A 72,089-nucleotide genomic window follows, 5' to 3' on the forward strand; every position below is an offset into this window, starting at 1 on the left:
GGGCTTACCCATGGACTATCAGAAATTGGATAAATTAAACCTGCATCTAGCAGTTTAATAATCTCTTTCTTAACTACATCTTGCATATTAGGATTTAGTCTTCGTTGGCGTTGCACATACGTTTTATGACCTTCTTCCATAAGGATTTTATGTGTGCAATACGAAGGACTTATTCCTTTAATATCATGAATCTTCCATGCAATGGCTGGTTTATGAGCTTTCAACACAGAAATGAGTTGTGATTTCTCATTTTCAGTAAGAGAAGACGATATTATTACAGGTAATTCAGATTCACCATGTAAATAAGCGTATTCCAAATGGTTTGGAAGTGGCTTTAACTCTAATTTCGGAGGTTCTTCTATCGATGATTTGTATCGATATCTGTCTTCTTCTTTTAGCATTTGAATTTCTTCTGTTGTTGGTTCATATCCATTAGCTATAAGTGTAGCTAACATTTCAGCTTCATCAATTGGTTCATTACCTTCTCCTAAAGAACATTCTCCTGTTCTTGTAATTCTAGAAATTCTTCTAATAATTCTGCATGTGAATCTATAGTTTGAATATAATAACATGTATCATCTGCAGGTTGTGGTTGTTGCATTGCTCTATCAACTGAAAAGGTAACACTCTCATCCTCTATACTTAGGGTCAGTTTCTTACCGAACACGTCTATCATTGCTTTAGCCGTGTTTAAGAATGGTCTTCCTAATATGAGAGGAACTTGAGAATCTTCTTCCATGTCCAGAACAACAAAATCTACTGGAAATACTAAAGTACCAACTTTAACTAGCATGTTCTCCATTATCCCTCTAGGATATTTTATTGATCTATCGGCTAGTTGTATGCTTATACTGGTTGGTTTCAATTCTCCATTTTCTTTCTATTTGAAACTAGATCTTTCAAGAATTTAGCATATCTAGGCATTCCTGAAATCACATCAATGAAAGGAAGATTTACATTTATCTGTTTAAACATATCCAAGAATTTGGATTGCTCGGCTTCAAGTTTCTCTTTCTTCATTTTACTCGGGTAAGGAAGTGGTGGTTGGTATGGTTTAACATAAGGTTTAGCCTTAACTGTGTTATCTTCATTAACCTTTTCAACTACCGGTTCTTTTTCCTTATCTTGATCAGGTTGTGGTTCTTGTGGAGTAGGAATAGCTTCATCAGAAGTTACAGGTATTTCAGGTGGTTTAAGTGTTGTACCACTTCTTGTGGTAATGGCTTTAGCTGTTTCATTTCGGGGGTTAGCGTTTGTATCACTAGGTAGACTTCCCGGTTTTCTTTCACCTATTAACCTTGCTAGGTTACTTACTTCTTGTTCCAGATTTTGAATAGAAGCTTGTTGATTTCTAAATGCTTGAGCATTTTGTTCATTAGTTTGTTTCTGAGATGTGAAAAACTGCGTTTGAGTTTCAACTAGCTTTGTCATCATATCTTCTAAATTCGGCTTTTTATCATCGGTTTGTTGTGGTGGTTTGTTTTGAAAATTAGGTCTTTGCTGATTGTAAGTATTATTGGATACTTGTTGATTGCTAGGACCTTGTTGGTTGTTGTATGGAATATTTCGGTTATAATTCTGGTTTTGATTGTAAATCGGTCTTGGCGGTTGATAATTATTCTGATAATTATTTCCAGGCCTTTGGTTTATGTATGAAATATTCTCTCTTTGTTCCATTGTTAATTCAATACTGAGACAATCTTTTGTCAAATGTGGTCCTCCACACTGCTCACAACTAATTCGTATTGAGTGAATATCTTTAGTCATCTTTTCCATTCGTCTCTCGACAGCATCTATCTTTGCGGAAATGAAATCTAAGTCATGGCTAGAATCGGCTCTAGCTGCTTTAGATGATCTAATGATATCTTTTTCTTGGTGCCATTCGTGTGAGTGGGAAGCAGTGTTATCAATAATTTTGTAAGCATCAGTTTCGGTTTTCTTCATAATAGAACCACCAGCTGCTATATCTATGTCTTTCCTTGTAGTGATGTCGCATCGTTGGTAGAATATTTGTACTATTTGACAGGTGTCTAAACCATGTTGCGGACATCCTCTTAACAATTTTCCATATCTAGTCCATGCCTCATATAGAGTTTCATTTGGCTTCTGTGTAAACGTAACAATTTCTGCTTGAAGTCTTACGGCTTTAGATGCAGGAAAGAATTGTTTAAGAAATTTTTCAACTAAAACATCCCATGTCTCGATCGCCCCTTCAGGTAACGATTCCAACCAATCTTTGGCTTCTCCCTTTAAAGTCCAGGGAAATAACATGAGATATATCTGTTCATCCTCCACTTCTCGGATTTTAAATAGTGTGCAGATCCTATTAAAGGTACGTAGATGTTCATTTGGATCTTCCTTCGGCGCACCACTAAATTGACATTGATTAGTCACCATATGTAGAATTTGTCCTTTGATTTCATAATCTGGCGCATTAATGTCTGGATGAGTAATTGCGTTACCTTGGCCAGTGCGTTTAGCTCTCATTCGGTCTTCCATACTTAAAGGTTCCAGATTCTCCATAATTGAATTTGTTGAATCGGAATCTGTTGGGATTTAACAAGTTCATAAACATACTTGAAACATTTAAAGATCAAATTAAGCGGAAGCATGAAGTATTACCATTTTAGAACTTGTTATACTTTAACCATTTTAAGTTAAATCCCAATTAAGATCAAGTTGTGAAACATACTTACAAACTAGAAGCAAGAAGAGAGTATATACCTTCTCCTAGCTAGTTGATAGATGATGATGAAGATGATGATGAATGGAGCTCCAAAAGTATGAAACCTCAAGTAGATATACCCCAAACTTTGCACCAACACCTTGTACTTTGGTTAGGATTTGATAACACTTGAATATAGCTTGCAAAAATTAAATTTGTGAACCACCTTTGGCACTCAAACCCCACGGCATTCAGCTGCTGTATATGGCAGTTTTTTTGCAGAATTTTGAAGTCTTAATTGCAAGTGTCTCTTTCTTGGTCAAGGAGTATGCATGTATATGGAAATGGGAAAGCCTTGGAATCTCTAGCATGCCTCTCATACTTCCAATGCCACTTCCTTGTTTATAAAATAGTTTTATAATACATGGCATAATTTATAAACTAGCAACATTTATAAACTTATTTGTTTTATTTATAACAAATTTATAAACTTGCAATTTATAAATTATGTACACATTATATATAAAATCCATATTATAAAAATGTAACATAACATAATTAATTATTTAACCTATAAATAATTAACTCCTTATTATATAAATTATTCCATAATTTATATACACATCAAGTAATATTTGAGAAAACCATTTTTCTTAAAGTTCAAGTGTCACGTATTTAATCAATGATCCAATCGCTAAGATCAAATACGAATAAGGTGTCGGTAAGTTTGTTATTGGGTATGACCCGACTTGGATCAAAACATATTAGCCACGTTAATTTAATATGTCTCTCGGGCATACGAAATACCTTCAATCTCCTACTTGCACGAGAAATATAAGAAATTAATGCAAGTGATGGATACCACCTAACGACCGTCCATCACCCCCAATATGTTATGACTTTGTGCCATTCAATAACATCATCCCTTTCGAGTTCCCATCTCGAATATGAATAGGTGAATCTTTCATTTATCCTTTCATCCTAGATGTCATGTTAATTCCAAGAGATACAGAGTGATCACTCTCTTTTAGATTTAACTTTATCAGGCCTTAGACATCTGACTCTCAACGAATAAGAGGGACAAATTCCATCTTGACTACATACGTCCTAAATATGTACTTTGTATTATACCTGAGCTCTTCCTTATGAACTACCATATTTCAGAATAGCGAAGGAAAGAATCAAGGTACAATATTTGGTAAATATCCGAACTCAATATGTATCTCAGGTCAGAGGATACAATGATATTCGCCTTTACTCAAGATTACATGTGATCAACCACAAAGGCTCCATTTAGTAAATCTTGAGAGCGAGTCTTCCAATATTTGTATCCAACAAATATCTATGAACCTTGGTTGCAACCTTGCCCCACATTCATCCCGTGAATGTATACCAATCCAAGTTCATAATAGTTTAAACCTCACATTTGCTCCCACAAATGTGATCGACTACGGAATTTAGAATAATTACTTATTCATGGATAAAATATGCAAAATAGGAACATAACTCAAAATAAATTAATACCATAATTATATTAATGAGTTTGAACAATTTCGTTCCGTTACAATACTTAAAACAGATCATGACCAATCACTAGAATATCGAAGCCCTAATGCACAAACATGTCCTGCATGTTTTGATCCATGTAAGAGCTTCGTGAGAGGATCCGCTATATTAAGATCTGTGTGAACTTTGCGAATACATATCTTTCCCTTTTCAACTTCATCCCTTATGTAGTTGAATCTACGCTCAATGTGACGGGTCTTTTGATGAGCACGAGGTTCCTTGATTTGAGCAATCGCACCCTCGTTGTCACAAAAGATCTCAAGAGGGTCCTGAATAGAAGGGACTACTCCCAAGTCATCGATGAATTTCTTCATCCATGCAGCTTCCTAAGCTGCCAATGATGCGGCGATGTACTCCGACTCTGTAGTGGATAGAGCAACAACATCCTGTTTTGAACTCTTCCAAGAGACCGCACCTCCATTTAATGTGAAGACATAACCGGATTGTGATCGAGAATCATCTCGATCAGTTTGGAAACTCGCGTCCACGTAACCTTTTACAGCGAGTTCCTCCTCACCAGACCCATATATTAGAAACATATCCTTAGTCCTCCTAAGGTATTTCAATATGCTTTTGACAGCAATCCAATGACTGTTTCCTGGGTTATTCTGGTATCTACTTGTCAAGCTAAGAGCGCATGACACATTCGGTCTAGTGCATATCATTGCATACATGATTGACCCAATAGCAGATGCATATGGGACTTTCTTCATTCTCTCTTGTTCATCTTTCGTGATAGGACACTGAGATGAACTGAGAAGCGTTCCCTTTTGAATAGGTACCAAACCTTTCTTAGAGTTGTCCATCTTGAACCTTTTCAAGATCTTTTCAATGTATGCACTTTGATTCAAACCTATCAGTTTCTTGGATCTATTCCTGTAGATCCCAATCCCCAAAATGTATTGTGCTTCTCCAAGATCCTTAATGGAGAAGCATTTACTTAGCCAAGCTTTAACTCCTTGCATTGCTGGAATATCATTTCCAAATAACAATATATCATCCACATATAGTACAAGGAACATGATAGTGCTCCCACTAGTTTTCTTATATACACAAGCTTCATCACCATTTTTAATGAAGCCAAATTTCTCGGCTTCCTCATTAAAACGATGATTCCACATTCTAGATGCTTGTTTCAATCCGTAGATTGACTTATTTAACTTGCATACCCTTTTAGGATATTTCGGATCAACAAAACCTTCAGGCTGAACCATATAGACATCTTCCACAAGATATCCATTTAGGAAAGCGGTCTTGACATCCATTTGCCATATTTCGTAATCATAATGAGCGGCAATGGCAAATAATATCCTAATAGACTTTAGCATTGCCACAGGCGAAAAAGTTTCATCATAGTCAACCCCTTGAGTTTGAGTGAAACCTTTTGCTACAAGTCTAGCTTTATATGTATCCAAGTTTCCATGTATGTCGGTTTTCATTTTGAAAAGCCATTTACAATCAACTAGCCTTGAGCCAGTAGGTTGTACAACAAGTTCCCAAACTTGGTTGTCATACATGGATTGCATCTCAGCGTTCATGGCTTCCTGCCATTTATCCTTATCAATCCTTGATAAAGCTTCTTGGTAGTTTGTTGGTTCATCCAAATCAACCACGTAGCAACCATCCATGAGAAACCCATATCTCTCAGGAGGATTACTAATCCTACCAGATCTGCGAACGTCTTGTGTATTTTGATCATCCATTTGATCACTCTCAACATTTTCACGTTGAGTGCTAGTGTCAACCAATTGTGTATCATCTGTTTGATCTTGAACCTCTTCAAGATCTATCTTCCTTTCACTTTTGCCTTCCATTAGGAACTTAGTTTCAAGGAATTCAGCCTTCCGAGCAACAAATACATTCTGCTCGGAAGGATCATAGAAATAGTATCCCATATCATCCTTGGGATATCCTATGAAGATACACTTCGTGGATCGAGCATTCAACTTATTAGGGACGTAACGCTTAGGGTAAGCTTCACATCCCCATACCTTTAAGTATGATAGAGATGGAGGTTTTCTAAACCACATCTCATGAGGAGTTCGTTCCACCTTCTTGGTTGTGGCCATATTTAAAATACGAGCCGCTGAGCATAGACAATAACCCCAGAATGATAGAGGTAACGAGCTTCTAGCCATCATAGATCGAACCATATCCATTAGGGTTCGGTTCCTCCTTTCGGACACACCATTAAGCTGTGGTGTCCCGGGTGGAGTAAGTTGCAAGATAATCCCACAACTTCTAAGATGATCTTGGAAGGCATCGCTTAGGTATTCACCTCCTCTATCGGTTCGAAGTACCTTAATTGTCTTATTGAGTTGATTTTGTACTTCGTTTTGATACTCTTTGAATGCTTCAAAAGTTTCGTCCTTATGTCTTAACAAGTAGACATATCCAAAACGACTGAAGTCATCAATGAAGGTAACGAAGTATCTTTCACCATTCCTAGCTATGGGCTTAAAGGGTCCACATACATCCGAATGTATTAATCCCAATAAGTCCTTAGCCCTTTCGTAGGTCCCTTTGAAAGGTGCTTTAGTCATTTTGCCTTGTAAACAAGATTCACATACATCAAACGAGTCTAGTTCATTTGATTTCAAAAGGCCATTCTTTTGGAGTGTATGCATTCGATTCTTGTTTATGTGACCAAGGCGACAATGCCATAAGTAGGAATCACTCAAATCCCTTTTGAGTTTCTTGGTGCTAGTATGGTATATTGAGCTACTAGATGATGTGTCATCATGAACCAATTCATAAATTCCATTTGAAGGCGAAGCCTTAAAATAAAATACATTATCTAAATAAACGTGGATATCATCATTAACAAAATTAAGATAAAAACCACATTGTTTTAAACGGGAAACTGAAATAATGTTTCGACATAAATCCGGTGCATACAAAACATTGTTCAAAATAAGTTCCAAACCACTTGGAAATTTTAATACAAAGTCTCCTTGAGCCTTCACTTGCACTTTGGCTCCATTACCCATAAAGAGACTTGATGTTCCCGTTTGCTTGCTACTTCTTTTGAACCCCTGCAAAGAATTGCAAATGTGAGTTCCACATCCAGTGTCTAATACCCATGTATTAGAAGAAGTAATACTAAGCTCTATATATACCATATATATGTTACCTGAGGATTGCCCCGCATCCTTCTTTTCCTTCAACTCCTTAAGGTAGACCGGGCAGTTCCGTTTCCAGTGACCCATTTCACCGCAACCGAAGCACGGGTCTTCCTTGGGGTTTGCTTGTCCGGTAACCTTTTGCTTCTTGTTCTTGTTTTTGGTTGGGGTAACCATCCTCCCCTTTCCCTTGCCTTGATTGGCGGGTCCTTTCCTCTTAGCCGCCTTTGGCTTAGAGGTGTTATTACCTTTGGACCCACCATCATTGATCATTAGCACGGGTGAAGCCCTCTTACCCATGCTAGTTTCGGCCGTCCTTAACATGCCATGAAGTTCACCAATGGTCTTATCCATCCCATTCATATTGTAATTAATTACAAATTGGTCAAACCTCTTTGACAGGGAGTTTAGGATAAGATCAGTGGCTAGCTCATTAGATATGTTGAGATTAAGGCGGTTTGCGCGATCAATAAGGCTTTTCATTTTGAGGACATAAGAGGATACGGATTGGGTGTCATCCATACGACATGCATGTAACGCTCGAACCGTTTCGAAGCGCTCGACACGTGCTTGTTGAAGGAACATCTCCTTCAATTGCGTAATCATGTCATATGCACTATGATGTTTGAAATCCTTTTGGAGTTCGGGTATCATAGTCCCAAGCATTAGGCAAGCGACTTGCACCGAATCGGCGCAATACTTATCCCAATAAGCCATGCCTTCCGTATCATCCTCGTCGGGTTGATCGGGAATGGGGTCTTCCAACACATACGCCTTATCCTCAAGTTTGAGGACAATTCTAAGATTGCGGAACCAATCCATAAAGTTCGTATGGTTGAGTTTGTCTTTCTCGAGGAGAGACCTTAATGATAGGTTGTTCAAGTTAATAGGTGCGTTCGGAATGTTGTTGTTATTTGCGGCCATCTACAAAATTTAACAAAGTCGTTTAAGTATTAATTTTAATTTAACAATCAATACCCTTTAAATCCAATTGATATTTATTAAATTTTAGAATCCAACGGTAAACCAAATTTCAGTTAGGTGACCTTTATCCCGTCATTTGATTTAGCTAGGTAGTCATTATATGATAATTGCAATCCTTTTGCAACTTCTAAGTTATGGGATCATGCAATCCTTTTGCATGGCATATTATCCCATCAATGCCTATTCGTTCATCATGCTTCGGTGACCCTAAATTCATGATTTCCAAATCAAGTCGTCCTACTTGTGTAAACGTGTAAACTTAACATGCAAGTGGTTAGGTGACCTTTATCCCACAAGCATGCGAAATTCACCTTAATCATATTAGTTTGTTCATGACGGTTAGGTGACCTTTATCCCATCATGAGTTCCCTAATATGTCTAAGTGTCACATAAAAGGATGGCGTTTAACTTGTTTACCTTGTTTGTTAAAGGGATTTTAAGTTTTCATTATTTCTAGTTTGAGAAAACTTTTATGCCATACACCAACATGCATTTAGTGTATGGTTCTTATGAAAATCCATTTTCATGTCATGTAACAATGCCAATTTTATTACTTTGATATAAACCATTTTATATGTGCAATCCGTTTCTAATTCTTAATAACCATTTATTAACGTCTTTTGCCATTTCAATTTAACCAATTAAATTGTAGTTTTGCATGTGTTAATAATGTTAAATTTAACCAATTAAATTGTCATTTTAGTTTGTTGTTAACTTGTGTGATTAACTTGTAGCATACATACAATCCACAATCATACAATAAAGAACCAAGCATGCAAAACAACATGTTCACAATCAAGCCTTTTGGTAAGCATTTTGTTTAGCCGAAAACAAAATGCCACCGGGTAAGGGGTAATTACACAAAGTAGGAGATTTTAAATCTCCCACTTAATCTTGCATCCAAATGCTTCTTCATGTGTTCTTCAAGTCTTCATTATCTTCATCATTTTACAAAATATATCCTAATACATTTTTGTCTAAAAAAAATGAAATTACAACCTAATCTATTTTACATAACAAATATAAAATAAATTACATAACCAAATGAATTATTACATGCCAAATGAATAAATATTATTACAAACCAATTGAATAAATATAAATCAACCATGCATGCAACCAAACACAAGGTCAAGGCTTAGATTGTGAACTTTAACATACAACCAAGTATGAACCAAATGGAAGAACCAAAACCCACTTTTGGAACTCCATAAATTCGGCCATATTTTAAACCCACCCAAAACTATAAATTTTTGCATTTTACAATCATGCATGTACATAAAATGCAAAATATATAGTGAGTTTAATAATCATCTCGAAGCATATTTCAACAACTTCGGCTCTAGATACCATTGTTGGGATTTAACAAGTTCATAAACATACTTGAAACATTTAAAGATCAAATTAAGCGGAAGCATGAAGTATTACCATTTTAGAACTTGTTATACTTTAACCATTTTAAGTTAAATCCCAATTAAGATCAAGTTGTGAAACATACTTACAAACTAGAAGCAAGAAGAGAGTATATACCTTCTCCTAGCTAGTTGATAGATGATGATGAAGATGATGATGAATGGAGCTCCAAAAGTATGAAACCTCAAGTAGATATACCCCAAACTTTGCACCAACATCTTGTACTTTGGTTAGGATTTGATAACACTTGAATATAGCTTGCAAAAATTAAATTTGTGAACCACCTTTGGCACTCAAACCCCACGGCATTCAGCTGCTGTATATGGCAGTTTTTTTGCAGAATTTTGAAGTCTTAATTGCAAGTGTCTCTTTCTTGGTCAAGGAGTATGCATGTATATGGAAATGGAAAAGCCTTGGAATCTCTAGCATGCCTCTCATACTTCCAATGCCACTTCCTTGTTTATAAAATAGTTTTATAATACATGGCATAATTTATAAACTAGCAATATTTATAAACTTATTTGTTTTATTTATAACAAATTTATAAACTTGCAATTTATAAATTATGTACACATTATATATAAAATCCATATTATAAAAATGTAACATAACATAATTAATTATTTAACCTATAAATAATTAACTCCTTATTATATAAATTATTCCATAATTTATATACACATCAAGTAATATTTGAGAAAACCATTTTTCTTAAAGTTCAAGTGTCACGTATTTAATCAATGATCCAATCGCTAAGATCAAATACGAATAAGGTGTCGGTAAGTTTGTTATTGGGTATGACCCGACTTGGATCAAAACATATTAGCCACGTTAATTTAATATGTCTCTCGGGCATACGAAATACCTTCAGAATCACTAGAGGATTCTGATTTAATGGTTCGTTCCTCAACAATCTCTGTTTGAATGATTGGTGGTTCCGGAGGAAAGTTTAGTGGTTCAGGATCTACGAATCGTTCCTGAATATTCTCCGGATTCTCAATTGTGAGGTCGGGTTCAAAAAATGGATTATCGAAAATTTGAACTGAAGTACTTGGTCGACTGGATGACGATTCTAAAGAAAAATCAACGGCAGTAATATTTGCTAAATGTCTTGATCTAGTTACAGGTGGTGAACGTACAAAAGGTGGTGAACGTCTTGCTCGGTGCATTCACTGAATATCCTATTAGTTTTTAAAAGAAAAGAAAAATTATAATAAGTTATCCAATCAATAGACTTTTCTGATTTTGCCCACGTTTCGAATAGCCAAAAGATGCAGCAGAGGGGCATGATTCGTTTGGTCTCAATATAATTGAGGACTGTTTGGCTCCAATAACCCGGTCCACGTACAAATCCAACTATTACTACGAATCAGAAAATTTTGATGTCTATCAATTTAACCACTTAAAATAAATTTTCGTAATTTTAAGAAATTTAGATAAGAAGTAGAATAAAAATCTATGTCCTAAAACTAGAATAGCGAGAAATAAGAAAGAAAAAGAGTTCGTCGAAAAAGGTCGAAAAAGAAAAATGGTTGAAAAATAAAAGGTGACGGAAAAATAATAGAAACTTATAAAACTTAAAAATACTTGACTAACCTAACCTTATTACTACAACTAACTTAAAATTATAATCGCAAATTGAGATTACTAATTGGAATGATAATTGATACATAGGTAAAAGTCGTCTAAAAATATTAAAGCTTACAGGAAAAACTAAATCCCAAATGAAAATAACTTAAAAAGAAACTAAAACTTAAAAAGGCGTCGCAAAATTCTAAAGCACCTAAATCTTAGTCTAAAGAAAAAGCACTTAAGGAATTCTACGGCAAATTCTAAAAATCTAGAAGTAAAAATAACTATGGCAAAAACTAAGTTTAAAACTAAATATGAGCGAAAAATACAAATATTACGCTAAAACGATTGAAAAGGGACAAAATATAAAAATACACTAAAAGTTGTAAAAAGTACAATTTTTATAAAAATATTATTTTTATATTATTTATTTATTAAAACTATTAATTTTACAATTTAATTAAACTAATTTAACTAAAATATAAATTAAATAAAAAATAACTTAAAATAAAACTTAATTATAATAATAATAATAATTAGGGTTAATAATAATAATAATAATTAATTACCCGTAATAAATGCAGAATTAGTGTTCTGTCGCATGTTAGAGTATCTCCGCGAGTTGCGGTAGTCGAGGCAGAAAACTCCGCGAGTCGCGGGGTTCAAAATTCAACTCTGGTACAGTTTTAATTTTGACGCGTTTTTTTTTCTTTTTTTTATGTTTTAAATAAAAACCAAATATTCAAATAAGACTTATATTTTTGTAAAATAAAAATAAAGAAACTTTATAAAACTTAAATATTTAACAAAATCTTAAAAATACTTATATTTTTGTTTTTCTTTTTATATTTTCGAATATTTAAAACGTATTTTTATAAAAACGAATTTTAATAAAAGTAAACTAAAAATCTTTTTTTTTTCTTTTATTAGCGTTGCGCTTCCGGCGTTTAAGAGATTCCCCGGCAGCAGCGCCAAAAATACTTGATGTTTGCAGCGGGGTATATAAAATAGCTTATATTTTTACAGGAAATACTATTAAATACGATACAATTTTACACAAGATATTTATTTGTTTATAGAATAGATATACTTAAACCTTGCTACAACACTTATAGGCGGTGTACCTAATCGTACAGTAGTGTAGTTTTTAGTAAGTCCGGTTCGTTCCACAGGGAATCTTTTTAAACAAAGCTTAACGCTATATTAGTTTACTTTTATAAAAATACAAATATATATATAAGTAATATTATTATTATAAAGGGGGGTTTTTACCGTTTAATGACCGGTTTGTCGATTTTAAAACTTTAGTCGCAGTTAAAACCAAATGTAAAATAATAAATAAATACAAGACTTAATTTAAAGTGTAAAGTAAATAACGATAATGAAATTGCGAATAATAAAAGTGCGATAAAATAAACTTGCGATAAAAAAATACGATAATTAAAAGTGCAATTAAATACAATAACAATAAAAATGCGATAATTAGAAGTGCAATTAAATATAAAATAAAGGAAATTAAATATGAAATAAAAGAATTATGCTTATTTAAACTTCCGTAATCATGATGTTTGACGTGTTGATTTTAGTTTTATGCCCATGGGTTAATTGTCCTTTGTCCTGGATTATTTAATATGTCCATACAGATTTATCCATAATAGTCCATCAGTCATAAATATAAAGAGCGAAAGCCTACGTCAAATTATTCTTATTCCCGAAGTCAAATATTCCAACTAATTGGGGATACGAATTGTAACAAGGTTTTAATACTTTGTTTAATGAATACACCAGGTTATCGACTGCGTGTAAACCAAGGTTTTACTACTTTGCTAACAATTACACCAATTACCCTTGAATGTAATTCACCCCTGTTTCAACAAGTCTATTAACTATTAATCCAGTTCCGTATCCGGTAAAATGAATAATTATTGGTATTTATAGATATCCCGCCCACCGTACCCAGTCAAGCGTATGTGGTTATATATAAATACGTCGAATTATAAGTTTGTATATTAAATTAACAAGGTATTGTTTAGTTAATATAAAACCCATTAATAGCCCATAGTCTAATTTCCACAAGTGTCGTTCTTTTATCCAAACCCCAATTATGGTACAAAGCCCAATTACCCAATTTTAGTAATTAGCCCAACATCATGATTACTTCGTTTTAAATAAGCATAATAATAACTTAGCTACGAGACATTAAATTAAAAAGGTTGAACATAACTTACAATGATTAAAAATAGCGTAGCGTTACACGGACAGAATTTCGACTTACACCCTTACAATATTCGCTAACATACCCTTATTATTAGAATTAAAATTAAAATTAAAATTAAAATTATAATATATATATATAATACGTTTATGAGAGAAGAAAAAAAAAGATGGATTTTACGATCAGAATTCGATTGCTTTTATAGGGAGTTTCAGAAATTGGGGCTCCGCGACACGCAGCCCTTTTGGCCTTCAAACTCCGCGAGTCGCGGAGTTTGCTTTTACAGCTCACACAAGTTTGGCTCTTTGTTTACCGACGGATTTATAAATAAATATAATATATTAAATAATTATAAGAATTATTTAAATATTATATTATATTTATGTGCATAGTTGACTTGTAATTTTTAGTCCGTTGCGTCGAGCGTTGAGAGTTGATACATGTCCCAGTTCCGGATTTTCGAACGTCCTTGCGTACAATTTAATATCTTGTACTTTGCGTTTTGAATCTTGTACTCTTGTAATTTCGAGACGTTTCTTATTAATAATTGGAACCTCTTTGATTGTCTTTTGTACTTTTAAGCTTTTTAGTCATTTGCGTCTTCAATTCGTCGAATCTGTCTTTTGTTTTCACCTTTTATTATTTAAACGAATATCACTTGTAAATAGAACAATTGCAACTAAAAGCTTGTCTTTCTTGAGGAATAATGCTATGAAATATATGTTCGTTTTTAGCATTATCAGTAAGTTTCATTTGCTCCCTTTTTAATTGCTTTTGCAATATATATTTTTGGGCTGAGAATACATGCACTTTATTTTAAACGCAATTGATACAAGTACATACTAAATTCTACACTGAGTTTGAACCGAAAATCCCGTAGCTTTGGTAACTAGTAACTGCCAGTTATAAGAACTGGTGGGCGCGAGTAGTAGTATATGGATCCATAGGGCTTGATATCCCCGTCTGAGCTAGAGCACTAGCCTTTTAACGGACGTATTCTATTTGAGAAGCGTACACATTGGTTTGCGTGTATTATTAAGATGATTATACAAAGGGTACAAATTATATATACGATAAGTTTAGTTACCAGGGTGCTCAATTTCGTAGAATATTTTGATAAACGTTTCTGGATTGAACAACTGAAATCTTGTGATCCACCTTTATATACAGATTATACGAAACATTAAAACTATGAACTCACCAACCTTTGTGTTGACACTTGTTAGCATGTTTATTCTCAGGTTCCCTAGAAGTCTTCCGCTGTTTGCTTATATGTTAGACAAGTTATGTGCATGGAGTCTTACATGGCATATTTTTCAAGGAAACGTTGCATTCACCAAATCATCACCATGTATCTTATTTTGACTGCATTGTCAACGGAAGTACTATTGTAAATTATTATTTACGGTGATTGTCTATATGTAGAAATCATCCGATGTCAAAAACCTTTGATTTAAATATTCATTTATGGTGTGCCTTTTCAAAGAATGCAATGTTTACAAAACGTATCATATAGAGGTCAAATACCTCGCAATGAAATCGATGAATGACGTGTTCGTCCATATGGATATGGAGCGATCTTCACAGTTGGTATCAGAGCGTTGGACGTAGTGAATCAGGTCTTGCATTAATGTGTCTAACTGATAGATGTTAGGATGCATTCGTAAGTCTGGACTTCGACTGTGTCTGCATGTCATAAGTTTTACTTATAATTTCTTGTTGGAAATTACCTGCTTATCATTTCTAGTCAAAGACACGTTTTACTGCATTGATTGGATGAATAGTATATAGACAAAATTCGTATCTTAGTGTATCTGCTAATTTATATCTCAGCGTATATGTTACTGTAAACTTTACCTGACAGCTTTCGAAAAGTTCCTCCGTAATTTACGGACCCCTTGTATTATATATAGGTATTCTATGTAATTAGAATATCATCCGATATCCAAAAATCAATTTATATCAAAAATCCTTTATCCAAACCGTGTAAGATGAATTCCGCATCTAGTTCGAATTCCTCAGATGCTGACAACTATTTCGATATGGATTTTCACTCAAACTCCGAAGGTAGTGTAACCGGAATGGATCAACCAATTAGCCATCATCTATTCTGGATGGATTGGGGATGGGTTCGTAGCCTCCTCAATCATTGGAGACAGGAAGAAGGTGATCCCTTCCATCCACTAAATTTCCCTCTTGGCGAAGAACCTGAAGCACTTATCGGCGAACCTGTTCGTAATACCATTTTCTCTCTCATTTCCAGAGTTTCTCGTCACGATTATATACTACATCGAATTTTAGATCTTATTTATCCACTCGTCGAAACCGATCATCCCGGTATAATAGAAGAAGTCAACGAGCTTCGCGCTCGGGTAGTGACTTTGGAGAATATAGTGCGAAGGTTACAAACACCAGCAGCATAACCAGTATCACCATCATCAACACCAACAGGATCATTACCACCACCAATAACCACATCCGCATCACACGCCTCAACATCACAAACTGTACCTCGGATATCAACATCATACGCACTATAGATACCAAGGAGTATCAACAACAACAAACGATGAAGTATGGATTCATAACTTCATTGGAGAAACATTTTGCGGTGATTATGTAATCTCTAAAGTCATAGAGATTATCTATTCTAGCCTTAACCATAAATCAGATAGAGTAGAAACGCTGATCGGAATGGTGTATGATTTACAAGCTAAACTTGTTATACCACAACATCAATAACACCGTCAGCCTCACCAGCACAGTCAGTGCTGTCAACATTGTCAGAATCAGTAGCACCTCTAACATCATAAGCTCCGTCAGTTCAAGAAAGCACCGTGGAAAATCATTACGAGTCAATAACGCGTATATTGTATCAACGAGTTATGAATGTTAACTCATTCCTTCTGAACAATTTATATGTATATCTTATATATATATAAATTTTTAAAACTATAATAAATCTTTCTGTACTAAGCTATTATGTATGGAACTTAACTACTCAGTTAATTCATAGTAATACTATGCTATGATGTACATTCTTCGTTAGCAACTTAATCATCGTTAACTACAATCTTTGTTTCAAATTCAATGAATTTCATTTCATAATAAATCAAGTGTATTATTCAATAACATGTCTGATTTTACACTTTCATCTTCGGTACCCTCGAAACTTTCTAGACAACATCATTCGTACCTTGAAAAGTTAGCGAGAGTACTATGAGCACCAACATCCTTCACCAAGGAATAAGAATAAATAATGAAGTATTGATTTCATTAATACTCCGCAAGATTATGTAATCTTTAATATTTTAGAGATTATTCATTTCTAAGTCAAGCCAAAAATCAAATGAGCTTAATATGATATTAACTCATTAAATCCAAATTACATCCGAAGAAAATATACATACAGATATTTTCATAAAGACTGTAATGAAAATTCTTTTGTACAAAATATTAATTGTGAAATCTTTAACGGGTAGGTAATACTCGGAAAATATATAAGTTCACAATTAATATGTTACATTGTACATTCTTCAATTTTGATTCAAAAAAATTATTAACTATACTCACTATCTTCACAACGATATACAATCGTTTTCATACAAGTTCAATTACATATTCTGATATTGACGAAACAGAATCCAAGTCATAACTCTGAACCAGTAACATCATTCTTAGATCTCTACATCTTTCAAAGCTATACTTTGACTTCAAAACTGTGCAAGATCCTTTAGTGTTGTTAATATCTAAAATAATCTTGCCATCCTTTTCAAAGTATCCAGTTTTATCACACTTTCAACTACTCAACTTTGATTTTTCAGATTACCCTTATTGTAACCTTGACATATACGTTCTTGTTACTGGGGAACCTTTCATGTTCCACCACATTAGCAGTAAATTTACCAACAATTTCATTTATCCTTGACCTTCCAAAAAAATCCTTATACTCATTGAAACCCTATCATGTACTCATCCACATCTAGTAACAATAATGGTCATACGAATTATCGGGAATTAGCAATCAGTATTTTGAAATTTTGCAGCACGTCTACGCCAACAGTTATATGAGTACATATAACGTCTACCTCCTGGACTTACATACTTCGAATGTGAAGTTTCTGAAAAACACCCTGAACTGCGAACTAGTTCTCGAAATGCTGATGAAGCAGCAAAAACTATAAACGACTTTAACAGTCAAAAGTTTGATGATAAAGAATGGTATGGTGGTAAAGCTGAGAAAAAGAGAAGGTTTGGAACTGGAAAACGGATTGAGCAAAGTATGAAGGAGGCTGTGAATAAATCACAAAGACTGAACCTGCCTTCAAAGAATCCAAATGATTCAGTGTCTGCTGAAATCCTTAGAAAATACCTTACTCCTTACTCTAAAACCTTTACGGACAATATTCTTCATCATCATCATTATCTTAAATATTCTAAGATATCATCATATCTTTCATTATAAATATCCTCAATATTTCTGAGGATAATTTCGTGACTATCTGAAATTGTTCATTCCTTCACGCTATCTGTGTTACATCATAACAGAGACTGTGTTAGCTTCTAAATTCTGAAAAATTCAAATTTAAAATATGAATGTTTTGAAGTACTGTTGGGAACTGAAGCATGAATTAGTATAATATAATGACACTTGATCAACGTGATTATATTACAGTAAGTCATGCTGAGTTTCTAATGGAACGTGATAAAGGTTCACAGATCACACCCTCATCATGAACCATGTTACATAACTCTTTCATTCTATATAATCTCTAAATATATCAAGAAAATATACTTCTTGATGATTCGTTCTTTTCCAGATATTCTGGTAATTTGACAAATCAAGATCGTGCCATTACAATTTATTTCTTAGAACATTAATTATGTTCATCCAAAATTCATACCTACAAATTCTGGACCATTATCCGCTTGACATAAGGTCGGGAAGAGAAATCGAAAGCATGGAGCTCTGAAATAAAAAGGAGAATATAAGCCCGATAACAACTCCGAAATTTACAAACCGTGTATATCAATGCGTATAGCAATATAAATACACGGGAGAATGAAAAACACTATAACCCCAAGGTAATGGTAAAAGAAAGTAACTTCCTCTGGTGGTAGATGAAAAAGAAGAATGACAGATATAAAAGTTAGGAGTATATCAAGAATCAGAACTGGATGAAGCATTTCACAATCTTTTGGAAGTATGAAATGAGGAAGAAGATGTAGGAGTGGTGAAAATAATGAAACAGAAGAGGTCAATTTATAGCGAAATAACAGACAGAGCAATCAAGACAGATGACCGCATATAATTAAAGAAGATCTTAATCTCCTTAATTCCCGAAGAATCAAATCTTATTTAGATTATGAAGACTTTCTATTCCTTACATTCCGGAAATCAATCGTTACTACGTCAAGAGATAAGACGCATCTCTATTCTCTATTTCACTTTATTACGATAACTTCCCTCATACACTTCAAGTAATTGGATTGTTTTATCCATATTATTCAACGGTGATAAAACTCTATTTATCGACTCATATTCGTCATAAAAACATTTTTATTGTTAGCCATGACAACCTCACTCAAATTTCGGGACAAAATTTCTTTAATGGGTAGGTACTGTGATGACCCGGAAAATTCTGGCCAAATTTAAACTTAATCTTGTATGATTAACGTTTCCGACACGATAAATAAAGTCTATGAAGTTAAATCTCAAAATTTTGAACTGTTCAATTAACCTTCGATTGTTCTCAATGAAACGCGAACAATTATATATAGATACATATACTATAACTTGAAAATGTAACAAAGTGTTGAGGATATGATACTGTGCATTAAACTTATTGGTTTGATTATCTGATTGATATATTTAACTACAGAGTTAAAAGATTATGCCAAATGATTCTAGTAAAAGATATTTACTGAGTCCCTTAAGAATTATGATATTATTACGTGTCTCTGTTGAGAGGTCCACATTGATTTGAGAAATCATTCATTTTTAATGGTATTCAGAATAAATGGTGAATTATTTGTTTAAATAACGTAATTTGGACACATACAATAATAAGGAATATTAACTGATAAGAATTAATTATATGAATAACTTGCGATACGTATTTTAAAACGTGTTTATAAATATTGAGAATAGATATTAACTTGGTTATGAAATGTTTGATAAATACTATTATATTAATAAATAACGAGACAATGATTTATAGAAGTAAATGACCAAAATACTCGAAAGTTTAAGATATACTTTGGGTGGTATAATTTAGGGATAATTTAAGGCTATATTTTGACAAAGGTACGTGTCCCAAAATGTAAATTACAAGTTTTCACAGCGTACGAAGGGACACTCGAAAAACCGGAACCGGGACATAAGTCGCGCAACAACGTACGACTTATCGGAACAAAATTTACAAGTTAACTATGCATGTGAATTTAATATAATATATAATTAATTTTATAAATTAAATATATTATATATATTATTAATAATTATGTCGACAAACAAAAATACAAAAAAATGTGAGCTGGATTTTGGGGCCATGCGATCGCATGGAAAATAGGCATAAAACCCATGCGATCGCATGGGGTCAGATTTCAGGAAAAGTTTATAAATTGAATTCGTTTTGCTTCGAGACACACACACACACCAATCCATCTATCTCCCTCTGTAATATATATTTATATATATTATTATTATTATTATTATTATTATTATTATTATTATTATTAATTAATTAATTAATTAATATTATAATTAATTTTAATACTATTAGTAGTATTATTATTAATTAATATTATACATAAAATACTACGACGAGGTCATGAGCGTGTCACTTCAAAACAAGTTTTTCGAGCGGGATAAAGCTAAGGAAACTATGGGTTATAGCTATGGAGGTTAGGGGTAATATTCGTGGGTAATATTCACAAGTCAAACCTAGTGTTTATTATCTCCGTTACGTCTACGTACTTTTCTGAAATATTGAATCACAATAATAATACGTTGAGATCTACGGTTATTTGGGTATTCCGAGTTTCGATCACATTTTGGTGAACAACTTTATGTGCTGCTAAGGTGAGTTTCATATGATCCCTTTTACCCTTTACATTTTTGGGCTGAGAATACATGCAAATGCTTTATTAACTGATTTACAATATTTATATGCGTGAGTTTCATTTGCTCCCTTTTTAATTGCTTTTGCAATATATATTTTTGGGCTGAGAATACATGCACTTTATTTTAAACGCAATGGATACAAGTACATACTAAATTCTACACTGAGTTTGAACCGAAAATCCCTTAGCTTTGGTAACTAGTAACTGCCAGTTATAAGAACTGGTGGGCGCGAGTAGTAGTATATGGATCCATAGGGCTTGATATCCCCGTCTGAGCTAGAGCACTAGCCTTTTAACGGACGTATGCTATTTGAGAAGCGTACACGTTGGTTTGCGTGTATTATTAAGATGATTATACAAAGGGTACAAATTATATATACGTTAAGTTTAGTTACCAGGGTGCTCAATTTCGTAGAATATTTTGATAAACGTTTCTGGATTGAACAACTGAAATCTTGTGATCCACCTTTATATACAGATTATACGAAACATTAAAACTATGAACTCGCCAACCTTTATGTTGACACTTGTTAGCATGTTTATTCTCAGGTTCCCTAGAAGTCTTCCGCTGTTTGCTTATATGTTAGACAAGCTATGTGCATGGAGTCTTACATGGCATATTTTTCAAGGAAACGTTGCATTCACCAAATCATCACCATGTATCTTATTTTGACTACATTGTCAACGGAAGTACTATTGCAAATTATTATTTACGGTGATTGTCTATATGTAGAAATCATCAGATGTCAAAAACCTTTGATTTAAATATTCATTTATGGTGTGCCTTTTCAAAAGAATGCAATGTTTACAAAACGTATCATATAGAGGTCAAATACCTTGCAATGAAATCGATGAATGACGTGTTCGTCCATATGGATTTGGATCGATCGTCACATAACCAAACGGACCACACTCCACGGTCCTCAAACATAAGTCCCAACCGACTTTCCTAAGCAATTCTTCCCAATGAATCGCCTTTAGTAACTAAATCGTCACCCGCGATTTATCAAATCCACAAATCCGAGCACTAAAACCATGCTCATTCCCTAACATCGGGAAAACTCAACCAATCTCGTACCGAGATATCAATCCCTTAGCATACCCTTACCGAGTACAACGCTAAAAGCAACCAAGTCTCAACCTAAGGTCAACAACCCGAAACGATGAAGACCGAACCAAACGAACCCTTACGGATAACACTTACCACTAAACATCCCTTGTAGTGCGCAATACGACCAATACGCAACTACCGTAACATCATAAACAAACGGCTAAAACCGATAGCGCCCAAAACGACTATGGAAATGCTGATCCCAAGGTGTACAAAATCGACTATCGTCACACCCATAATAACATGTGAGCGAAACACGGCTATCACATCACTCAACACACAACATGGTCCTCACGACCCCACCATCGGCGTATAAAACAACCGATAGTTCCCATAACATGGTCCTTACGACCCCACCATTGGTGTATCAAACAACCAATAGATCACACGACATGGTCCTTATGACCCCACCATTAGTGTATAGAACAACCGACAGATCACACAACACGAAGGCTGGCCAAAAACACACGCGCCTTAGTGAATCCGAACTACACGCGACTCACTACCTTCACCACAACAACACTCGGGATTGGCCGAACTACACGCGCCTTAGTAAATCCGAACTACACGAGAGTCACTATCTCGGAGGAATGACCGAACTACACGTGTCATTTGTGAATCCGAACTACACGAGACTCACTCCTCAATACAATGACCGAAACCACACGAGTCATTTGTGAATCCGAACTACACGAGATTCACTTCCACAATAAGATGACCGAAACCACACGAGTCATCGTGAATCCAAAACCACACGCGATCCACTACCATGATGAAGTCAGCGGACCCCGAAGGTCATGCTTCACCAATCTCAACACCGGATGAAGTCAGCGGACCCCGAAAGTCATGCTTCACCGATATAAGACCACGCTCATGATGAAGTCAGCGGACCCCGAAAGTCATGCTCCACCAATCACGTAGTACCATGATGAAGTCAGCGGACCCCGAAGGTCATGCTTCATCAATCAACGCCCTTTTGGCCTCGAACAACTAGTAGCGTAACATCGCGCTCTGCTACGCCATAGTGAATCCTAACGGATACCACTAACCATTCACACAATCGAGCAAGAACCGCCTATATCAAACATAGGTACCCAACAATAGTTCTCTAAAAGAGAATCCGATACACACATCCCTTAACCGAGGGATTTCACCCTGCTCGCCCAACACGTCCATTATCTCTCAACGAGATTTACCACATTACCACCTCGGTGATAATTTAAATCCAAACCATAAGTACAATATAACCGAAATTGTTCTCTACCACAAATCGACCAAAACTAGATCCCAACACAATTTTCGGATCTACTAAAAACGTCATCCGAAATCTCACACTAGAACTTGCACGGTGCGGGAGTGTAACTCCTCCACTTGGAACTACGTTCCATAACCGCATCTTGTACAACCGTACAATGCTACCAAAGGTAGACTTTACCAACAATTGGGTTCACACGACCCATCTCCACATCTTGCTCCAACCTTGAGCACACGAAGGATTTCAATCAATCCTTAAACACTTCGAACGAAAAGTGTACCACGATTACACAAACCATACCCTCGCAATCATCCAATTGCTTTAGTTTGTCAAATTCCACCTAGTTACTCATGTACTTAAGGGTTTCACTTCGGTACCCTAAGTACAATGTAACCACAACATAATCGGAGTAGAACACCACGCTAGTAGGTATAAAAGAGGCACCTAATGTCGCGTCACGTAGACTCCTTTACCAACATACATCGATATCCAAAACACTTGATTTCAAGGGTTTCATCCCACCCGCCGAACCTCATGGTTCATCAACTTCAACACACAAGCGAACACGCGCTTAACAACCGAACACCAAAACCCATTTCCATGGCTTGTATAAACATTTCCCAAATACTAAAGAATGCTTGGTTGCACCAAGTCTTACGCTCTTCGCCCGACAATCAAACGTCACCATAGGGTACTTCCATTAGGAACGTCACCCATAACAACAACATGCACAACACAATGCATTTAATAAACTCAAACTCAACGGCGCATAATAAATAATCAAAGGACATATTTATTAAAATGAAACGTACCTTAACGTCTCCTTGTCGCACCCTTCCCCGCTAACTTGGGACATTCCGACTTACGATGTCCGTCTTCTTGGCAGTTGAAGCACACCATGCCATCACCCCTTGGCACCGAATCTTCCCACGACTTGTGACCCCTCATGCCACAATTATAACATCTAGACGCACTAGAATCCGGTATACCCATCCGTGTACCACCCGTGCTCACACTCGGACCCTTAGTCCTCTTACTCAGAGCAACATACGAAACAACCCTTCTCTCACTTGCAGGTTCACTCTTCTTGGATCGTGAATACGACTCGAAACCTCTAGCCAAGGCAAATAACTCCGCAAACGATTTCGCTTGACCCCGGCTAATTTTATTCTTCAAGTCATCATTCAAGGTCTTATAGAAATCTTGCATCAACAAATGATCATTCCCCAAATACTCCGGGAAAAAACTAGCCTTCGCCATAAAGGTCATCTTGAGAGTATTCAAATCCATAGAACCCTGTTGCAAATTTCGCAACTCATTACGCATTTCTGACAAGTCGGCTGAAGTTCGGAACTCCTCGAAGAATTCCTTCTTAAACTCGTCCCACGATAACGCCATAAACGTTTCACCACCGACAAGATCAATCTTACCATCCAACCAATCCCTCGCCCTACCCCGCAACAAACTCGTAGCGAGTCTCGTCTTTTTCTCAGGAGGGCAATCAATAGTACGAAAACACCCTTCGACATCCGAGATCCAAGTTGTGCTTATCAAAGGATCCGGTTTCCCGTCATACATCGGGGGTTTAGTCCTCATGAAGCTCTTAGGACAACGCTCCATTTCACCACTACTTTGAAGTTCGGAATACTTCCTATCCATTTCTTCCCGAAACGCACTCATTTGCTCCGCAGCGGTGGCCGCAACTCTAGCGTTAATCTCAGCATTGTTCGTCTCGATCCCACTTCCCGTCGCCATTCTAAGGAATGCAAAGCGATTAGATCACGAACGTATAAAACCACACACGCAACACCGTCCCATCTTTCTAAACACTCGTCGTACATCACTTGTTAGACACGATTTGTACCCATAATAAGGTTTGTAAGTCCTTATTACGCACACACGCCGTATCGACTTGTTAGTACAACGACCGTCTCGCTCGATGCTATAAACAAACACAAACGAAATTGTACGCGATATAAACACACGCGAGAATTATCATCACAACACAATCATATATTAATAATATCCGCATTACTAATATAAACGTTAGTCAACCTATAAACAAGGCACTAACTAAACCCATTTCGACCCGTAATCCTACAAGCCCCTCAACAAATTAAGCACACACAAAAGTCTAAGTCTAGGCACCTATCTCAAGTCACCTAAATCCCTTAGACCATGCTCTGAAACCACTTGTAACAACCCAACCCATATGCAATCGAAATATGCAAATAAAAAATTTTTTTTTGTACAGCATAGTGGCGCGGCGCGCCAGGACCCCGCCCTGCGCGCAGAAAGGCCTGGACAGGCTGCTGTCCCAAAAAGTCAAAAACGTTTAAATGTTTGACCACCTCCCGACATAATTAGACAAAACGCTTTTCACCACATATTCAAATATGTAAAACTAACACGTTCCAATAATAAAACGAGTTTTACGAGACCAGGCCCACATCGGCCGTTTTATGACTTTCGTACAAAATTCAAGTTTTCAACCACATGATTTTTAACACAAAATAAAGCCGAGCATGGTGATTGGGGATACGCTACCCAATCCTAATCAAATCCAAAAGCAAGCCTTCTAAAGCAACTATGCGAGTCCACTAGTTCCCACGCTTACCCGAGTCACCGCATCCAAGTAAATCTATAAAAATGTAAACAACGAGAGGGTAAGCTAACGCTCAGTGAGTGAGAATATACTACATACATATATATGCATAAAATGGACACGCCACACAAATAATCCAATACAGCATACCGAAGCATCCATGAATAAGGTAACTACACTAAGCATACCGTACGATCTCTAAGCAACAAGCTAAAGTTATCAACAAAATATAATTTCACCAACGACGATGTGAACAACGCCAAATAAGCTACACCCGGAGGGTTAGCTACATCACAACAATACGTCAATATATATATATATATATACAACAATATATAAACGCCCACGGTTAACCAATCATAAAAAGGAATGGTACTCGAATTTCCCATCGGTGTTCATAACAACCGTTAGTGTACAACACATATATCACTAACCCTTGGACAACATATATCCATTTATAAAATCGTTAGTGTACAACACATATAACATTAAATTGGACAACACATATCCATTCATAAATCATTAGTGTACAACACATATAACAATAAATTGGATAACATATATCCATTCATAAAACCGTTAGTGTACAACGCATATATCACTAACTTGGACAACACATATCCATACAATAAACCGTTAGCATACAATGCATATATCGCTAACTCGGACAACATACATTCGTTTATAAAGGCCGTTAGTATACAACGACATATATCACTAACTTGGACAACACATATCCGTTCCTACAAATAAATACATTATATACATACATGTATACTTATTCCACTCACAACCACGTGTGATAACGTACACCCAAAGTGTGTACTTCGCCAAAGGTGGTCAACCAAAACGCACAACCGTGCCAATTGGACCCATACACAAGTCCATCAAATCCACCTACATGTGAAGTGAGCTCTATAGCCGAGAATCACTTAATCCGACCCGCACCCATCCTACACATACATATGCATATAAGATATTAACACTCACCTTGTCGCCTTGAGGAATGCCACCGAATAATCCGCAATTGCCAATGGAATGTACCTATTCCATTTATCACATAACAAGTAACACAATTAGGGTGGATATACAAATCAACCCAAATTGACAACTAGTGCAATTTCGACCCAAATGCACTTCCAAACACAAACCGTACCCAAACTAACCAATAATCACTAACACAAGTGATAATGGTCCTAATATGCCAATTAAACCCGAACACAAGTGTTAAACACTTATCGTTCTCAAAATCGTCCATAAACCCTAATTTTGACCCATAAAGTCAAAATCTCACCAATTACAAGTTTTGACACCAAAACATAGTTAACTCGGTTTTATACTTCAACTTAATCCATTTTAAGTTTATAAACCTCATCGAATCGACATTCGGGTCATAATCATCAACAAACCCTAATTTTGACTCTAATCAAAATTAGTCAACCACAAGAACCCTAAAGGTCTCTAAATCATCAATAATCACTAATACTAGTGATTATACACCATTCTCAAGTCTTAAACATGGTTAAATCATTAACCAACCCAAAACCCGCCTTTAACACTTATAAACCCGAATCTTGGTGTTAATCTTCAATTAACAACTAAATGGGTTCCATCTATGAATCATACAATCAAAAGCCCCAAATTTGAATGATGAAAACAAAAATGAAATTCGGAGTTAGAGCTTACCACTAGTATCACTGTGTAGCTAAGAACGAGGAGAACAAACTTGTCTACTACACCAAAGATCAATACCCGCTTTTTCCTTTCCAAAAACCCTTTTGAATCAAATGGGTGTTTGAGTTCTTGAGAGAAATATGAAAAGAAAAGGAAAAAGAAATGAATAAATGAAATGGGTGGATGAGGTTAAGTCCAAAAATCTGGCTCAAATGCGAAAATACCGAAATGCCCTTTTAAAAACTCTAAAATAACAAAAGGGGTCTGCCAGCGACATATGGCACGGCGCGCTATGACCCCGCGCGGCGCGCGACTGGGCAGAATCAAAATCCAGGGTCTTACAGGTTGGATATAATAGATATAGGCACTCCATGCCTATAGACGACTTCCTTAATGTAGATCTGAGCCAACTTCTCCATTTTATCATTTTTCCCTTTTCGGTAAGAAGTGTGCGGACTTAGTGAGATGATCCACGATAACCCAAATAGTATCGTGACCTCCCGCCGTTCTTGGTAGTTTCGTAATGAAGTCCATAGAAATACCTTCCCACTTCCACTAGGGAATCTCTGGTTGAGTTAATAATCCTGATGGCTTCTGATGTTCAGCCTTGACTTTAGCGCAAGTCAAGCACTTCCCGACATAGGTTGCAATGTCAGCTTTCAAATTCGGCCACCAATAAAACGCCTTCAAATCTTGGTACATCTTATCAGATCCCGGATGAATTGAGTATCTCGACTTGTGTGCTTCCTCCAACACTAGTTCTCTCAATCCGCCAAACTTTGGTACCCAAATTCGGTTAGCAAAGTACCGTGTTCCGTCCTCTTTGATGTCAAATTTCTTATCCATTCCTCTGAGAAATTCAACATCGACATTTTCTTGTTTCATAGCTTCTTGTTGTGCTTCACGAATTTGTGATGTGAGATTCGTACGGACAACTATGTTAAGCGCTTTAACCCTAAGAGGCCTCTCTCGTTCCTTTCTGCTTAGGGCATCCACCACAACATTCGCCTTGCCCGGATGGTATTGAAGTTCGCAGTTATAATCGTTAAGTAGTTCCATCCAACGTCGTTGTCTCATGTTGAGCTGTTTCTGATCGAATATGTGCTGTAAACTCTTATGGTCAGTGAAGATAGTGAACTTGGTTCCAAACAGGTAGTGTCTCCACATTTTAAGTGCAAAGACAACAACTCCTAACTCAAGGTCGTGCGTAGTGTAGTTCTGCTCATGAATCTTTAACTGACGCGATCCATAAGCAATAACCTTGTTTCGTTGCATAAGCATGCAACCCATTCCTTGACGTGAGGCATCAAAATAAACAACAAAATCTTCACTTCCCTCGGGTAGAGATAATACTGGTGCATGATGTTTCGCGAGGGGTATATAAAATATTATTAAATTTTACAAGAAATACTATTAAATACGATAAAATTTTACACAAGATATTTATTTATTTATAGAATGGATATACTTAAACCTTGCTACAACACTTATAGGCAGTGTACCTAATCGTACAGTAGTGTAGTTTTTAGTAAGTCCGGTTCGTTCCACAGGGAAATCTTTAAATAAAGCTTAACGCTATATTAGTTTACTTTTATAAAAATACAAATATATATATAAGTAATATTATTATTATAAAGGGGGGTTTTTACCGTTTAATGACCGGTTTGTCGATTTTAAAACTTTAGTCGTAGTTAAAACCAAATGTAAAATATTAAAAATAAATACAAGACTTAAATTAAAGCGTAAAGTAAATAACGATAATGAAATTGCGAATAATAAAAGTGCGATAAAATAAACTTGCGATAATTAAAAAGTACGATAATTAAAAGTGCAAATAAATAAAATAACAATAAAAATGCGATAATTAGAAGTGCAATTAAATATAAAATAAAGGAAATTAAATATGAAATAAAAGAATTATGCTTATTTAAACTTCCATAATCATGATGTTTGACGTGTTGATTTTAGTTTTATGCCCATGGGTTAATTGTCCTTTGTCCTGGATTATTTAATATGTCCGTCTGGTTTTTGTCCATAACAGTCCATCAGTCATAAATATAAAGTGCGAGTGTCCTCGTCAAATTATTCTTATACCCGAAGTTAAATATTTCAACTAATTGGGGACTTAAACTGTAACAAGATTTTAATACTTTGTTTAATAATTACACCAGGATGTCGACTGAGTGTAACCCAAAGTTTTTAATATTTTGTTATCAATTATACCAAGTGTCCTTGTACATAATTTCACCCCTATTTTAATTATTCTAGTGGCTATTAATCCATTCCCGTATCCGGTTAAATGAACGATTATTCGTACATATAAATACCCCGCCCATCGTGTCCGATTGAGTGTATATGGTAATTTATAGGGACGCCCAATTGTAAATCTTTATATTAACATTAACAAACTATCATTTAGTTAAACAAATATAAAGCCCATTAATAGCTCATAGTCTAATTTCCACAAGTGTCGTTCTTTTGTCCAAACCCCAATTATGGTACAAAGCCCAATTACCCAATTTTAGTAATTAGCCCAACATCATGATTACTTCGGATTAAATAAGCATAATAATAACTTAGCTACGAGACATTAATGTAAAAAGGTTGAACATAACTTACAATGATTAAAAATAGCGTAGCATTACATGGACAGAATTTCGACTTACACCCTTACAACATTCGCTAACATACCCTTATTATTAAGATTAAAATTAAAATTAAAATTAAAATATAAATTATATATATTATATATATATATATATATATATATATATATATATATATATATATATATATATATATATATATATATATATATATATATATATATATATTTTACGTATATAGATAGAGAGAATGATATATGATGATTGAAAAATGCTCAGAATTCGGTTGCTTTTATAGGGACTTTCAAAACTTGGGGCTCCGCGACTCGCGGCACTTTTGGCCTTCAAACTCCGCGAGTCGCGGAGTTTGAAATTACAGCTCACCCATTTTGGAGTCTCTCTTGCCGACGGTTTTTATTTATTTATATAATATATAAATAATTATAAGAATTATTTAAATATTATATTATATTTATGTGCATAGTTGCCTTGTAATTTTTAGTCCGTTGCGTCGAGCGTTGAGAGTTGACTCTGGTCCCGGTTCCGGATTTTCGAACGTCCTTGCGTACAATTTTATATTTTGTACTTTGCGTTTTGAATCTTGTACTCTTGTAATTTCGAGACGTTTCTTATCAATAATTGGAACCTCTTTGATTGTAAATTGTACTTTTGAGCTTTTTGGTCATTTGCGTCTTCAATTCGTCGAATCTGTCTTTTGTCTTCACCTTTTATTATTTAAACGAATATCACTTGTAAATAGAACAATTGCAACTAAAAGTTTTATGCCCATGGGTTAATTGTCCTTTGTCCTGGATTATTTAATATGTCCATACGGATTTGTCCATAATAGTCCATCAGTCATAAATATAAAGAGCGAAAGCCTTCGTCAAATTATTCTTATTCCCGAAGTCAAATATTCCAACTAATTGGGGATTCGAATTGTAACAAGGTTTTAATACGTTGTTTAATGAATACACCAGGTTATCGACTGCGTGTAAACTAAGGTTCTACTACTTTGTTAACAATTACACCAATTACCCTTGAATGTAATTCACCCCTGTTTCAACAAGTCTATTAACTATTAATCCAGTTCCGTATCCGGTAAAATGAATAATTATTGGTATTTATAGATATCCCGCCCACTGTACCCAGTCAAGCGTATGTGGTAATATATAAATACGTCGAATTATAAGTTTGTATATTAAATTAACAAGGTATTGTTTAGTTAATATAAAACCCATTAATAGCCCATAGTCTAATTTCCACAAGTGTCGTTCTTTTATCCAAACCCCAATTATGGTACAAAGCCCAATTACCCAATTTTAGTAATTAGCCCAACATCATGATTACTTCGTTTTAAATAAGCATAATAATAACTTAGCTACGAGACATTAAATTAAAAAGGTTGAACATAACTTACAATGATTAAAAATAGCGTAGCGTTACACGGACAGAATTTCGACTTACACCCTTACAATATTTTCTAACATACCCTTATTATTAGAATTAAAATTAAAATTAAAATTAAAATTATAATATATATATATATATATATATATATATATATATATATATAATACGTTTATGAGAGAAGAAGAAAAAAGATGGATTTTGCGATCAGAATCCGGTTGCTTTTATAGGGAGTTTCATAAATTGGGGCTCCGCGACTCGCGGCCCTTTTGGCCTTCAAACTCCGCGAGTCGCGGAGTTTGCTTTTACAGCTCACACAAGTTTGGCTCTTTGTTTACCGACGGATTTATAAATAAATATAATATATTAAATAATTATAAGAATTATTTAAATATTATATTATATTTATGTGCATAGTTGACTTGTAATTTTTAGTCCGTTGCGTCGAGCGTTGAGAGTTGACTCATGTCCCAGTTCCGGATTTTCGAACGTCCTTGCGTACAATTTAATATCTTGTATTTTGCGTTTTGAATCTTGTACTCTTATAATTTCGAGACGTTTCTTATTAATAATTGGAACCTCTTTGATTGTCTTTTGTACTTTTGAGCTTTTTGGTCGTTTGCGTCTTCAATTCGTCGAATCTGTCTTTTGTCTTCACCTTTTATTATTTAAACGAATATCACTTGTAAATAGAACAATTGCAACTAAAAGCTTGTCTTTCTTGAGGAATAATGCTATGAAATATATGTTCGTTTTTAGCATTATCAAATATTCCCACACTTGAGCGTTGCTTGTCCTCAAGCAATATCATCTTGAAATACTAGAATCACTTCTTTATTCTTCACACTTTGTACATCAGTGATTTCTATACGGCGGTATAAACAATGGTAGTAATGATATGGTTTTACAGTCCCACATGACTATAAAAATTTTGATCCATTAAGGAAATTGGATCTTTATGAAAACATTTGATCTTTTGAAAATTAAATCTAGTTTTTACCCTAGATAAGTTTTCCGGAATAACCCTTCACCGGTGTTTTGCAAAATATTTTTGTGGGTTTGGTGGGTTTCAGATTTGAAAATTTTAGCTCAAAACTTGCGGTTTTGTGTCACCCACTTGCTAACCTTGTATTTGGAAAGCAACACGTCCAGTTTACTTGTCCCGTATATTACCCTTCGGTAAACTACCATCCGGTTGTAAAGGAAAGCGTTGAACAATCAACTGTTAAGGCAATGTCTAATGACATGCATTTGATTATGGTCTATAACGTGTCGGACGCAATTACTATCCTTGGTAGGAGCAATAGTAAAGCTCACCCTTATGATTTTTCGGTCTGGCACAAGGTCCTGTCTTTGACCATGCTATGCAACCACCGTTCTTACAGTTGACACCCGATTTGGTTTAGGTGACCTAATGAATTTCAGGTGAATTCCTAGGATTTTACGTTCAATGTTAATGAACGCATTGAAAATGGGTTTTCAGAAAACAAATCGATTTTAATTTGATCAAAATATTTTCTCGTTCAAGCTCGAGTTTAGATATCATTGAATTCCATGAGTTTGTAATTCTCAATCTTTAAGGTCAATCTCAAGGATTGAGTAATATCAGGCTTAAAAGCTGATTTTTAATCTTTAAAGAGATTATCCTTTTTGGGGATCTGATTCATTAGTCTTATCAAGCTAATTTGCACGGTGTCCCCCCATTGTACGAGATAAATCCTTCTCATGGTTAGGATAAATCTGACCACTTGGCGACCCTGTTTAATGCTGAGGTCCGTGGATTTCCTGCTGATTTTAGTGATGACTTTTCTAGATTTTTCGTCAACCTACAGCTGGTCCGGACGACAACTTCATGACCTAAATCAAGAAGCGCGTGTCTTTTTCGGAAGACTTTACTTCCTTTTAATGATGGAATTGATTCATCGTGTAGATCCATCTCTTCTTTTCTTTCATCGGGTAAAACAGTTTAGTTTAGTCCAAAGCAAAAGTATTTTCAGTTATTTGTTACAGATATATGTGACATATGTTTAAGATAACTTGGTAAATTTTCCCACACTTGGCTTTTATTTTCCTTTTTATCGTCCTCTATTCCATTTTAAATGAATTTTAACATTTTGGTTTGTTTCTCAATTTATGTCCTTTCTGAGGTAACAATAATTTCGGTGTTGAAACCTAGTTTTATCGTTCATAAATATGTATAAACATGATTTTGAGTTCATTTAATTGAAAATTTTGAAAAATTTTACTAGAATTGGGTAGTCAGTATATAAGACTAGGGCTGTTCTTTATTATCAGAGAGCACTAGATTCTAATACAACTACTGCTTTACTAGTATTTTTAATGGTAACTAAGTGTATAAAGTAAAAATTTTAAAATCCGAAAGAATTTAACCCCTTCCCACACTTAAGATCTTGCAATGCCCTCATTTGCAAGAAATCAGTAACAATTTAAATTATTGAGGGTGATTTGTGTGAAAATGATTAAATTTTTACCAAAGTTTCCAAATATATTGGCGTTTGTTTGCTGAATGATAAATGGTGCACATCATTTGTTCATTCCGTCTTGTTGTTATTTCACATATATTTTGCATCTTGTCGTCAAAATTAGTTGCTTTTGCTGAACTTAATGCCAGTCTTTGAAAATGCGTTGTTTTACCCTGTTGTGTACATAAGATAAACTGCAAACATATATACATATTTTTGAAGTTTGGTATATTACCCCACATTCAAAAATTATTAAAATCTAAGAATAAAAGTTAGAAAATTATAACAACTATTACAATATTAACATAAGTATTAAACGTATCAACATTACAAATTACAAAATAAAAAAAAACTAAGTAGACTAGGGATGATACTGGTACCAATAGGGGTTCCAAGCATAACCATAGGTGCTATAGAATGCTTCGGCAGGGTTATACGTAGGATACGGTGGTTGCATCTCTATAGACCAGGGAGGGAATATGGGTTTTGGTGTAGGAATATAGTTTCTACCTATATGTTGGCAATGAGCTATGATTTGGTTCTGATGAACTTGCCAATCTTCAAATGCTCTCTGTCTAGCATTTTCGTACTCCTGTGAAGCTATAAACCTTTGCATTTCTTGCATCTCATTTCCCCCTCCTACATTACCTTGCTGTTAGTTTCTCTCAACCTGTGGATGTCTACCATGGTATGGTACTGCGGCGTTATTTCGCCTTTTCAAAACTTTCGCACCATGGTATACATTTAAACCTATAGTATCGCGGGGTTCTGGTTCTTCCTCTAATAATCCCCTCCGACTTATATCTACACCGAGATATTCAGCAATCAAAGTAATAAAAATACCACCTCCTATTACGCTATGCGGTCTCATCCCCCTAACCATAGCTGATAAATAATAACCCACACAATACGGTATACTTACAGCGCTTTGTGGGTCTCGAATACACATATGGTAAAACAAATCTTGTTCATTTACCTTTTCCTTGTTCTTACCCCTTTGTGTAATCGAATTAGCTAAAAACCTATGAATTACTCTTAATTCAGCTCTATCTATATCCAAATAAGAGTAATTTCCCCCTTTGAAACGGTGATGGCTTGTCATTTGACTCTACACACCGTGTGTATCAAAATTTTCATCTATCTTTCTACCATTTAGTATCAACCCTCTACAATCGGCAGATGCTAACTCCTCAGGCGTATATATACGTAAAGCCTGAGCCATGTCTAGTAAAGACATGTGACGCATCGAACCTCCTAACAAAAATCTAATAAAAGATCGATCGGTTAAACTAGCTACCCGATCATTCAACTCTATACTACACAACAATTCTTCACACCATACTTTATATACAGGTCTACGTATGGTGAATAAACGTACCCAGTCATTAAAAGTAGAATTACCATACCTCTGTACAAGTAATTCCCTAATTGGCCCGGCCAATTCTACAGCTTCTAAGGGTCCCCATTCTATGACCCTAGGTACCTCAACAACTTTGGAATGAAGAGTATGCAAACCCCTTTGATATTTTGGATAATCTATCCAAAGTCTGTCAAATCTCAGGTTCGGGTGCAAATCTTCCAAGTGCATATCAGAAAAGGACATGACTGGATGAGGTATATCTTGCTTGTAGTAGTTATCCACCTCCTGTTGTTCCGCATTCTCAGCAGGAGCATTGCGAGCTTGGGATGAAGATTCACCCCGTTCAGTCTGCAAAACACATCAAACACAATTTTTGTGCATCCAAATATGCATTAGTGTCAGCAAAATCATCAATCAAAATAATTACAATGACATGATCAATTTATATCAAACTTAAGCTTATTTTCATATTTTCATCAAATCTACACTTTTTCAAATAAGCATATACGAAAATGTTCGCCAAGTTCATAAGCATTCAACTCAAATAACATGTCAAAATAATCATTACTAGCAATTAAACAAGTTTCAAATGGCATTATCTCTCAAAAATCAAGTTCATGAATTTTAGACTTGAAAAAGTCCACTTTAATTCTCAAAATCATGTTTAGGCTCAAAGTTTGGATCATTTTACTACCTAAACATGTTACACTACTTAATTTAGCAACAATTCATGACAAAAATCGGCCATAACCTGTTTATATCAAAAAGCCCCAAATTTGCTCAAGAACACAAACCCTAGATTACTCAAAATTTGAAGTTTAAGGCTTCTAATCATGTTAAATAGCATCAATCTAGGTTATACAAGCATAATACAATAACAATTTAAGCATAATTACACTAAAAAGCATCAAAATCAAATTGGGGAAAAAATTGCTCAAGAACACTAATTTTCGGATTAAATGGTGTTTAGGTGTAGAAATTTACCGTTTTTCTTGAGTAATTCCTTGATAGCATCCTTCTCAACATGATTTTAGTAAAAGATTTGATGATTAACGGTTAAAAATTGTGATTTTGGGGGTTTTTTTTCGATTTTTTTTGGGTTTTTCGCAGTGTTTTTTCAGTATTTTTGGTGTGGTGTGTTGGGACTGATCAGTTCGGCTGTTTTATTTTTTTCCTGTAATTTCATCCCTCCGCGAGTCGCGGTGTTTAAGGCTTCAAACTCCGCGAGTCGCGGAGTTTGCTTTTTTTTTTTTTTTTTTTAACATCTTATATTAATTAAAACAATTAAGTAATTAATTTTAAAATTTTGTTTCCCTTGTTATTTAGGACGAGGTCGTTTCGGATCGATGTCCTAGTCCGTCCTTCGACAAAATTTTAAAATTTGTCTTTTTGTAGCGATTGTTTTAAAAGCTAAGATTTTTGGGTTTTTTTAATGTTTTTGGCATACTTTAATTCAATAAGATTAAAAATAATGATAATAAAAATTCTCGTCCCTCCCTCGGGTAAAGCAATTTCGGTTCAAAGACCTAGTTTTCAACTTACGATGAATTTTAAAAATCATATTTTTAACTTAATGAGATAAAGTAAATTTTTGTTTTTAAATTCACACAATTTAAATATAAATTTCAAAATTAATATTAAAAATTTATACCAAACTTAAAATTTGAAATGCATAAAATTAAAAAGTCATATTTTAAAAATTAAAAATTCACACCAAACTTAATTTAAAAATTCATATTATAAATTCACACTAAACTTACAATTTAAAATGCATAACATTAAAAATTCACACCAAACTTATATTAATTTTTTCAAATATTTACAATTTTAAAAATATTATTTTTACAAAGTTTATAATATTAATTTAAGATTTATATATTAATTTTAAAAACATGGTAAAAATAAAATTAAAAATCTTTTTGGCTTTTTATCCCACTTTAATCAATCAAATATTATCAAAAATATGCGCCCCTCTTTTCGGTAAAGTAATTTCGGTTCCAAGACCTAATTTAACTCATGACGAATTTTTGAAATATTTTGGGTTGATTGATTAAAGATATTTATACCTTAAGAATAAACGTTAAATTTCGCAGTGATGTAATAAATTTTTTAATGATATCAATAATTTCGGTCGTCAAACCTAATTTTATTCAATACCAATTTAATACTTTTTAGCGAACAAATTAGCGTTTATTATCAAAAGGTTAAAAAAAAAAAAAAAAAAAAAACTGTACAGACTTACCTGTGAAATAGATTTCTTAGTTATATGATCTATCCCATTCATAAGATAGTCGGTTTAATTGGTTTTCCATAGCTATATAGGCGTAACCTCGAGCATTCAGTGTCTTTTCTTCTAAACATATGAACGGTCCGTCTCTGCATAAAGTAACAAATTCGGTGTTTGAATAGGTTTGATTATTTGAACATTTACCTCCATGTGACCATTTTCCGCATTTGTGACATCTTTCTAGGTGTCGTGCTCTTCTTTTCGCTGCGGATTTTGATTTTCCTTTACCAAATTGTAACTTATTATCTTCGCATCTGGATTCTTTTCTAACTCCGTCCATTCTTTCTCTGATTACTGATACTATTTCACTCGGTAGTATGTCATTATTACGTTTAGTGATCAAAGCGTGTAGCATTAGACCATGGTTTAGTTCACAGGCAGTCTTCATTTTGTAAAAACCTAAAAAAAATAAAAATTCAGAATGGGGGGAGAAGACTAGTTCTTTAGGGTCTGCTAGGGAAAGACCATTCGGTTTCCATTTTCGAGAACTACACGAAAACAGACAATCTAACTCTAACAGAAATACATATTATCCTTTAAAGACTTGATTCTCCCCACACTTAGTTAGCTGTGGTGTCGAAATTGTGATTAACTTCGTTGTCGACTTCCATTGGACTATGTATGTAATGTTTAACTCTGTGACCATTAACTTTAAATTCAATCCCTTTTGAATTTATTAATTCTATCGTTCCGTATGGGAAAACTCTTTTGACTATGAATGGTCCAGACCATCTTGATTTCAATTTTCCAGGAAATAGCTTGAATCGTGAATTGAAAAGAAGAACTCTGTCTCCTTCTTTAAATTCTTTTGAACTTCTGATTCTTTTATCATGCCATTTCTTCGTTCTTTCTTTATAGATTAACGAATTTTCGTATGCTTCATGTCTTAATTCTTCTAATTCGTTTAGTTGATTTAATCGTAGATGTCCAGCTTCATGTATATCAAGATTACATGTCTTCAAAGCCCAAAATGCTTTGTATTTAATTTCTACTGGAAGATGACATGCTTTTCCATAAACAAGTCTAAAAGGTGTGGTTCCAATTGGAGTTTTGTAGGCTGTTCTAAAAGCCCAGAGTGCATCCTCCAATTTAATCGACCATTCTTTCGGATTTGATCCTACGGTTTTCTCTAGAATACGTTTTAAAGCTCGGTTGGTATTTTCAACTTGTCCACTTGTTTGTGGATGATATGCGGTGGAGATTTTATGAGTTACTCCATATCTTTTAAGAACTTTCTCAAGTTGAATATTACAGAAATGAGTACCTCGATCACTTATTAAAGCTTTCGGTGTTCCAAACCTTGCAAAAAGACGTTTTAAAAAGTTGACTACAACTCGTGCATCGTTAGTTGGGAGAGCTTGTGCTTCCGCCCATTTAGATACATAATCAATGGCTACGAGTATATATAGATTATTATGAGATTTTGGAAATGGACCCATAAAGTCAATACCCCAAATATCAAATACTTCACATACTTGGATGACATTTTGTGGCATTTCATCGCGTTGACTTATTTTTCCGGCCCTTTGACATGCATCACAGGATTTGCAAAGAAGGTGTGCGTCTTTGTAAATTGTAGGCCAATAGAATTCAGCTTCATAAACTTTTATTGCTGTTAGCTGAGGCCCATAATGCCCTCCTGTTGGTCCTGTGTGACAATGGTTTAATATTTTACTAGCTTCATCTCCAAATACACATCGGCGTATTATTCCATCTGGACAACTTTTAAACAAATGTGGATCTTCCCAGAAATAATGTTTTATATCACTGAAGAATTTCTTCCATCTTTGGTACGATAATCCTTTTTCAAGGAATCCACAAACTAAGTAGTTTGCATAGTCTGCAAACCATTGAATTTCTTTATAATCTATCTTCAATAGATATTCATCAGGAAAGTTGTCTTGTATGGCCGATTCATTTAGAACTTCTAATTCGGGATTTTCAAGACGAGAAAGATGATCAGCGGCGAGATTTTCTGCTCCTCTTTTATCTCGGATTTCAATATCAAACTCTTGTAAGAGTAAGATCCAACGGATTAATCTTGGTTTAGCATTTTGTTTTGAAAATAGGTATCTAAGAGCAGAATGGTCGGTATAGACCACCGTTTTTGCTAGAACGAGATATGATCGAAATTTGTCAAAAGCAAAGACAATAGCAAGGAGTTCTTTTTCAGTAGTTGTATAGTTCGTTTGTGCTCCTTGTAATGTCTTACTAGCATAATATATAGGTTGAAATCGTTTTTCAATCCTTTGTCCTAAAACGGCTCCCATTGCAAAATCACTTGCATCGCACATTAGTTCAAATGGTAGATTCCAATTTGGTGTTATCATGATCGGCGCATTAGTGAGTTTCTCTTTAAGAATATTAAAAGATTTGATACATTCATCTGAAAAGATGAATGGAGCATCATTTTCTAGGAGTTTATTCATAGGAGTGGCAATTTTAGAAAAATCTTTAATGAAACGTCGGTAAAAACCGGCATGCCCTAGAAAACTCCTAACTCCTCTAACATTGGTGGGATGTGGAAGTTTAGCAATTACATCTACTTTAGCTCTATCCACTTCAATTCCTTCTTTTGAAATTTTATGACCAAGAACGATGCCTTCTTTAACCATGAAATGGCATTTCTCCCAATTAAGTACTAGATTTGATTGTTCGCATCTAATAAGCATTCGTTCAAGATTAACTAGACATGATTCAAATGTATCACCGAAGACTAAAAAGTCATCCATGAATACTTCCATGCATTCTTCTATCATGTCATGAAAAATCGCCATCATACACCTTTGAAAGGTTGCTGGGGCATTGCAAAGTCCAAATGGCATGCGTTTGTAAGCAAAAGTACCATAAGGGCACGTGAATGTGGTTTTCTCTTGGTCTTCGGGTGCTATTGGAATTTGAAAATATCCGGAAAATCCATCTAGAAAACAATAGTAACTATTTCCTGCTAATCTTTCCAACATTTGATCTATGAAAGGTAAGGGAAAGTGATCTTTTCTGGTGGCGTCATTTAATTTTCTATAATCAATACACACACGCCATCCTGTTACAGTCCTAGTAGGAATAAGCTCATTTCTCTCATTTGTAATGACAGTCATGCCACCCTTCTTAGGCACGCATTGAACTGGGCTTACCCATGGACTATCAGAAATTGGATAAATTAGACCTGCGTCTAGCAGTTTAATAATCTATTTCTTAACTACATCTTGCATATTAGGATTTAGTCTTCGTTGGCATTGCACATACGTTTTATGACCTTCTTCCATAAGGATTTTATGTGTGCAATACGAAGGACTTATTCCTTTAATATCATGAATCTTCCACGCAATGGCTGGTTTATGAGCTTTCAACACAGAAATGAGTTGTGATTTCTCATTTTCAGTAAGAGAAGACGATATTATTACAGGTAATTCAGATTCACCATGTAAATTAGCGTATTCCAAATGGTTTGGAAGTGGCTTTAACTCTAATTTCGGAGGTTCTTCTATCGATGATTTATATCGATATCTGTCTTCTTCTTTTAGCATTTGAATTTCTTCTGTTGTTGGTTCATATCCATTAGCTATAAGTGTAGCTAACATTTCAGCTTCATCAATTGGTTCATTACCTTCTCCTAAAGAACATTCTCCTGTTCCTTGTAATTCTGGAAATTCTTCTAATAATTCTGCATGTGCATCTATAGTTTGAATATAATAACATGTATCATCTGCAGATTGTGGTTGTTGCATTGCTCTATCAACTGAAAAGGTAACACTCTCGTCCTCTATACTTAGGGTCAATTTCTTACCAAACATGTCTATCATTGCTTTAGCCGTGTTTAAGAATGGTCTTCCTAATATGAGAGGAACTTGAGAATCTTCTTCCATGTCCAAAACAACAAAATCTACTGGAAATACTAAAGTACCAACTTTAACTAGCATGTTCTCCATTATCCCTCTAGGATATTTTATTGATCTATCGGCTAGTTGTATGCTTATTCTGGTTGGTTTCAATTCTCCAAGGTCTAGTTTAGCGTATAGTGAATACGGCATTAGATTTATACTAGCACCTAAGTCTGCCAATGCTTCTATTGAACTAAGACTACCCAGAAAACATGGAATTGTGAAACTTCCTGGATCAGATAGTTTTTCTGGTATCTTATTCAACAGCACTGCTGAACAATTAGCGTTCATAGTAACAGCCGAGAGTTCTTCCATTTTCTTTCTATTTGAGATTAGATCTTTCAAGAATTTAGCATATCTAGGCATTTCTGAAATCACTTCAATGAAAGGAAGATTTACATTTATCTGTTTAAACATATCCAAGAATTTGAATTGCTCGGCTTCAAGTTTCTCTTTCTACATTTTACTCGGGTAAGGAAGTGGTGGTTGGTATGGTTTGACATAAGGTTTATCCTTAGCTGTGTTATCTTCATTAACCTTTTCAACTACCGGTTCTTTTTTCTTATCTTGATTAGGTTGTGGTTCTTGTGGAGTAGGAATAGTTTCATCAGAAGTTACAGGTATTTCCGGTGGTTTAAGTGTTGTACCACTTCTTGTGGTAATGGCTTTAGCTGTTTCATTCCGGGGGTTAGCATTTGTATCACTAGGTAGACTTCCCGGTTTTCTTTCACCTATTAACCTTGCTAGGTTACTTACTTCTTGTTCCAAGTTTTGAATAGAAGCTTGTTGATTTCTGTGTGAACGTAACAATTTCCATATCTAGTCCATGCCTCATATAGAGTTTCATTTGGCTTCTGTGTGAACGTAACAATTTCTGCTTGAAGTCTTACGGCTTTAGATGCAGGAAAGAATTGTTTAAGAAATTTTTCAACTAAAACGTCCCATGTATCAATCGCCCCTTCAGGTAACGATTCCAACCAATCTTTGGCTTCTCCCTTTAAAGTCCAGGGAAATAACATGAGATATATCTGTTCATCTTCCACTTCTCGGATTTTAAATAGTGTGCAGATCCTATTAAAGGTACGTAAATGTTCATTTGGATCTTCCTTCGGCGCACCACTAAATTGGCATTGATTAGTCACCATGTGTAGAATTTGTCCTTTGATTTCATAATCTAGCGCATTAATGTCTGGATGAGTAATTGCGTGACCTTGGCCAGTGCGTTTAGCTCTCATTCGGTCTTCCATACTTAAAGGTTCCAGATTCTCCATAATTGAACTTGTTGAATCGGAATCACTAGAGGATTCTGATTTAATGGTTCGTTCCTCAACAATCTCTGTTTGAATGATTGGTGGTTCCGGAGGAAAGTTTAGTGGTTCAGGATCTACGAATCGTTCCTGAATATTCTCCGGATTCTCAATTGTGAGGTCGGGTTCAAAAAATGGATTATCGGAAATTTGAACTGAAGTACTTGGTCGACTGGATGACGATTCTAAAGAAAAATCAACGGCGGTAATATTTGCTAAATGTCTTGATCTAGTTACAGGTGGTGAACGTACAAAAGGTGGTGAACGTCTTGCTCGGTGCATTCACTGAATATCCTATTAGTTTTAAAAAGGAAAGAAAAATTATAATAAGTTATCCAATCAATAGACTTTTCTGATTTTGCCCACGTTTCGAATAGCCAAAAGATGCAGCAGAGGGGCAGGATTCGTTTGGTCTCAATATAATTGAGGACTGTTTGGCTCCAATAACCCGGTCCACGTACAAATCCAACTATTACTACGAACCAGAAAATTTTGATGTCTATCAATTTAACCACTTAAAATAAATTTTCGTAATTTTAAGAAATTTAGATAAGAAGTAGAATAAAAATCTATGTCCTAAAACTAGAATAGCGAGAAATAAGAAAGAAAAAGAGTTCGTCGAAAAAGGTCGAAAAAGAAAAATGGTTGAAAAATAAAAGGTGACGGAAAAATAAAAGAAACTTATAAAACTTAAAAACACTTGACTAACCTAACCTTATTACTACAACTAACTTAAAATTATAATCGCAAATTGAGATTACTAATTGGAATGATAATTGATACATAGGAAAAAGTCGTCTAAAAATATTAAAGCTTACAGGAAAAACTAAATTCCAAATGGAAATAACTTAAAAAGAAGCTAAAACTTAAAAAGGCGTCGCAAAATTCTAAAGCACCTAAATCTTAGTCTAAAGAAAAAGCACTTAAGGGATTCTACGGCAAAGCCTAAAAATCTAGAAGTAAAAAATAACTATTGCAAAAACTAAGTTTAAAACTAAATATGAGCTAAAAATACAAATATTACGCTAAAACAATTAAAAAGGGACAAAATATAAAAATATACAAAAAGTTGTAAAAAGTACAATTTTTTTATAAAAATATTATTTTTATATTATTTTATAAAAGTATTAATTTAAATATATAAATAAAACTAATTAAACTTAATATAACTAAATGATTAAAATTAAATATTAATTTAATTAAAACCTAAATCTTAATTAATTAATAATAATAATTATTACTCCGTATTAATTGCAGTTAGGGTTTCTGGCAGGCGTGTCAGAAAAAGCTCCGCGAGTCGCGGTATTTCAAGCAGCAAACCCCGCGAGTCGCGGGGTTCCAAAATTCAACCCTGGAACAGTTTAAATTTTACGCGTTTTTTTTTTTATTTTTTTTTTGTTTTAAATTTTTTTGTTTTATAATCTAAAATTTATATATAATAAAAACTTATATTTAAAAACTAAAATAAAAATAGAATTACTTTATAATTTTATAAATAAAAATCGTAAAACTAGATTTATATATATATTTTATTTTTTTTCTCGGTTTTTATATTTATAAAATATATTTATAAAATAAATTAAATAAAACTTATATTTTTACAAACTAAAGAAACTTTATAAAACTTAAATATTTATCAAATTCCTAAAAATATTTATATTTTTGTTTTTCTTTGTATATTTTCGAATATTTAAAACGTATTTTTATAAAAACGAATTTTAATAAAAGTAAACTAAAAATCTTTTTTTTTTTTCTATTAGCGTTGCGCTTCCGGCTTTTAAGAGATTCCCCGACAGCGGCGCCAAAAATAACTTTGATGTTTCGCGAGGGGTATATAAAATATTATTAAATTTTATAAGAAATACTATTAAATACGATACAATTTTACACAAGATAATTATTTATTTATAGAATGGATATACTTAAACCTTGCTACAACACTTATAGGCAGTGTACCTAATCGTACAGTAGTGTAGTTTTTAATAAGTCCGGTTCGTTCCACAGGGAAATCTTTAAACAAAGCTTAACGCTATATTAGTTTACTTTTATAAAAATACAAATATATATATAAGTAATATTATTATTATAAAGGGGGTTTTTACCGTTTAATGACCGGTTTGTCGATTTTAAAACTTTAGTCGCAGTTAAAACCAAATGTAAAATATTAAAAATAAATACAAGACTTAAATTAAAGCGTAAAGTAAATAACGATAATGAAATTGCGAATAATAAAAGTGCGATAAAATAAACTTGCGATAATTAAAAAGTACGATAATTAAAAGTGCAAATAAATAAAATAACAATAAAAATGCGATAATTAGAAGTGCAATTAAATATAAAATAAAGGAAATTAAATATGAAATAAAAGAATTATGCTTATTTAAACTTCCATAATCATGATGTTTGACGTGTTGATTTTAGTTTTATGCCCATGGGTTAATTGTCCTTTGTCCTGGATTATTTAATATGTCCGTCTGGTTTTTGTCCATAACAGTCCATCAGTCATAAATATAAAGTGCGAGTGTCCTCGTCAAATTATTCTTATACCCGAAGTTAAATATTCCAACTAATTGGGGACTTAAACTGTAACAAGATTTTAATACTTTGTTTAATAATTACACCAGGATGTCGACTGAGTGTAACCCAAAGTTTTTAATATTTTGTTATCAATTATACCAAGTGTCCTTGTACATAATTTCACCCCTGTTTTAATTATTCTAGTGGCTATTAATCCATTCCCGTGTCCGGTTAAATGAACGATTATTCGTACATATAAATACCCCGCCCATCGTGTCCGATTGAGTGTATATGGTAATTTATAGGGACGCCCAATTGTAAATCTTTATATTAAAATTAACAAACTATCATTTAGTTAAACAAATATAAAGCCCATTAATAGCTCATAGTCTAATTTCCACAAGTGTCGTTCTTTTGTCCAAACCCCAATTATGGTACAAAGCCCAATTACCCAATTTTAGTAATTAGCCCAACATCATGATTACTTCGGATTAAATAAGCATAATAATAACTTAGCTACGAGATATTAATGTAAAAAGGTTGAACATAACTTACAATGATTAAAAATAGCGTAGCGTTACACGGACAGAATTTCGACTTACACCCTTACAACATTCGCTAACATACCCTTATTATTAAGATTAAAATTAAAATTAAAATTAAAATATAAATTATATATATATATTTTACGTATATAGATAGAGAGAATGATATATGATGATTGAAAAATGCTCAGAATTCGGTTGCTTTTATAGGGACTTTCAAAACTTGGGGCTCCGCGACTCGCGGCACTTTTGGCCTTCAAACTCCGCGAGTCGCGGAGTTTGAAATTACAGCTCACCCATTTTGGAGTCTCTCTTGCCGACGGTTTTTATTTATTTATATAATATATAAATAATTATAAGAATTATTTAAATATTATATTATATTTATGTGCATAGTTGCCTTGTAATTTTTAGTCCGTTGCGTCGAGCGTTGAGAGTTGACTCTGGTCCCGATTCCGGATTTTCGAACGTCCTTGCGTACAATTTTATATTTTGTACTTTGCGTTTTGAATCTTGTACTCTTGTAATTTCGAGACGTTTCTTATCAATAATTGGAACCTCTTTGATTGTAAATTGTACTTTTGAGCTTTTTGGTCGTTTGCGTCTTCAATTCGTCAAATCTGTCTTTTGTCTTCACCTTTTATTATTTAAACGAATATCACTTATAAATAGAACAATTGCAACTAAAAGCTTGTCTTTCTTGAGGAATAATGCTATGAAATATATGTTCGTTTTTAGCATTATCAGTGCAGTTGTTAACTTCTCCTTCAACAACTAAAATGCAGTCTCTTGCGGTTCTGACCACTCAAACTTCTTGCCCTTATGAGTCAACGCGGTCAATGGTCGGGCGATCTTAGAGAATCCTTCAATGAATCTTCTGCAGTAACCAGCTAGACCCAAAAATTGCCTAATCTGCGTTGACGTCTTTGGAGTTTCCCAATTCTTAATTGACTCAATCTTTGCTGGATCGACCTGTATTCCATTGGCCCCTACAACATGGCCAAGAAGTTGTACTTCTGGTAACCAAAAGTCACACTTAGAGAACTTTGCATACAACTGCTCTTCTCTAAGCATAGTCAATATCGAACGTAGATGCTGCTCGTGCTCTTCTCTATTCTTGGAGTACACCAATATATCATAAAAAAACACAATGACGAATTTATCTAGGTATGGCTTACAAACACGGTTCATGAGGTCCATGAACACTGCTGGTGCGTTCGTCAAACCAAACGACATCACTGTAAACTCATAATGTCCATAACGTGTTCTAAACGCTGTCTTCGGGACATCATCTTCTTTGACTCTCAATTGGTGATACCCGGATCTCAAATCAATCTTCGAATAACAACTGGATCCCTGCAGCTGATCAAATAAGTCATCAATCCTCAGTAATGGATACCGATTCTTGATTGTCAACTTGTTCAATTCTTTGTAGTTGATACACAATCTTATCGACCCATCCTTCTTCTTAACAAACAAGACCGGAGCTCCCCAAGGTGAAGAACTCGGTCGAATAAATCCCTTGTCTAACAACTCTTGCAATTGACTAGACTACTCTTGAAGCTCTGGGGGTGCGAGTCTGTACGGTGCGCGAGCCACCGGTGCCGCTCCTGGCACTAAGTCTATCGGAAACTCAATTTCTCGGTGCGGTGGGAGACCAGGTAATTCCTCCGAAAAAACTTCAAGAAATTCCTTAACTATAGGAACGTCTTCGGGTCTCCTTTCTTCTGGTAAAATTTGGCTTACATGAGCCAAGAACGCGATACATCCCTTTCTCACATACTTCTGGACTTTCAAGCAGTTAATGAGATGTAATTGTGAACCATTCTTTTCACCATAAATCATCATAGGTTCACCGTCAGCAATAGGAATACGAATAGCCTTTTGGTCACAGACCACCTCGGCTTTGTTATCAGCTAACCAGTCAATTCCAACCACGAGGTCAAAACTTCCGAGTTTAATAGGTATCACACCAATGCTAAAGGCTTACCCTCTAACATCAAGGTACAATCACGATAAATCTTATCAGCTCTCATCAAGTTACCATTTCCTAGTTCTATGGAATACACGTTATCTAAGGAAGAAACGGGATTCTTAACATTGTGAAAAATATCCTTAGATATAAAACTTCAATCGGTGCCAGTATCAAACAAAATGTAAATATTAAAATAGCTGGGCGAAAAACGTACCTTTAACTGAGTTAATGCCATTGCATGTCCCACCGGGGTGATGGGTGGTTGCAGTTCCTTGAGTGGATCCATCTTTCCTCTTTCTCAGGCAGTCCTTCGCGTAATGGACTACTTTGCCACACGTAAACACCTATTCTTATTGGTGTTGACCTTACAATCTAGGGCCAGGTGACCCTTTTTTTGACACTTGATGCAAACCAGCATTTTGCATCCCCTACGGTGGTGCTTTCCACATTTTCCACACAACGGTAGTTTTCCCTTGTAATTCGTGTTGGATGAAGATCCTTTCTCGAAGTTAAGGGGCATCTCTTACTTCTCACCTCAGTTCTGTGAGAGACTTCCAACATAATTCCCACATCGTTTCCTTTTCCCATTAACTTCATTTCCTGTAACAGGCATCTCCTTTCCTTCCAACCGTCTAACTTGCTTCATCATGTTAATCGCCATGTTGATGACTCCGAGTATTGTCTTTGGTTGATGGGAAAGGACAAAACCAAACACTTCCATCGACAATCCCGACATGTACCTCTCGATTGCTCTTTCCGCTGATGGGACCAAATGTGGGCAAAGCAACGATAGCTCCCGGAATCGGTTAGTGTAACTAGCAATGTCAGTTCCAATGACCCTTAAGTTTAGAAGTTCATTTTCCCACCTTATCCGCTCTCATCTGGGACAGTATTTCTCAATCGTACAATCAAAACCTGCCGCTATAAGAGCTTCCGTCACACGTTGGTTAACGAGTTCTTCAACTTGAGCCTCGAGCATTTCTGAAGTAAACATGCTCTCCTTCTACACAAACGATACATCGAAGTAAGATCAATGAAAAACAGAGTTATTAAAAATATACTAGCAACGAGTGTTGAAGACTAGTAAATAATAATAGTACGAAAAGATTCGTTAGTAGTGAGAAGTAGTGTAAGTAGTGATAGTAGTGATAGTAGTGTTAGTAGTGTCACTAGTGGTAGTAGTAGTGGTACTAGTGTTATGTAGTGATAGTAGTGGTAGTAGCACTAAGTAGTAACATTAATGGCAATAGTAGTAGTATAACATAACACAAGTATTATGATCATACAAGGTTACTAAATATAGAATATTACCGCATGCAATAAAGATAATAGTTATTAATAGCATAATCCACCATAAATATAAATAAAATCCGAAAGTGATAAACCAAATTCCAAAGTAGTAACCCAATCAATAAACATAATGTGCTAGTAGCCCAGTTTATAACACCCGGTAAGTTTTATATAATCAATTAAAGAAAGTATGGCGGATGAAAAAGGAAAAGAAGCTCATGGTCAACGACCCTTCACTTCCTTTTCTGTCGGGTCGGGGAGGCAGGTCCATCATTTCTCGGCCTATTACGTTCCGCCTCCAACGCAGCAACCCTGGCTGTCAAGGCTGCTATCAATCCCGCCATCTCAACGAACCTCGCTTCAGCCTCGTACGTATAAGTATTTATACATGTGACCCTTTCGTCCAACTTATTAAGATCATCGGGGTGCGGATATGTCCTAGCAATATCGCTCAAAGCGTTAACACGATCAACAATATCCCTGTTACGGTTAGTATGAACCAAATCCAATGCATAAAGGTTCACGGGATGGTTAGGTATCTGATGCGGAGCAGGTGCTGGTGCTGGGGCAGGAGCATTCACCTCATCCACACTGGAGTCGCTGCCACAGTTTCCTGAATCCTGTGACATCTAACTATTAGTACAAGAACACATACGAAATAGATTAGTCAAGTAAATAACGTTAGTCACAAAGTACTCATGTAATGACTAAGTCCCGATCGTAGTCTAGACTCATCAAGGTGTCCTAATGACCAAATCAGATACACTAATGCAAGTCCTAGTTTCCCTATGAACCGTTAGCTCTGATACCAACTATAACACCCCGCCAAATTACCATCGGACGACGTGTTAATCCAGGTCCCACAGTTAACAGTTACGCTCTCTATATGAGACGTTTAAAGCAATCTCATTTAATTTTATTAAAAATTTATTTTCAAAAGCACAAGTCAATAATCCCAAAATAGAAACACTGTTGTGATCGTAACCACAAGCCAACAGTACTAAAACAGTATAAAAGTTTTAAATGCGAAAGTAAATAATGTTCTTTAAAATCAAATGCTGACTCCACGGCCAGTCATGCAGCAAACACAGCGGAAGCCTACCTCTTAAGGACCTGAGAATAAAAACACGCAAAAATAGGTCAACAAATAATGTTGGTGAATCTGCAGGTTTAAAAGTATAACAGTATCTGAAAAGCAGTTATCAGAAAAATAGTTTAATTTCCTTGACCATCAGATTTTACAAGTACAACACAAAGTCGTAAAACGTTTGCATAATATGAGCACCTGAATACTAGCAATGACCCGAGTATAGAAGCCACTATACCCGCCTTTACCTCCTAAAATGTTATACACTTGTTCAAATATATTTAATGTTCAAAGTAAATGCACCACAGTTTTTATAGTGGGTGAGGTTGTCAACCTAACGGATCCGTCCATCTAAATTGTGCTTACACCGATGGTATTAAAAATATTCAAGCTAGAGGCTTTTTGAACAAACTCAATATGCATATATAGTACACATGTCAATACAAAAGCATTTGAAAATGTAAGTATAACAGCGTGTATTCTCATTCCTGAAAACATGTAAAAAGCGGGACTGTAGACTCACCTTTGAGTAAAGCTCGGATTGAAAAGTGGACAATTAACTTGTACGGTTTATAGCCGAGTAATGCAACCTAAGTATATGTATTTAGGTTGGTCAATACATGTATCTTAAATAAGTGTGGTTTCATAGTGTACGTTGTCTTATTGCTCGACTCGACGCGTTTCAAAGTAAAAGTCAACTATATCATGCAAGTCAAACAAAGTCAACTGAAGTCAAACCGAAAGTCAAACTTGGTCAATGTGGTCAACTAAAGTCAACATCAGTAGGTTCATGTCAAATATTGGTCAACATGTCAAACCTAAGTCAAACAATACGTTTTAGGTCATGAATGATCATTTTCACAATTTCAGTTTATCGTTATGCACAAAGTTCATGAACACGTAGCATACTTAGCACATTATCTCATAGTACAAAATTCAAGTAAACATGAAAAACTCCATATCATAAATATACTTAAAATTGATTCCAAAAAGTCCAGCCAGGGACTCATACGACAATTAAAAGTCAGGAATCAGAAGGGATACATTTGGGGTTTGCCAAGTCAGTTTCTGACCGCGCACTGATTTCATTTTGGCTATAACCGGAGTTAGGAACATGCAATTGATACAAGACCAGTGGACATAGTTCAAATACAAATCAAAGTAACACATATCAAAAATCTAGAAACTTTTGTTTAGCCAATTTGTACAGTTTATTCGTGCAAGTTAAACATTCAGTTTTCAGCTCAAATCAGAATTCACATAAAGTATGGCTCTATTGTGCCCAATGCATAAGGTTTCAGAGATTGACATAAACTAAAAATAAGTCAAATATCATGTTAAGTTTCATTTTCCAGAAGAATACATGCTCAATCAATAAACACAATCCACAGAGTATAAAACAGTGAGCAATTTGCAGATTCGATTCTCATTTAGCTAGTCACATTCGCACGCGATTATCCGAAGATCTAGATACAATTAGCATATGATATCCATATGAAAAGTGAAGTACTTTTTGTATACATTTCAAATATGCAAAGTTTTAATCACAGAAGTTAACACATTTTATCATACAAGGTTATTTTCATGCAAGTGCTGTATAAAACTACTTTTACACTAATTCAAGCATATCTCGGGTTATACATAAGAAAACAACATGATATCCTAGTATAAATTGAGTGTTTTTAAATTATATTTCCAGTGGTATAAGTTTCACATGCCAATTCATTGTCTAACAATTTCAGATTTCTGATCAAGCAACAAAAACACAACGATAATTCAAATTGACATAACTTAATCATACGGAAACGAAATCAAGCGAATCCAAAGCCTAAACTCAATAGTTTTTCGCAAGGAATCTGATTATAACATAATAATTTACATTTGAAAAACTTAATTTTTCTGATCATGCAAAAACAAATTCGTTTTTAAACCCTAGCGCATCAAACAATCAAAATAACGATAACCATTAACACGTACGCATATAGAATTGAGCGATTGACAACATAACTATGAAACTCTCATAAAAATCAGATTTTTAAGAATTAGGGTTCATGTAAATATACCTTAGATCACAAAATTGTTTATACCAATGGATAGAGAACGAGGAGATGAACGCGATTAGTGTAGAACACTTTTGCTAATTTTGAAAGATGAAAGTGTGGTGGTGATGGTGATGGTCGATGATGGGAGGGAGCAGAGGAGGGAAAAAGCTGCGTTTTTTTATTTCTTGGTTCCAATTAGGTTAAACACTTCTATTTATATCAACCCTAGTTCTCCCTAATTGCACATAAGTCCTCCAAGTAGTCAAAAATTAACAAAATAAGGGTGGGGAGGGGGGTGGTCGGCCGAACATGGCCCATGGGGTATTCCTGGGGTCGTGTTTTGCAATTCCCTGTAATCGTGGTCCGTTTTAAGTGTCGTTTAGTAGTACCGAAGGCCCGGAACGCTAACCCGATCGTTAAACGCAACCAATCGCTTAATTTATTAAAAACCCAATAAATTAAATATTTTAAAAAGTTAATAATTAATAAAATTAATTATTAAAATAAACCCGAGCGTTTCGTTGCTCAAAAAGCTATTATCAAAATCGTATCATTTTTATCGTATTTCATTATCCGAAATATTTATTTGAATTAATATCAACCCATATTAATTATTGTAACCCTCCGAAGATCAAGTATGCATTTATTACACATAAACACATAAAAGTTAAATAATCGCCGTTAAATAAACTAACGGAAGGTTAACGGAAGTAACGGAAAAATCAGGGTTGTTACACTTCAAGGTCTGGATCACCATCAAAAATTGTTAATTTGCTTATGCTCGTTGAGAAGAATCGTTCACCACATCGTCCTTTACACTTTGATATAAGCAATTTAATTTCTAGTGGTATATTTTCCTTAAACCTAATTTAATGAAACTAATTTTGATCAATTATGTAGTGTATAAGGGTCTAGTGCTCGATTGATTGTGATTGCTTGCGTTATGAGTCGTTATTTTGCTCGATTAGTGTGTTTTGATTGAACCACGATTTGTTTTGTTATGAATCTGATATGATGAGTTTATTTTCTGTAACTATAATCAAGATAGAACGGCATCAAAAAATTAATAAGTTTGCTCGAAAGAATCGCACGATTTTGTTTAGAATTGCTCAAGATATGCTTGTTCAAAGATTTGCTAGGGTTTTGCATGAATACGAATTTTCTGAAGTAAATGCTTAATGATTGAGTACTTGAAATATTAACCATTGGATTTGTAATTAAATATTACTCATGTTAGGCTTAAGAATCATGTAAAACGGATAAGTATTGCTCTCGATATGATTAAACGAATATTGATAACCTGTATTGGTTTGAAACTGTTTTCACATGTACAAGATTTGATCTAACATGAACTAGAAATTGGTTAAGACTTTGACCTTCTGGTATGTTGTTGTATGTATATTTCTTAGCAAATCTTGTTTATATGTCTAGCTCTGAAAGTCTTATTTGCTAGGTGTTATATGCGTGCCGAAACCAAAGGTCTGAATTCTGTCTAAATCAGAAAATCTGACAAGTTGGTTAAAACTGTACAAATTGGCTACATGGTTTTCTTTAAATCTTTTTACCACTGATAATTTGAGGTTTTTAGAGTCATATCCAAATGGCCATTTGTTAATAGCTATTTTCTAGATTAAATGAGAATTAAAATGAAACTAATGTGAAAACAGAAAACGTCATTAAATGTTTTGCATGCTACATGAGTTCTAAGAATCGTATGATAGTGTGTTTGGTCTTTTTAGAAAGCTTAATGTGTCTACTTTTGATCTGAAGCTTGCCATGCTATCATGTTTTATGTGTTGAGAATTATACATGTTGATTGCATGATGCTCGTGAAGTCTAATTGTTACGATAAGCTATAAATGCATACTTGTTAAACCATGAACCAAAACGTGTTAGTTGAACTAGGGTTGACTTGTTGACCAATATTACATGACCTACTGATATGGTTGACTTTGGTTGACCACTTTGACCAAGTTTGACTTTTGGTTTGACTTGCATGACTAGTTGACTTATGTGCTGATTTTTACTTATAAACGTGTCGGTTTGAGCACTAGGACAACATGTACATTATGGATATAATATAGTGTGATATTATAAACTTATGTGAACGATCTAATTGATTAGGTTACGCTTTATGATTTTAAATCGTCCGGTCTACGTACTACATTTGACTAAGCTTTTACTGTGCAAACAAGGTGAGTCTACAATCCCGCTTTTTACATGTTTTCTGGGATGAGAATACACGCTGAACTTTTACGTTTGACACGAGTACTATTATACCTGTTAAGTTTGTTCAGAATTTCCCTAGCTTGAATACTTTAATTACCTTCGGGTAAGCGCAAATTAGATGGACGGATCCGTTAGGTTAGACAAACCTCACCCAACAACATTAACTGTGGTGCATTTACTTTGAACTATAAGTACACTCGAACAAATGTATACAATTCATGGGGTAAGGATAAGTGTAGTTATATACTATACGCTGGTCTTAGCTAGTATTCAAATGCTTATAGTGGTATGTACATTTTTGCAACGCTTGGGTTGTGCTTATTGAAATCTCGTGGTCAAATGCAAATGAACTATTTTTCTGAATAATATTTTCAGATACTATTTTACGTTACTTAAAACTGTGGTTTACAAACAAGAGAAATAAAACTTGACATAGTATTGTCTACGAACATGTGAAACTTGACATGATATTGTCGACAAATAATGATACGCATATCCGCAAGACTATGCGGATTACGCATCCAAAGTCCTAAACCGCACATAAATTGTCATGTCAGAGATATGACACGGGTATAGCCGCATTCTATGCGCCTATACCATCTGATGCGAGTTTCGTATACTTGCATAAGGGTCTAGTATATTCTAGAACGATGTACGATATAATCAATTAGGATTCTTTTCCTTAAATAACGAAAGTTAGTTGGAAAGAGATAGCATTTAATTAAGGAAGTGATTCTATCAAAACCCTAATTCGTGAGCCTATAAATACATAGCTCATAAACCCTAAAAATATATTCGATTACTCATGCGTAACACCAGCATACATATCTTCATCGTACGAACAAGCTTCATACGATCTTAAATATAAAGACTTTCAGGTATGTCTTGAACTATAAAACCTTCATGTCTTTAGGCCACACAACCTCGTATGCTAGGTTGTTGGTGGACTCTCAAATCGGCCACCCTGTCGGAATCGAAACGATACCGGTGTGGGTTATCCACGACTAAGTGTCTGAGGTCCGAATGTTGTTAGTCCTTAAACCCCACTATGCACTCAAGCGTAGGTTCACCTTGACCTCGTGAAAATATGTTTGATCAACAAACATTTGAAACAGGACACAGTACTGTCTACAAACTTTAAATATGAAACTTTTGTGGTCTCATACGTTGCAATTGGTTACTTAAACTTGTGTTTTGCAGGAGAAATAAAACATTTTTGAATGTCATACACAGCTGAAACTTGACATTGATGTTCACAAACAGACTAAAACTTGACAAATGTCTGCAAACTTTTAATATTAAACCTTGGTGGTCTTTTGCTAATAAACGTTTTCTGAAAATCGTTTCTTAAACATATTATATTGTTTACTTAAACATGTAGATTCACTCAACATTGTTGTTGACCCGTTTTGCGTGTTATTTCTCAGGTATTAATTGCTTCCGCTGTAGATATTTGCTGTTATACATAGAAGTCAAGCCAAGCACTGAGACCAGAGTTAACATCGCCGTTAATGGACTTTGACGGGGTGTTAAAGTCAGCGACGAATCTAGGAACTCATGTCTACAGGACAAAATGTTAGTAATTAAAAAAAGCAAACGTCGAACGTTAACATATAATTACACTAAAACAAATTAAATCGTCGGAGCAGCCGTCTCCACTTACCCCTTCACGTGTCCGCCCCTAGGCTAGCGTTTTTGTAGGACATGTCAAGAAGGTGAAGACTTGAATCAAGTCCCTTAAAAGCTATGTAGTGAAACATTGATAGTTGAAGAATTTTTTCATTTAAATCAAAGTTGGTAAAGTAAGCTTTTAAGCCCGTAAAATGTTACAGTAGTTTTTTATTAGTTGAACTTCCTTTGGTAAGAATGTAAGATAGAGAACTGAAATTAGCCGAAAAAGGTGAAACATCTCTGCTATTTTTGCAATATACCTAACTTTTTACATGCTACCTAATTTCATGCCGACCGAAATAAGATTTTATGTTATGTCGAGAAATTGATTTTTAATTTTGGTAAAGTTTCTTGTTTGTATGTGTGCAACAATTTATTCCCTCTATCCCAAAATAATTGTCATGTTGGACTTTTCAAAGTCAATTTATTAAGTTTTGACTTTAAATATTTGTTGGTGTATGCTATAGAATATTTGCTAAAATGTATATCAATAGATTCATTTTCGAATGTATTTTCATTTGGTATAACTTTCATTCGATATTATATAACACAAAGAAAGATATTTAAGGTCAAAATTGAAGAAAAAAGACTCAAAAAGTCAAAACAGGACAATTATTTTGGAACAGATGGAGTATGATAAGATGAAATGTCTTTTTTGCTGTTAACTCTCTAATTTCTTGCTTATTATATTATATTACAAATTACAATTATATTGCTCGTATGTTTTAGGTGAAGAGAAAACAATGAATTCGGTTGATTAATTATGGGGTTATACATCTACTCACTCAACTATAGTATCACATTCTCATTAAGTATATAATTTTGTTTTTTCAGCTATCCATATGTGAAAGCGAAATTGTAGATCAATTTAACTTAAATTCATAAAATAAACTCATATATTATTTCATATATTAAACTCGACCAAAACTCGTCAGAAAAAAGATAAAAAATCACATATTACTGTGTGTGAAAAACAAATTATAGTAATACAAATAGGCGCAAGAGTGAGTGCACTTGACTAATATAGAAAGTCAAGGCTCTAAGCTCCGCTCCTTCAACTGATTGTTCGCATCGAATCTCAGAAACTCTATTGCACTCCTTAAATAGAGTTATTTTCACACAGTATGGTGGAGGAGGTGCCCTGAGGATCTAATAGTGTGAGGAGTGAAGATTACAAAATAACAAAAAGGTAAAAGTGATCAAAATGTAAGGAAAAAACTTTTGTTTAACATTTTTGAAAAAAAACCCCTATTTGTTCGTTTAGTCAAGAATCATGACCATGGAAACATTTGGTCAAATTGGTTTTATCTTTCTCAAACATCCTAACGAGAACTTGTACACAACCAAACATATTACGGTCCACCCTCATAGTGTGAATGGAGGATAAAGACGAATACATTCTTTAAATACTTACTTATTTGTCATTTTACATTTTTATTGAGTTATTAGCAGAAGTTTAATATCTATAAAATAGACAAAATCACGCTATTGATCCTTAACGTTTGTTCAAAGTTTCATATATGGACTAAAAGTATTTTTTTGACACAGATGACCCTAATATTTCAAATTGTTGCGACGTTCGTACCTGAAAGTAACTGGCGTTAGTTCTCCATCGTCAGTCTACATCACGTGAAATGCACACGAGGGCTATTTTATGATTGCAATCTATTAAAACGAATTCAACCCTATTCGTTCATTTATAACCCTAATTTATAAAATGAATAAACAATCCTTGTATGCATCTCACGTGATGCACACTAATGATTAGGAACTAACATTTGTTACCTTCATGGATCATCGATGCAATAATTTGAAACATTAGGGTTATTCACGTTAAAAAAAAATATTTAGATCTATTCATGAAACTTTAAGCAAACATTTAAGAACCAATAACGTTTGTCTATAAAATAACATACAAAATTTAGTACTCTACCAAAGAATTTTCATGAATTAGTAACCTACAAAGTAACACTATAAACATCGATGACCTTCAAAAATCTAGTTGAAAAACAAAAGGTTGGAAGGGTAGTAATATATGAAGTTGCTTGATTTGCGCCATAGTTTGTGTTACATATAACTAATGCTAGTCAAATATGTATGACGCATTTGTTAATTTAGACTTTAAAAACAAATATGGGTTATCTAAAAATTCAAGAAACATACAATTATATACTGTTTTTAAATAGGGGGTGGAATTTAATATGAAAGTTCAACTAGTATTATTTATTTGAGTGGATTTTATATTAACTAGCGGAGAATACTCCTACATTACTGCGAAAAATACTATCGCTCTATATCTTAAACACTATTTAGTTAGTTTATAATTAAAATGTCCACATCAAGATTTTTGGTACAAATCTATCTATCTATCTATAATTTCTATTAAAATTCTAAAATGATGATGTCATAAATACACATTTTGCAAACTTTAAAAAATTCAAAAAGAAATTAAAAAATTCTTAAAGCACAATGATGATGTCATAAATAACAATTAATCTTAATTATATACACTTAATTAATAACAATTAAAGAAAAAATGATAATAATGAAAAATAAATGCAAAAGATATATAACTTAAATAATTATTCTGTTTCTAAATTTAAAAAACTTTCTCCTGCATATGTTTTTTAGCCAAAATTTCAAAACAATATCACATATCTTCATATTAATAGTTTAGCATTCTCTCTTTCAAAATCTTTGATTATTTCGGATCATGTGTTCCAGGTAAAATATTTGTGGTACGTTTTCGTTGTCATTATATATATATATATATAGTGATAGGATCAAGAGAGAAGTAACCATTCGGGGGGAAACGGGGGGAAGCAAAATTTTTTTTTTTCCTTTTTTGAAAAAACTTTGTTCACGAACATTATAGATGAGATGAAAATATGAACATTTAGTAGAGACACTTTGTGATAAATGTTTTTATTTTGGCGGGAAAACGCTCGAAGAAGTAATATATAACAATTATCGTATTTTTCGAGCGTATTTTGAGGTTTTAGCTATTGGGGTTTAGATATTAGGGTTTAGATATTAGGGTTTATAAGGTTTAGATATTAGGGTTTGGAAATTTAGGGTTTAGGGTTTAGATTTAGGGTTTAGATTTAGGATTTAGATTGAGTTTTTAACACGAACGGTTTAGAGTTTAGGGTTTAGGGTTTAGAGTTTAGGGTTTAGGGTTTGGTGTTTTGGGTTTATGGAATAAACCCAAAACACCAAACCCTAAACCCTAAACTCTAAATCGGGCTAACTTTTACTTCACAAAACATGAAGAAAAAAAACGTTCATATTCTTCACGAACAATATTATCTTGAATGTTATTTTTGTCGATCGTTTTCCAGTCTAAATAATAACATTCATCACGAAGTGTCTCTTCTAAATGTTCATATTTTCGTGTGATCTTGATGCCGGGAAAAAAAATTCAAAAAAGGAAAAAAAAAAAATTTGCTTCCTCCCATTTCCCCCCGATTGGTTACTTCCCCATTGATCCTGCCCCTATATATATGTGTGTGTGTGTATATATATATATATATATATATATATATATATATATATATATATATATATATATATATATTGTGATGACCCGTCCAAATCCATTTGGACGAATACATCATTCATCGATTTCACAGTGAAGTACTGACCTCTACATGATACGTTTTGTAAACATTGCATTCTTTTGAAAAGGAACACCATAAATGAATATCAAATTCCAGGGTTTTTGACGTCTGATGATTTATACATATAGACAATCACCGTAAATAATAGTTTACAATACTACATCCGTTGACAATGCAGTCAAAATAAGATACATGGTGATGAATTTGTGAATGCAATGTTTTCTCGAATAAAGCATGTATGACTCCATGCACATAGCTTGTATAACATATAAGCAAACAGCGGAAGACTTCTAGGAACCTGAGAATAAACGTGCTTAAAAGTGTTAACACAAAGGTTGGTGAGTTCATAGTTTTAATGTTGCGCATAATCTGTATGTAAAGGTGGAGCACAATATTTCAGTTGTTTCATCCAGAAACGTTTATCAAAATATTCTACAAGATTGAGCACCCTGGTAACTAAGCTTTAACGTTATAATAAGTACCCATGCTTTAACATACATGCAACCAACATGTACAATACACGCAATCAAACGTGTACTAACTTCAAATAGCATACGTCTATTTTATAGTTCAGGCTAGGGTTTCTATACCTGGAACAGACGGGGATGTCAAGCCCTATGGATCCATATATAACTACTCGCGCCCACCAGTTCTTATAATCGGTAGTTACTAGTTACCAAAGCTAAGGAATTTTCGGTTCAAACTCGGTGTAGAATTTAGTATGTACTTGTATCCATTGCGTTTAAAATAAAATGCATGTATTCTCAGCCCAAAAATATATATTGCAAAAGCAATTAAAAAGGGAGCATATGAAACTCACCTTAGCAGCACATAAGGTCATTTACCGAAATGTGACCGAAACTCAGAATGCAAAATAACCGTAGATCTCAACCTAGAGAAAATATGTTGGTCAATACATGTCTAACAAGCTAGGTCAGGTCATAGTGTATCACAATCCTAATGCTCGAGACCGACATGCAAAAGTTAACAAAATTCATCTCAAAAAGTCAATTTTGACAATTGTTTAACAAAACGAGACGTGTCTTATATAAGAATTCATTTACTCGACTAGTAGTATCCAAAAATCCAATTTATTAATCTTATAAACAAGTTGGTTAAATATTAATTTCAGATTCAAAAGCAATTTCAATTAACGTTAATCATAATTCAGTTGACCATAAATTTTAATCCGTTCATCGAAATCACGCGATTCCTAAATGAAAAGTAATTAATTTTTCGCCAGCTTTCCAATAACATGCATATCATATACTGGTGTCAAAGCAGAGGGGTATAAAATACTATTAAATTTTAGCAGAAAATACTATTAAATACGATACAATTTTACACAAGATATTTATTTATTTATAGAATGGATATACTTAAACCTTGCTACAACAATTATAGGCAGTGTACCTAATCGTACAGTAGTGTAGTTTTTAGTAAGTCCGGTTCGTTCCACAGGGAAATCTTTAAACAAAGCTCAACGCTATATTAGTTTACTTTTATAAAAATACAAATATATATATAAGTAATATTATTATTATAAAGGGGGGTTTTTACCGTTTAATGACCGGTTTGTCGATTTTAAGACTTTAGTCGCAGTTAAAACCTAATGTAAAATATAAAATAAATACAAGACTTAAATTAAAGCGTAAAGTAAATAATGATAATGAAATTGCGAATAATAAAAGTGCGATAAAATAAACTTGCGATAATTAAAAAGTACGATAATTAAAAGTGCGATAAAATAAAATAAATAAAAGTGCGATAATTAGAAGTGCAATTAAATATAAAATAAAGGAAATTAAATATGAAATAAAAGAATTATGCTTATTTAAACTTCCGTAATCATGATGTTTGACGTGTTGATTTTAGTTTTATGCCCATGGGTTAATTGTCCTTTGTCCTGGATTATTTAATATGTCCGTCTGGTTTTTGTCCATAACAGTCCATCAGTCATAAATATAAATTGCAAGTGTCCTTGTCAAATTATTATTATACCCGAAGATAAATATTCCAACTAATTGGGGATTCGAATTGTAACAAGGTTTTAATACTTTGTTTAATGAATACACCAGGTTATCGACTGCGTGTAAACCAAGGTTTTACTACTTTGTTAACAATTACACCAATTACCCTTGAATGTAATTTCACCCCTGTTTTAATTATTCTAGTGGCTATTAATCCATTCCCGTGTCCGGTTAAATGAACGATTATTCGTACATATAAATACCCCGCCCATCGTGTCCGATTGAGTGTATATGGTAATTTATAGGGACGCCCAATTGTAAATCTTTATATTAACATTAACAAACTTTCATTTAGTTAAACAAATATAAAGCCCATTAATAGCCCATAGTCTAATTTCCACAAGTGTCGTTCTTTTGTCCAAACCCCAATTATGGTACAAAGCCCAATTACCCAATTTTAGTAATTAGCCCAACATCATGATTACTTCGTTTTAAATAAGCATAATAATAACTTAGCTACGAGACATTAATATAAAAAGGTTGAACATAACTTACAATGATTAAAAATAGCGTAGCGTTACACGGACAGAATTTCGACTTACACCCTTACAAATAACTTTTACATAACCCAAACTAATCTAATATAACACTAATCTATACTATATTTATTTATATATTATAAATTTATTATTATTATTACATTATTCTTACGGAGTATTATTATGTATATGTGTGTGGTGTCTCCTAAAACGAACGAAAACTGGCAAATTTATAGACCAGGCCTGATCCTGATCCTCATGCGACTCGCATGGGAAATAGGCATAAATCCATGCGAGTCGCATGGCCATCAGAATCCAGCTCAATCATTTTTGTTTTCTTGTTCGTCGACATAATTTAAAATAAATATAAATATATAAATAATTAATATAATTATTTATATATTATATTTTATTCTTGTGCATAGTAGACTAGATATTTTTGGTCCGTTGCGTCGGGCGTTTCTTCTTGGCTCGGGTCCCGGTTCCGGATTTTCGGACGTCTTCGCGTATTATTTTATATCGTGTACTTTGCGTTCCGCAACTTGTACTCTTGTCATTTTTAGACGTTCTTCATCAATAATTTGAACCACTTTAATTGTATCTTGTACATTTGAGCATTTTGGACCTTTCCGTCTTCAATTCTTCGTTTTCGCCTTTTGTCTTCGCACTTATTAAATATAAACGAATATTACTTGAATATGGAACAATTACAACTAAAATCCTGTCTTTCTTGGGGGATAATGCTATGAAATATATGTTCCTTTTTAGCCTTATCAATATCCCCACACTTGAACGTTGCTTGTCCTCAAGCAATACAGTCTTGAAATAATATAATACATCACACGAATCACTTCTTTATTCTTCACACTTTGTACATCAGTGATTTTGATAGAGCGGTATAAACAATGATAGTAATGATAGAACCATGGTTAAAGGTGGGTGTGTCATCCACAGTTGCCTTGGGTTTAGGTCAACGACACTTACAATCAAATAGCCGATTTACTTTCGGTTTTCAAAGCAAAGTGCACATTTGAAAGGTGGTTTACAGTCCCACATGACTATAAAAATGTAGATCCTTAAGGAAATTGGATCTTTATGAAAACATTTGATCTTTTAAAAATTCAAGCTAGATTTTACCCTAGACAAGTTTTCTGATTTGATCCATCATCGGTGTTGCAAAATATATTTGTGGATCAATATTTTGGCTTAAAACTTTTAGGTTCGTGTAATCCACTGCTATCCCGGTATCGGAAGCACACATCCAGTTTACTTGTTCCGTATATTACCTTTCGGTAAACTACCGTCCGGTTGTAAAGGAAAGCGATGAACAAGAAACTGTTAAGGCAATGTCTAATGACATGCATTTGTTCATGGTCTAATTAACGTGTCGGATGCTAGAACTATCCTTGGTAGGAGCAATAGTAAAGATCATCCTTTGATTTTTCGGTCTGGCACAAGGTCCTGTCTTCGACCATGCTATGCAACCACCGTTCTTACGGTTGACACCCGATTTGGTTCAGGTGACCTAATGAATTCCAGGTGAATTCCTAGGATTTTACGTTCAATGGTAATGAACGCATTGAAAATGGGTTTTCAGAAAACAAATCGGTTTGTAATTTTTATCAAAATATTTTCTCGTTCAAGCTCGAGTTTAGATATCATCGAATTCCATGAGTTTGAATTCTCAATCTTTAAGGTCAATCTCAAGGATTGAGTAATATCAGGCTTAAAAGCTGATTTTTGATCTTTAAAGGAGATTATCCTTTCTGGGGATCTGATTCATTAGTCTTATCAAGCTAATTTGCACGGTGCCTCCCCATTGTACGAGATAAATCCTTCTCATGGTTAGGATAAATCTGACCACTTGGCGACCCTGTTTGATGCTGAGGTCCGTGGATTTCCAGCCGATTTTAGTGATGACTTTTCTAGATTTTTCGTCAACCTACAGCTGGTCTGGACGACAACTTCATGACCTAAATCAAGAAGCGCGTGTCTTTTTCGGAAGACTTTACTTCCTTCTAATGATGGAATTGATTCATCGTGTAGATCCATCTTTCTTTCAAAAGTATCACAATAAACCGGGTAAAACTATTAATTTAGTTCAAAACAAAAGCACCTGCAATAACTTTACAGAAACATGTGATAGATAGTTCTTAATTGAATGACTTGGTATATTCTCCCCACACTTAGTTTCTTTCTTTGCCTTTTTATTCTCCTTTATTCCATTCTTAAATGAATTCAAGCATTTTGGGTTGTTTCTCAATTTATGTCCTTTTTAAGGTAACGATAATTTCGGTATTAACACCTAGTTTTCATCGTTCATAAATATGTATAAACATGATTTTAAATTCATTTAGTTGAAATTTTTTTTCAAATTTTCACAAAATTTGGCAAATAAACCAAGTGTAAACCCGAGAGAATTTATAACCCTTCCCCACACTTGAGATCATGCAATGCCCTCATTTGCATGAAATCAGACTCTAATTATAAATTCATGAGGGTGATTAGTGTAGAAAAGTGATTAAGAATACCTAGTTTGTACTTACAAAGCTCGACGAATGATAGATGGCGCGCCTCATCGTTCATTCCTTCTTGTATTATCACACACGTTTTTCTTCAAAAATGGTTGCTTTTCTGAACTGTTTGCTAATCTTTGAAAATGCATCTTTTACCCTAATTTATTATGCATGTTTATTAACGAGTTATGCACTAACCCGAACCCCTAATTTAACGTTAAGTGGGGTTAGACTTCCCCACACTTAGCTGACGACATGTGAAATCGGTGGAATAAGTTCCACGAATTAAAATAGTGAGCCAGTTATTTGCATCTCGGGTGGTGTATAATATATCAATGGGTTTAAAGTTTAGATTCACCCGATCGTCACTACTTAATTCTTTTTTAAGTGTAGCTTTTAGTAAATGGATATGTCTCTTTTCTGGTTCTTGGTCAAATGGATCGTTATACACTGACATACATATTCCTATAGGGTGGTCAATTCCTAACATTTCCTTCCATTCATTCTCGGGATCAAAGTTTTCACCTCTATTACCCAATTGGGTAAAATTTGAGGTGTCATTATCTATTACAGTTCTTAGTTCATCTTCGGTAGATGATTTGTCTATTGAGAATATTGGGTTGGAAGGTTGTGGAATGGTGAATTTCGGGATCGAAGTAGATTCTTCTTCATTAATGGTACTTATCGGTCCCACCACTTTGGTCTCGGGGGTAAAATTTTCAACGTTATCGTTTTCCCAAGAGTTCCAATTTGTCACCCTTACTTCTTCTTCATCCATTGGTGGATCGATGATTTCGTCGGTAGAGGCTAATGTGTCGATATGTTGTGAAATTGGTAAAACTGAATAAAAAGTATCATCGGGATAGTTGGTGATTTCGGAGCTCTCGAATTCATCAAAATTCGATGATTTGAGATTTTCTTGCACACGACTCCTCAGATCAACAGGTGTGTAATCTGATAGAGTTTCAGCTTGCCGGTTTACAAACTCTCTCATTTGTTCATTTTGAGCATCGAGTTCTTCGAGTTTGATTTTCATATGATCTAAAGAATTTTCGGACACGTAATTTTCCTCGTCTTCTGGTTGTTGAGTTTGGATATATTCTTGGGAATAATCCCAGTTTGAATTGCGTTCTTCATAATCGTTCCATGCAGGTTCTGTGGGTGCGTAATTTTCCATAGGAACGTAATAGTAACATTCCCATGTTGAGTGATAATCTCCACAGATTTCACAACCAGTTATTGTTTCATCATTCGTGATCCAAGATTGACCGAACGAATTGTCATCAACACTCGTTTGAGAGTATTGATTTAATTGATTTTGGATATCAAAAAGGGTTTCCATAGCCTTGTTTTCAAAATTTTCCATTTTATTGCGATGGCCAAATTTTAGCTACAATGTGGTGCATTTACTAATTATCCTATTAGTTATAAAAATAGAAAAACTTATATAAGTTGTCCAATTAATAGACTTTTCTGATTTTGCCCACGTTTCGAATAGCCAAAAGATGCAGCAGGTAGCCAGGACCCTTTAAATCGGAAGCCCACAACTAGCCACTAACAAATCCAACTATTACTACGAACCAGAAAAATGTCAACGTCCATTAATTTAACCGCTTAAATAATTTTTCTTTCCGTTTTGAGAATTAGATAAGAAGTAGAGAAAATTCTAGGTCCTAAAAACTAGAGCGTCGAGAAATAAGAAAGAAATAGATTGCGCGTCGAAAAACGTCGAAAAATAAAAATAAGAAAGAAAAACGTCAGAACTTAAAAGTCTAAAAATTATATCTAAAAAGTTGCGCCTAAAGGTCTACAGGTAAAACTAAAGCGAAAAACGGCGTCGCAAAATTCTAAAGCACCTAAATTTTAGTCTAAGGAATAAGCACTTAAGGGATTTTACGGCAATGCCTAAAAATTCTAGAAATAAAAATGAAACTACGGCAAAAACTAGACTTAAAACTAAGCACGAATGATAAAAATACAAAAATTACGCTAAAAATAAATAAAAAGGCACAAAATATAAAAGAGATAAAAAGTTATAAAAATATTAGATTTTATAAAAATATTATTTTTATATTTTATATATTATAGTATTAAGTATTATATATTATAAAACTAGTTTAAAGTAATAAAAATAAAATAAACTAAAAACTTAATTATAATAATAATAGTATTAGGGTTTAAGTAATAATAATATTAAAATCCGTATTTAATGCGTAATTAGGGTAAGATGTGGCCTGGCAGACCCTGTCATGCGAGTCGCATGATTTAAGGCAGGGGGTCATGCGAGTCGCATGACCTGTCTTGCAGGTTCAAACCAGGGGGGTCAATGACAGGTTCAAACGTAATATTTATTATTTATTTATATTTTCTGTTTTATATTTAAATAAAATATATATATATATATATATATATATATATAATTAAAATAAAAACATAATTTTAAAAACTAAAATAAACTAAAAATACTTTATAATTTTATAAATATATAAGAAAAACTTAAAAATAGATTTAAAATATTTTTTTTTTTTTCGATTTTAAAAGATTTTTAATTTTTTTAATTTTTTTTTTTTATAGATTTTATATTGTTTTTCTAAAAATGTAAATAAATATTTCGCCGACTCCCCGGCAGCGGCGCCAAAAATACTTGGTGTCAAAGCAGAGGGGTATAAAATACTATTAAATTTTAGCAGAAAATACTATTAAATACGATACAATTTTACACAAGATATTTATTTATTTATAGAATGGATATACTTAAACCTTGCTACAACACTTATAGGCAGTGTACCTAATCGTACAGTAGTGTAGTTTTTAGTAAGTCCGGTTCGTTCCACAGAGAAATCTTTAAACAAAGCTCAACGCTATATTAGTTTACTTTTATAAAAATACAAATATATATATAAGTAATATTATTATTATAAAGGGGGGTTTTTACCGTTTAATGACCGGTTTGTCGATTTTAAGACTTTAGTCGCAGTTAAAACCTAATGTAAAATATAAAATAAATACAAGACTTAAATTAAAGCGTAAAGTAAATAATGATAATGAAATTGCGAATAATAAAAGTGCGATAAAATAAACTTGCGATAATTAAAAAGTACGATAATTAAAAGTGCGATAAAATAAAATAAATAAAAGTGCGATAATTAGAAGTGCAATTAAATATAAAATAAAGGAAATTAAATATGAAATAAAAGAATTATGCTTATTTAAACTTCCGTAATCATGATGTTTGACGTGTTGATTTTAGTTTTATGCCCATGGGTTAATTGTCCTTTGTCCTGGATTATTTAATATGTCCGTCTGGTTTTTGTCCATAACAGTCCATCAGTCATAAATATAAATTGCAAGTGTCCTTGTCAAATTATTATTATACCCGAAGATAAATATTCCAACTAATTGGGGATTCGAATTGTAACAAGGTTTTAATACTTTGTTTAATGAATACACCAGGTTATCGACTGCGTGTAAACCAAGGTTTTACTACTTTGTTAACAATTACACCAATTACCCTTGAATGTAATTTCACCCCTGTTTTAATTATTCTAGTGGCTATTAATCCATTCCCGTGTCCGGTTAAATGAACGATTATTCGTACATATAAATACCCCGCCCATCGTGTCCGATTGAGTGTATATGGTAATTTATAGGGACGCCCAATTGTAAATCTTTATATTAACATTAACAAACTTTCATTTAGTTAAACAAATATAAAGCCCATTAATAGCCCATAGTCTAATTTCCACAAGTGTCGTTCTTTTGTCCAAACCCCAATTATGGTACAAAGCCCAATTACCCAATTTTAGTAATTAGCCCAACATCATGATTACTTCGTTTTAAATAAGCATAATAATAACTTAGCTACGAGACATTAATATAAAAAGGTTGAACATAACTTACAATGATTAAAAATAGCGTAGCGTTACACGGACAGAATTTCGACTTACACCCTTACAAATAACTTTTACATAACCCAAACTAATCTAATATAACACTAATCTATACTATATTTATTTATATATTATAAATTTATTATTATTATTACATTATTCTTACGGAGTATTATTATGTATATGTGTGTGGTGTCTCCTAAAACGAACGAAAACTGGCAAATTTATAGACCAGGCCTGATCCTGATCCTCATGCGACTCGCATGGGAAATAGGCATAAATCCATGCGAGTCGCATGGCCATCAGAATCCAGCTCAATCATTTTTGTTTTCTTGTTCGTCGACATAATTTAAAATAAATATAAATATATAAATAATTAATATAATTATTTATATATTATATTTTATTCTTGTGCATAGTAGACTAGATATTTTTGGTCCGTTGCGTCGGGCGTTTCTTCTTGGCTCGGGTCCCGGTTCCGGATTTTCGGACGTCTTCGCGTATTATTTTATATCGTGTACTTTGCGTTCCGCAACTTGTACTCTTGTCATTTTTAGACGTTCTTCATCAATAATTTGAACCACTTTAATTGTATCTTGTACATTTGAGTATTTTGGACCTTTCCGTCTTCAATTCTTCGTTTTCGCCTTTTGTCTTCGCACTTATTAAATATAAACGAATATTACTTGAATATGGAACAATTACAACTAAAATCCTGTCTTTCTTGGGGGATAATGCTATCAAATATATGTTCCTTTTTAGCCTTATCATATACCTTATATCAGTAGTGTATGTATTAAATTCGTGATTCATCATAAAACTATCTAACGACGAAAATTAGCATACAAGCATGCATAAACATATATACTCGAGCACTAGACATGGATACACTATTAATATATAAAAGGTAAGATATAAATGCTCACGTATCAATATTGTGATTCAATATTGCAGGAAAGTACGTAGACGCAACGGAAATGATAAATGCTAAGTTGGCCTTGTAGTGACCCGAACTTTTCCATGTTTATATATATTAATTGAGATTGATATTTACATGATTAAATGTTTCCAACATGTTAAGAAATCAAACTTGTTAAGACTTGATTAATTGAAATATGTTTCATATAGACAATTGACCACCCAAGTTGATCGGTGATTCACGAACGTTAAAACTTGTAAAAACTATATGATGACATATATATGGATATATATATATAGTTAACATGATACTATGATAAGAAAACATATCATAAAGTATATTAACAATGAACTACATATGTAAAAACAAGACTACTAACTTAATGATTTTTAAACGAGACATATATGTAACGATTATCGTTGTAAAGACATTTAATGTATATATATCATATTAAGAGATATTCATACATGATAATATCATGATAATATAATAATTTAAAATCTCATTTGATATTATAAACATTGGGTTAACAACATTTAACAAGATCGTTAACCTAAAGGTTTCAAAACAACACTTACATGTAACGACTAACGATGACTTAACGACTCAGTTAAAATGTATATACATGTAGTGTTTTAATATGTATTTATACACTTTTGAAAGACTTCAATACACTTATCAAAATACTTCTACTTAACAAAAATGCTTACAATTACATCCTCGTTCAGTTTCATCAACAATTCTACTCGTATGCACCCGTATTCGTACTCGTACAATACACAGCTTTTAGATGTATGTACTATTGGTATATACACTCCAATGATCAGCTCTTAGCAGCCCATGTGAGTCACCTAACACATGTGGGAACCATCATTTGGCAACTAGCATGAAATATCTCATAAAATTACAAAAATATGAGTAATCATTCATGACTTATTTACATGAAAACAAAATTACATATCCTTTATATCTAATCCATACACCAACGACCAAAAACACCTACAAACACTTTCATTCTTCAATTTTCTTCATCTAATTGATCTCTCTCAAGTTCTATCTTCAAGTTCTAAGTGTTCTTCATAAATTCCAAAAGTTCTAGTTTTATAAAATCAAGAATACTTTCAAGTTTGCTAGCTCACTTCCAATCTTGTAAGGTGATCATCCAACCTCAAGAAATCTTTGTTTCTTACAGTAGGTTATCATTCTAATACAAGGTAATAATCATATTCAAACTTTGGTTCAATTTCTATAACTATAAAAATCTTATTTCAAGTGATGATCTTACTTGAACTTGTTTTCGTGTCATGATTCTGCTTCAAGAACTTCGAGCCATCCAAGGATCCATTGAAGCTAGATCCATTTTTCTCTTTTCCAGTAGGTTTATCCAAGGAACTTAAGGTAGTAATGATGTTCATAACATCATTCGATTCATACATATAAAGCTATCTTATTCGAAGGTTTAAACTTGTAATCACTAGAACATAGTTTAGTTAATTCTAAACTTGTTCGCAAACAAAAGTTAATCCTTCTAACTTGACTTTTAAAATCAACTAAACACATGTTCTATATCTATATGATATGCTAACTTAATGATTTAAAACCTGGAAACACGAAAAACACCGTAAAACCGGATTTACGCCGTCGTAGTAACACCGCGGGCTGTTTTGGGTTAGTTAATTAAAAACTATGATAAACTTTGATTTTAAAGTTGTTATTCTGAGAAAATGATTTTTATTATGAACATGAAACTATATCCAAAAATTATGATTAAACTCAAAGTGGAAGTATGTTTTCTAAAATGGTCATCTAGACGTCGTTCTTTCGACTGAAATGACTACCTTTACAAAAACGACTTGTAACTTATTTTTCCGACTATAAACCTATACTTTTCTGTTTAGATTCATAAAATAGAGTTCAATATGAAACCATAGCAATTTGATTCACTCAAAACGGATTTAAAATGAAGAAGTTATGGGTAAAACAAGATTGGATAATTTTTCTCATTTTAGCTACGTGAAAATTGGTAACAAATCTATTCCAACCATAACTTAATCAACTTGTATTGTATATTATGTAATCCTGAGATACCATAGACACGTATACAATGTTTTGACCTATCATGTCGACACATCTATATATATTTCGGAACAACCATAGACACTCTATATGTGAATGTTGGAGTTAGCTATACAGGGTTGAGGTTGATTCCAAAATATATATAGTTTGAGTTGTGATCAATACTGAGATACGTATACACTGGGTCGTGGATTGATTCAAGATAATATTTATCGATTTATTTCTGTACATCTAACTGTGGACAACTAGTTGTAGGTTACTAACGAGGACAGCTGACTTAATAAACTTAAAACATCAAAATATATTAAAAGTGTTGTAAATATATTTTGAACATACTTTGATATATATGTATATATTGTTATAGGTTCGTGAATCAACCAGTGGCCAAGTCTTACTTCCCGACGAAGTAAAAATCTGTGAAAGTGAGTTATAGTCCCACTTTTAAAATCTAATATTTTTGGGATGAGAATACATGCAGGTTTTATAAATGATTTACAAAATAGACACAAGTACGTGAAACTACATTCTATGGTTGAATTATCGAAATCGAATATGCCCCTTT

Source organism: Rutidosis leptorrhynchoides, chromosome 4 (genome assembly GCF_046630445.1).
Source record: "Rutidosis leptorrhynchoides isolate AG116_Rl617_1_P2 chromosome 4, CSIRO_AGI_Rlap_v1, whole genome shotgun sequence".
Lineage (NCBI taxonomy): Eukaryota > Viridiplantae > Streptophyta > Magnoliopsida > Asterales > Asteraceae > Rutidosis > Rutidosis leptorrhynchoides.